Source organism: Schistocerca cancellata, chromosome 2 (genome assembly GCF_023864275.1).
Source record: "Schistocerca cancellata isolate TAMUIC-IGC-003103 chromosome 2, iqSchCanc2.1, whole genome shotgun sequence".
In the NCBI taxonomy this organism is placed as follows: domain Eukaryota; kingdom Metazoa; phylum Arthropoda; class Insecta; order Orthoptera; family Acrididae; genus Schistocerca; species Schistocerca cancellata.
The window spans coordinates 66,959,120-67,031,208 of record NC_064627.1 but is presented as its reverse complement, the minus strand read 5'-3'; the positions used below and the strand labels follow the sequence as shown (position 1 = coordinate 67,031,208).

At 41.7% G+C, this 72,089-nt stretch overlaps 1 protein-coding gene across 1 annotated transcript; it reads left to right on the top strand.

Annotated features, from left to right (window-relative positions):
* The first annotated feature begins 12,822 nt into the window (after positions 1-12,822).
* On the top strand, positions 12,823-70,104 carry LOC126150849 (uncharacterized). The gene is made up of 5 exons (XM_049915903.1): positions 12,823-12,855; positions 21,252-21,479; positions 46,265-46,405; positions 50,959-51,096; positions 70,087-70,104. Exons 1-5 carry the CDS (start codon positions 12,823-12,825, stop codon positions 70,102-70,104), a joined length of 558 nt encoding a protein of 185 aa, XP_049771860.1.
* Positions 70,105-72,089: the final 1,985 nt, after the last annotated feature.

Below are 72,089 nucleotides of genomic sequence, written 5' to 3'. Positions count from 1 at the left end.
AATTACACTACTGACCATTAAAACTGCTACACCAAGAAGAAATGCAGCTGATAAACGGGTATTCATTGGACAAATATACTATACTAGAACTGACATGTGATTACATTTTCACGCAATTTGGGTGCATAGATCCTGAGAAATCGGTACCCAGAACAACCACCTCTGGCCGTAATAACAGCCTTGATACGCCTGGGCATTGAGTCAAATAGAGCTTGGATGGCGTGTACAGGTACAGCTGCCCATGCAGCTTCAACACGATACTACAGTTGATCAAGAGCAGTGACTGGCGTATTGTGATGAGCTAGTTGCTCGCCCACCATTGACCAGACGTTTTCAGTTGGTGAGAGATCTGGAGAATTTGCTGGCCAGGGCAGCAGTTGAACATTTTCTGTATCCAAAAAGGCCTGTACAGGACCTTCAACATGCGATGGTGCATCATCCTGCTGAACTGTAGGGTTTCGCAGGGATCGAATGAAGGGTAGAGCCATGGGTCGTAACAAATCTGAAATGTAACGTCCACTGTTCAAAGTGCCGTCAGTGCGAACAAGAGGTCACCGAGACGTGTAACCAATGGCACCCCATACCATCACGCCGGGTGATACGCCAGTATGGCGATGACGAATACACGCTTCCAATGTGCGTTCACCGCTATGTCGCCAAACACAGATGTGACCATCATGATGCTGTAAACAGAACCTGGACTCGTTCGAAAAAATGACTTTTTACCATTCGTGCAACCCGCTTCGTCATTGAGTATACCATCGCAGGCGCTCCTGTTTGTGATGCAGCGTCAAGGGTAACCAAGCCATGGTCTCCGAGCTGATAGTCCATACTTCTGCAAACGTATCGTGATATATACCACGTGACAGCCATGCTCGGAAAAGCGGGAGGGGCTAATTCATAATTAACTACACTTGTTTTTAATGACCTTGTTACATAAATCCTACCCAGCATAGCCGCTGATGTATTCGTTGCTAGGGATAAGTCGGGACTGATGCATTTGTTCGTTTTCACGAGCCGTGGAAGCCAAGGTTTTCACTGAGCGTCTCTAGTTCTGCTGCAGTGATGAAGTTTGGATGTTGATAAGTATCATATAATTTGCAGTTGAAATCACAGCCTAAGATATTTTTCCTTAGTGTCTTACGCAGCAAGTATACTTCTGCAACTCTACAGATTTTGCTCTCTCTCTGTTTTATTACCTGACCCAGAAGGAACACACGTTTTCACTATTAGTGTGTCAAAAAAAATTCCAGATTTTCCACGGCCTGAATCCAACTCTTCTGTTTCATAAAATGGGATTCCTTCTCTCACTATTATACCTGTCCCACTACTACCACTCCTAGCGAAGTTCGCATCCATTACTTTCCACAGCTGCTTTCTCTTCTCACCGTCACTGTCTCCCTCTTTCTCGTTGACATTGTCATAGACTGTCTCTCATTATCGATAGCTCTAATCGATGTTCACTTTCTCTGTTGCTTTATTCCTTTCTCAATGGCACTGTCTCCTTCACTCTTTTCTTGGCACTCTTCTGTCTCCGTCAACTATGTTCCACTGCCACTCTTTCTCTGTCTTTCTCTCACACTGCCATTGTCTCCTTTGCTCTTTCTATACCACAACCACTATCCACTATCGTTCTGTATTTATTACTTTTCTGTCTATTTCCCACTGCCAATGTCTCCTTTTCACTTAGCATAAAATGTGAGTATGTTCACATGCTACAATTTTTGGGAAACTTTTAAAAGGTGCTGTGGCAGGTAGAGTGAGGCAGTATACTTGTCAGTCGAGCATATTCGCCTTTTCTGTGCTCCGGTAGGAGCATTTTTCCGCTGGTTCCCCGCTTTACCTGCCACAGCAGGGCATGTCACTTAACAGGAAAAGGATTTTGTGGTTCAAATGGTTCAAATGGCTCTGAGCACTATGGGACTTAACATCTGTGGTCATCAGTCCCCTAGAACTTAGAACTACTTAAACCTAACTAACCTAAGGACATCACACACATCCATGCCCGAGGCAGGATTCGAACCTGCGACCGTAGCAGTCGCGCGGTTCAGGACCGAGCGCCTAGAACCGCTAGACCACCGCGGCCGGCAGGATTTTGTGGGGCAATAAAATTTTGATATGATTCTTCAGTTTCCCCCGGCGTATTTCTTGCTCGAACAGTCTACGGGTGTACTGCGGGTCCATAGTATCCAACGGGCACAATATTTCTGCGATCAGACATGTCGCCATCGTCAGGTGCGCTAACGAACTGAGCTCCTGAGGGCGGGCGGCTGTCTTAAATCCCCAACTCTCGCGAGGCGTTCTCGCTGCGGTCCGCGTCCGGGCGTCAGCGGTCGTGAGACGCTGGCGTCGGCTTCTGTGGTGGTGCCTCGTCCGCCTTAGTCGCCCGTTCATTTCCTTTTGCTGACCGTCTTTTTAATTAGACTCAATGCTGTTTCCCATGCCCTGCTGAGGTTGTAGCCGCAATCTCGGTTGATGATTCCGTCCCTGGTACGAATTTCGATAGCCTCTCTAACGACGCTGTCCCAGTATTTAGACGTCTGTGCCAAGACCCTGGGATGTTGGTAGTCCATTTCGTGATTTTCGGACAAACAGTGCTCTGCGACCGCCGACTTGTTGGGATACCCAAGTCGAGTGTGCCTCTGATGTTCTCGGCAATGATATTTCCAGATTGGCACGGAGTCTGGTATATGCCGGCCTTCCGCAAACCGAGATCGCCTTTGACACTTCTCAGTAATGCTCGCGTTTTATTTGGTGGGTAAAAGACAGTTCCCACTCTGTGTTTCCTCAATATTCGTCCTATTTTCCCCGATAGTGCCCCAGTATACGGTATATAGGCAGTGGCTATCTCTTTCTCCGTGCCTTCTTCTGTCTCCACATGCTGTACTGTAGAGGTGGCGCGGAGAGCGCGCCTGATTTGCCATTTCGAGTACCTGTTTTTCCAGAATACAGTTTTGAGGTGTTCCAGCTCTTGGGGCAGACTCTCTGCGTCAGAGATGGTGCGCGCCCTGTGAACCAGTGTTTTTAGCACCCCATTCCTCTGCGCAGGGTGGTGGCAGCTGTCCGCTTGCAAATATAGGACGGTGTGCGTTTTCTTCCTGTATACCCCGTGGCCCAGGGTGCCATCCCCTCTTCTTTTGACCATGACGTCTAGGAATGGTAATCTTCCTTCTGCTTCGGTCTCGACAGTGAATTATATGTTCGGATGTATGGAGTTCAGGTGTATAAGGAAGTCTAGGAGCTAGTCCCTTCCATGGGGCCAGATCACGAACGTGTCATCTACATAACATAGTAAACAAGTAGGTTTCCATTTGGTGGTGGTTAGTGTTTAACGAGGTCATTAGAGACGGAGCGCAAGCTCGGGTTAGGGAAGGATTGGAAGGAAATCGGCCGTGCCCTTTCAAAGGAACCATCCCGGCATTTTCCTGAAACGATTTAGGGAAATCACGGAAAACCTAAATCAGGATGGCTGGAGACGGGATTGAACCGTCGTCCTCCCGAATGCGAGTCCAGTGTGCTAACCACGGCGCCACCTCGCTCGGTGGTTTCCATTTGGATGACGCCAAAGCTTCCTCCTCGAAGTACTTCTCGTCAAATTTCTGTGCAATAAGGTCAACTGACTCTCGAAGAGGCACCCTGGTGAATAATGAAACAACATCAAAACTCACCAGGCTATCTGAGTCTTTCAGCTTGAAGTAGTCGAAACATTTTACGAAATCAACAGAATTACGAACGTGATGAGGGCATTTACCTACATAAGGGCTTAGTAATTCTGCCAGGTATTTGACCAGCAAATATGTAGGTGCCCCCATGTTGCTGACAATTGGGCGTAACGACACCCCTTCTTTGTGGACTTTAGGGATTCCATAGTCTTGGTGGTACAGGTCCTTGAGGTGTCAATTTCTTGGCGACACCCTCTGCTAAATCTGTGTCCTTGAGAAGAGCATAGAGAACTCTGCCAACAAGGGCACTTCCTGTGGGAACTTTAAAACCGCCAGTACCATCATTCATTTTTCAGCAGGTCTTCTTACAATGATTCTGGTTCCTCCATGTTTCATCAAGGTAGCACACAGTTGAACTACTTACTTCTCTTGTATCGTGCATCTTTATAAGGGATGTTGTTTGTGCTGTGCCTGTGACCCTTCTTTCAACTAGAAGCCCTTTTCTTATTATATATAAAACCAACGTCTTCTAAAATTCTTTACACTGAGGAAACACAACCTTTGGAGCCGTGCATAATTGTGTCAAGTTTTTGTTGGTTAGTTGATTTGAGGGAGGTGACCAAACAGTGTGGTCATCTATCCCATCGGAATGATGAAGGATGGGGAAAGAAGTCCGCCATGTCCATTTAAAGGAACCACCCAGGCATATGCCTGAAGTGATTTAGGGAAATCATGGAAAACCTAAATAAGGATGGCCAGATCCGGGTTTGAACTGTCGTTCTCCTGAATGCGAGTCCAGTGTCGTAATCACTGCGCCACCTCGCTTAGACAAGTTTTTGTGAGGTCGGATATTCAACAATGACGTGTAACGCTTTAAAACATTGTTGTCAAAACCATCCATTTCTGGTACAGCCTCCTTGAGATTTCGATGCTTTCCAGGCGATACAAAACCAACTTTTCCTAAGGGTCTTACAACTCTGACACTTTTGTTTACAGTTCTCTCGATACCACATGATTCTGCAGTCCGATTTTGTGTCTTCAAATGTCAATATTAAGAGTCTCGAAAATGAGATTTTCACTCTGCAGCGGAGTGTGCGCTGGTATGAATTTTCCTGGCAGATTAAAACTGTGTGCCGGACCGAGACTCGAACTAGGTTCTGCAAGGTTCGCAGGAGAGCTTGTGTAAAGTTTGGAAGGTAGGAGACGAGGTACTGGCAGAAGTAAAGCTGTGAGGGCGGGGCGTGAGTCGTGCTTGGGTAGCTCAGTTGGTAGAGCACTTGCCCGCGAAAGGCAAAGGTCCCGAGTTCGAGTCTCGGTCCGGCACACAGTTTTAATCTGCCAGGAAGTTTCAGTAAGAGTCTCACTTTAAACTTCACGCTTGAAATAATTATAAATGAGGTAAGTAATCCCCCTTGCTTGCCCTTGAAGCATTTCACGTTTATTGCCATCACTTGATTTTTTTTAAACATACTACAATATTTACGGATACACATTCACAGCCAAATTACTAGAAGAAAAAAAAAAATCAGCGACAGTTGAATGAATAATTCAGTTGCGAAGTATGGCAACAGTGTAACATGCAGAAGTGAGATTTTCGCCGTCTAATTGTAACTTGCGACTAGCCGCCCGGAAAGAGAATGAATCTTATTGGCGGTGAATGGTTGATGGAGGGAGATACGCAGAACCGCTGAAAATTAGGCCGCCTTCCTGCATGACGTGGACTTTAGCTGATTGTTACAGATAGCATTACTGTCTATGATGAGGGAATGGAAGCACCCTAACCTACAGCACATGTCTGTGATTAAGGAGGAGTAGTTACGGGTCATGTGATATGGCTTCCCCACCGAGGAATGACTTGAATCTGCAAATGCGTATATGTAATGCAATACAAACAGTCTAAAAAAATTACGTATCTACTAGATCCCATGTCACACAAAGTAATAATCTTAAAGTATACACTAGTGAACCCATCATAGTTAAAAGTAATTCCAAAAAACTCTTCCCTTATATCCACCAGTCCATTGCAGTAGACCAGACAACTGATCCTATAGATCATGCAGTGTAACACTGGTCACCTGCTTTTTATGTATTATACATTCTTCATATTTCTTCGAAATGACTTCCAGCAGTTCCTTGCTAAAACTTTTTTTTTTTCAACATGGCTATTGTTGATGCAGTATGACCCATGTGTAGGGGAATATGGTAACTTCCTGTCATCTCTATGATGCAGTCATAGCTGTCATATCAAGAAAATGCGGTTGATGTACGAAAAAAAGAATGTATTTTAATTATAGTGTTTTGTCTCCACAATGTGTAGTAATAACGTATAAAAATATATATTAATATAATGGTATTTCCAATGAAATTTGTTTTCGCCAAAAATGGTCTTATTTAACGTGAAACAGGTCTCCAACACACGGCACACGAGGAAAGGGGAGATCCACATTTAACACAAGCAGCAATAAGTCTACCTGGAAGGAGCAGCACTCCCATTTCTTTCTGGAAGCACATTTTATACAGATGAGCATTGCTGAAAGCTCGCACAGTCACATGATATTTCGGTGCTGTTCTCAGACAATTTGATGGAAGTTTAATATTTATGTAACTATTGCATCTCTGTTCTGAAAAATATCATCCATAAAATGTTTTATCCTTAGCAAGAATCACAAACACACACTTGGAAAACTGCACAGCATGTTCAACCCACTGAGTGTTCTTTCCTACCCAGCATTTCAGTGCTCTATCTTGGTGGAAACACATGGTTCGATCTTCGTTACCAGTATCTAAGAATTCAGATTCACTTACGAGGGTCATTCCAAAATAAATGCACACTATTTTTTTTAATCCATATTTTATTCTACATGTTTGAAAGTTTTACAGTGTGTAGATACATTCTTTAGGAACAATATTTTCATTTCTCCACATAATTTACATCCCTCTCAACTGCATTACGCCATCTTGGAACCAGCGCCTGTATACCCGCACGGTAAAATTCCGGACCAACCCGTTGGAGCCACTGTTTGGCAGCGTGCACAAGGGAGTCATCATCTTCAAACCTTGTTCCACGAAGAGAGTCTTTCAGTTTCCCAAAGAGATGATAGTCACATGGAGCCAGGTCAGGACTGTAAGACGGGTGTTTCAGTGTTGTCCATCCGAGTTTTGTGATCGCTTCCATGGTTTTTTGACTGACATGTGGCCGTGCATTGTCATGCAACAGCAAAACATCCTGATTTTGCCGATGTGGTCGAACACGACTAAGTCGAGCTTGAAGTTTCTTCAGTGTCGTCACATATGCATTTGAATTTATGGTCGTTCCACTTGGCATGATGTCCACAAGAAAGAGTCCTTCAGAATCGAAAAAAACCATAACCATAACTTTTCCAGCAGAAGGTGTGGTTTTGAATTTTTTTTTCTTGGGTGAATTTGCATGATGCCACTCCATTGATTGCCTCTTTGTCTCTGGTGAAAAATGATGGAGCCATGTTTCATCACCTGTCACAATTCTTCCTAGAAATTCATCTCCACCATTCTCGTACTGTTCCAAAAGTTCACTGCATCCATTTTTTCTTGTTTCTTTGTGAGCCACTGTCAACATCCTGGGAACCCACCTGGCACAAACCTTTTTTAACGCCAACGCTTTCAGTATTCTGGAGTCACTTCCTTCCCCTATCCCAACGTAACGTGACAATTCGTTCACTGTATTGCATCTGTCAGCAGTCACCAATTCGTTAACTCTCTGCACATTCTCTGGAGTGTGTGCAGTACGAGGCCTGCCGCTGCGAGGACAATCCTCAATATTGTCATGCCCACTTTCATCATGTAACCTGCTTGCTCACCGACTAACTGTACTGCGATCGACAGCAGCATCTCCATACGCCTTTTTCAAGCTCTTGTGAATGTTTCTCACTGTCTCGTTTTCACAGCACAGGAATTGCATGACAGCTCGTTGCTTCTGACGAACGTCAATTGTAGCAGCCATCTTGAAGACATGCTGTGACGAGCCATCTTAAAGACATGCTGTCACGGCGCCACTCAGGGGGAACAGGTTGAATGAAAACAAGCAGGAAGGATGTATCTACACACTGTAAAACTTTCACACATCCAGAATGAAAACTGTTTTTTTACAAAAAGAGTGTGCATTTCATTTGGAGTGACCCTCGTAGTTTGTCATGACGTTCCTTAACAACCAAAGCCCAACCACTGAAGGATATCAACCTCATATCATCTGTTCTATATTTCGGTTGAGCTAATCCGATATCTTGTACTTATCACACTGAACTGCACAGCTGTGATGACTCAGGAGATGAATAGGATGTATAGGAGATGAATATGGATGTATTTCTATTCAATACCGAGCGTAAATATCATGCAAAAACAGTTCAAGGTGTAACATGCAGCCCACCACGGATACATTTCACAGGTATAACTCCCCAAAGTCCAAGTTAGGTTTGGGATAGGTTTCGGATGTGGTTCCACCATGTGTTATACCTGGGATAGGAGTTCCAAGGAGGATCCAGCAGCTTTGCACCCAGGATATTGTTTGGGATGGATCCACCCACATATGACCAGAAGTAATTCCCACAGATGGACCTACCAGCATAATATCTGGGGTGGATCCAACAACATATGATGTGGGGTAATGTCCAGAGACTGATCCACCAGCTTATGTCCATGGCGTTGTATGGGTTGGATCTACACATGTATGTTTTGCGGAAACGTCTGTAGACTGAACCACCAGTATTACATCTGGAGTAGCATCCAGAAGTGAATTTACCTGGATTTACCTGCTGTAGCTCCAGATTGTGGTCTGGTGGGCCCTCACGACAACACATACTTATACAGGAAGTAGCGCAATTGGGCTAAGCGGTTGCAATTGGTTTGCTTCTACAAATGAATGCAGAATACATGACCAACAGTCACATCTTAATCACATGACTGGAAGTGCCTCTAACTAGCATCATTAGAGTATCATAGCCTTTTCTCTGCAGCTTCACCTGTCTATGAATACGCCTCTTCATACACCTCTTTGTGTCCACCTCTTCCTCCCTCTGTCTGTCCGCCTCATTCTACCAAACCTAACTGTCTATCGTCTCTCCCCCACTCTCTTAATCTCCTCTTTTCCCTCTCTTATCCATTTCCCCCACTCCCTCTCTCTGACTGCATCTTCCTCCACCTCCCTCTGACCATATCCTCCTCCCCCTTCCTTCTCCACATGCCCACTACCTCCTATGCCTTCTACCCACCACATGCATCTCCTCCTTCTCCCTCTCTCTGTCAATTTCCTCTAACCTCTCACTCTGTACATCTACTTCTCTATTTCTCTCAACCTATTCCCAGCCATGCTCAGTGGCTTGTGTAACCCCTGCAATACTTTTCAGTGGAGCAGGCCGATACTTCACTAACAAAACATGCCTGCCGTGCCAGAAAACTTACATGTTGGGGACCAAAAAACCGTTTTAGCCTCTGACATGTAGGATGCCTTGCAGAGCAGGATGATTTGGCAGGCCAATACTGCTTCCACACAACGTACCTATCGCGTAGGCAGTCTGTATGCTAGGGTCTGGAAAAAACACGTTTTTACCATTTCTCCACTCCTCCTGGACTTCAGAATTTATAAACTTTGCAGGTCTGATACTTGTAAGTCCTTTTGTTTCCCTGACAAATTCGGTTAAAATCGATTCAGAAGTTTGGAAGGAGATTCACGACATACATAGATACACTGTACTTTATTATGTAGCAGAGATGTGAGGATGTTTGAAAGCAAGTCCCTTTTGAACTTAATGGATGCCTGGGGTCTTAGGGAGTCACACCTATGAAGTGTATCTGTGGTTGGTTGAACTGTTTTCTGTACATTACGTATAACCTGTACAGGATGGAAATATGTCAGTATTCATCTCCTGAAATGGCATCATACTGCACTTCAACATGTGATGTACAAGGCAGTGGGGTGACCGATCCTAAATACAGAATATATGATACGAGGCTGGTATCCTTCAGTATTTGGTAATTAGCTATTAATCAACAAACTAAGTTATGACAAACTAAGTGATGCTGGATTCTTATGTACTGGTAACAGAGATAAAACCTTGCGTTTCCATAGTGGTCAAGTTCTGAAATGTTGGGAAGAAACACACAATCCGTGGGTTGAACGCGCTGTGTGGTTTTCCAAGCGTTCGTTTGTGATTTTTGCGAAAGGTAAAGATTTTGTGGGTACTATTTGTCAGAACAGAGGTGCAATATTTGCAGCTAATATTGCATTTCCATCATATCTTCTGAAATCAGCATCAGAATGTAACATGACTGTGCAAGCTACTGACAATACTTACCTGTGTAAAACATGCTTACAGGAAGAAATGGAAGTTCTGTTTCTTCCATGGAGACATATTGCTGTTTGTGTTAAATTTGAACTTTCCCTTTCTTCGCTGTGTAGTGTTCTGGAGTTGTGTCAACTAAAGTAAGAGCATTTTTGACAAAAACAACGATTTTGTAGGAAATACTACTGTTTTATTATATATTTTATACATTATTAACACACATTGTGGAGAAAAAAACTATCATTAAAATACATTCTTCTTTTTCCTACATCAAGCACACTTTCAGTCTGCTCTTAATATGATAGCTATTCATTACCACAGATTCACCTATATGATGGTCATACTGCATCAGAAGTAGGCATATCAGAAAGAACGTTTTAGCAGAGAAGTGCTGTAAGTCATTCCTAATAAATGTGGAGAATGTATTCATAGATTCTGAAATAATTTTCTCATTGGGATAGCCATATAGTATCAGCTGTAGCTGCTCCTACTTATTAATAGTCCTGTGCATTAGGATGGGATGTTTGCACTGCCTTGTCTGAGTCATTCCTATCTGACGTGGTAATGCTATCTGTATCAGTCATGTAGTGCCTGTCAGTGTCCCATAGTTTAACCATCACTTATTATTGTTATAAATAGACGAACGGATGCTCGTGCAGGAAAATGTAATTGGCTGATATTAAAGTGACTGTTCTAATGGAATATTGCATCAACTTTACGTAGACGATGCTAATATTGTCCATAAACGTGGTATCATTGAACAAAACTGTAGAAACACATTTTAGAGTCTATCTACACGGCACCATAGTAAAATAGGACTGACAGATGCATTGAAAACAGTGTGGAAAATCTATTTCATGCACACATCTGGTGTCCATTCCTCTAATGGGTGACTACCTAGTCTTCTTAAGCAAAATCAAGAAGAGTGTATGTATACTGTAGTTTTAATGGAACATTTGGTAATGGCAAGAGACAGTAGCAAAACATATATGCTGACAGTTGTATTGCAGACAGTCTCTCAGTGTAATTATAGGTTACACATGACATGCATAGGACATGAGAGATGATTAAAAAAAGATATACATATCATCATTAGATAGATGGTCACTACATTTCTGGATAATATCCTGGAGAATTAGAGACATTTAATAAAGATATTTTAGTGTGTTTACTACAGCTTTTATTCTTCTTCTCTGTGCTTAGTGTATGTGTTATTGTTGGCATAGCTATCAATATGCAGTCACAGAGCTACAGACATGTGGGCATATCTTGGGTTTCCCCTGGCTACTATATGATTTTAACGCTCAAAGAGCGCATTTTCTCTGTGTCTCTGAAGTCTAGACACTTCTGCTGCTTCCTATTGGCAGCTTATCTACTGTGTGTGGGCATCTAAGGCATACATATATATCGCTTAACATGCAGAGCCATCGAATGGAGAATTTAGTCATTAACTAAAGCAACACAGATTGGTGATTCCCCATGTAACATGTGTGTAAGAGATCAGAAGACTCATATGACTGCCAACAGCTTGTGAACACTTTTGTCATCTGAGCTTATCAAGAGACAGCAAGCAAACACTGCAGTTCGTTTCAGCTGCACATTTTTTCACATTTATCATACAGTGGTACGCTCTGTAGAGGGCCCTGTGGCTGGGTAGAGTCGATGACTTGGTATATAGAATTTGTTTCTTTGTTGTGTTGTAGTCCTTGCTCAGCCTGATTTGGGTGCTAGGGACATATACATATATACTACAGATTTTCGGTTCTTATTTTCAAGTATGTTATGATAGGTCTTACAGTGACATTATTGGTTTAGCATACTGTGATGTCATTTTTTAAATTCTTGTGACAATAAATCCTTGAAGTTTTCATTTAGCAATGTGTTGTGAGGTACACAGTCGGATTTTTCCATCGTTATTTAGGAATCTTCTAGGCATGTCACACAGTAATTTTGTAGACTTAGTACTTATCAAGTGGGAATTTCTTACTAAATAATGCAATGTGTAATTTATTCATCATTCCAGCATCTCATACGTATTATCGAATACTAGTTGTGAGTCATGCTTTCTAGTGCTTACAGAAAACGTTGTGACTTCATTAAATTATAGCAATTGTACAATAGGGCCTGCTGCTGCTGGTGTTCCATAATGATATTCTCTCTGTGGTGAACAAAGAAGATTGAGAATGAGATTTTCACTCTGCAGCGGAGTGTGCGGCGATATGAAACTTACTGACAAATTAAAACTGTGTGTCGGACCCAGACTTGAACTCGGGACCTTTGCGTTTCACAGGCAAGTGCTCTACCATCTGAGCTACCCAAGCACGACTCACGCCCCGTCCTCACAGCTTTGCTTCTGCCAGTACCTCGTCTCCTACCTTCAAAACTTCACAGAAGCTATCCTGCAAGAGAATATGGAAGCTGTCGATGCATTTATTCTATTAATAAAAGTGGGAGGGGTGGATGGAGATCCTGACTCTTTTTGAGTCAAATAGAGAGGGATGGAGGAGAGGATACGGAGGGGAGGATTCTTTTGGGTGGTAGAGATCTGACAAAGTGTTTCTTAATGTGGAAGTATTTATCCTCAGCCACCCATGACAGCAATTAAGAGCTGGTGCGGTATGTGACCATTCATCAGCGTGCTTGAAGAAGGTACAAGCTGGGGTGTATTTGCTTTAAATAAATAAAGCGAATTTCTCTACTTTCTCAACATATGATGGGGAGATGGGTGGGCAGAGGTATGTCATTCATGCCTCAGGGTTGGTGGCAGCCGCAGCAGTGTGGATTATTGCTTTGCACACAGATATATACTTGTGTTTGGCTCATAGCAGCAGTGATCACTGCCAGCGATGGTGGCAGCGGTGGTAGTGTTTGCCTCTGGAGTATGTGGTTGTCTGTGTGACAGCATGTGAGCAGTGAAATGATCCCACATATTTTTATTAGTTTGTTTTAAATAAAGCGTGATACTGAGCAATGTGTGTACATGCTTGGACTTTTTCTGTCACTACGTTACAGGTCTATTTATATGCTATAGTGGTCTACTTAACTTACAGCAACTTTATAGTGACACCACACAACAGTACATGAGTGAGTTTCTCATACTCTTGATGTGTATTTGTAGCAGTGTGTTATTTGTTAGTATATTATACTGTGTTAATTATCATATATACCACATCTCCTTGTGTTTGGTTGACTGTCTTGGAAAGCGGAAGGACATCAGTAAAATAGCGATGGGTGTTCATAATTTGCTATGACATCATTAATTTATACACACTGTATTGTCAAAAAGTGTTTTATGTCATATGTTTTGCTACTATTCACAGAGATATAGTAGAGTATTTCATGTTGTCATTATATTACAGAAATTATGCTGATTCGAAAATACATTCATTTTAAAACATACACTATAATGTCACACACACACACAAACACACACACACGCCAGTAACGCAGGGATGACTTATATTTGGCATATATTTGTATAAATGCAGTGTTATGGTATTTATTTAATACTTAAAGACTTTGCAAGAGTGCATTTTTTGATAACAACACACTTCAGAACTCGTTTAATACAGAATATTGGTGTGATTTGTTTAACATTTGATGTCTCACCAAGAGAGTATTTGTTGTTAAAAATGGATTTTGAATATTCTTCAACTTGAGATATAATGTAATTTAATTTGTTAAATAATACACCGAGATAATCACTTAACATCGTATGTACATGTATAGTAGGATGGAGATGTAGGTATAGGGAAAATTGGTACAACTGCAAAAAAAATACCTAAAATTGTAAACAGAAATTAATTATGAGAGGAAATAGTTAATTGTACTCACATGCCTTCTTAGTCTGCCTTGATGTGGTGGGTGATCCCTGATGCCTTATCATGTTTCTTTCACTATGATATATGCACCTCGGAAACACATCCCACATATTTCCTCTAGTCATAAAGGGTGAGGAGTGGGAGTGGGAGCTTCACACTTACTGCTCGAGGGGTAAGGGGGATGGGAGGGGAGGGAGGAGGGTATGTGGTCACGTCTGAGGGGAGGAAAGGGGGTGACGAATATAACTTGCCTAGTTGCCTCATGTGTAACAAGATACCCCTCTCAAGGTCAAGTGTGACCTTAACCTGTGTTATCATCGGATTAAACAGGTTATAATTGATTATTAATGGTCTGGTTCTCTTACCGAGACTGCCCTACTGCTGAGGGCTGCCGTCTGACCTGTGGTCCACCGCTGCTGCAGTTGGACCCTCAGGCATTCCTTTGAAGATGATGGTGAAATGGTAGCGATCGCATAGTGGAAACCAACCTACAGATGCTGACTCGATGACATATTAATTTGATGATGAGCCTATTTGGATGGCATATATTTACACATGCCAAAGTGGGTTTGTTGTGGTGTGGCTGCATATATTGTCCCTGGTTTCAGTAACTAGCTGGTTATTGACTGACAAGTCAATGTTGGTAATGTGGGTGCCATGGAGAAATGCCATGCCAGCATATTACACCAAGTGGCTGTCTCATGAGAACAAGCTCTCTTGCATCAGGCTCAGAATGTTCCTCTTATTTCATCTAATAATTCATAAAATTCTTGCAAAGTGGTGAAACTTACGTTAGTGTATTCTAGTGCGCTCTTTGAAACATTTACAAATTTAGTATGCTTTTAGTACAGTGGATAGAACTGCCAATGCCAGAAGAAAAAGTATTTTTAACACCATCAAAGCACTATTTAACGTCGATTAATGATGTTTCAAAGCATAATAGAGAGTTATTGTAAGCAGCAGAACGTGAAAATCATGTGGAGGTTGATATGATACACACAGTCTCAGCTTTCTGAGCGTTCTAGGAGCCTATAAGTGTTGTACTCGGCAGAAGCCACATCCAACCCTCTGCTACATGGCACTAACTGGCATTTAAGGTGCAGCCATTGACCAGCTGTCACCTGTTTGAAAATCTGATACACATGAACATGTAGGAAAACATCTCTTCATATTAACAGTTCTAAAAATGTTGACCTATTATTTACATTCATGTGGAAAATATTTGAAACCTTTCTTGATAATTTAAATTCTGTATGACAATATGTTGTTGTTGTTGTTGTTGTTGTGGTCTTCAGTCCTGAGACTGGTTTGATACAGCTCTCCATGCTACTCTATCCTGTGCAAGCTTCTTCATCTCCCAGTATCTACTGCAACCTACATCCTTCTGAATCTGCTTAGTGTATTCATCTCTTGGTCTCCCTCTACGATTTTTACCCTCCACACTGCCCTCCAATGCTAAATTTGTGATTCCTTGATGCCTCAAAACATGTCCTACCAACCGATCCCTTCTTCTAGTCAAGTTGTGCCACAAACTTCTCTTCTCCCCAATCCTATTCAATACCTCTTCATTAGTTACGTGATCTACCCACCTTATCTTCAGCATTCTTCTGTAGCACCACATTTCGAAAGCTTCTATTCTCTTCTTGTCCAAACTAGTTATCGTCCATGTTTCACTTCCATACATGGCTACACTCCATACAAATACTTTCAGAAACGACTTCCTGACACTTAAATCTATACTCGATGTTAACAAATTCCTCTTCTTGAGAAACGCTTTCCTTGCCATTGCCAGTCTACATTTTATATCCTCTCTACTTCGACCATCATCGGTTATTTTACTCCCTAAATAGCAAAACTCCTTTACTACTTTAAGTGTCTCATTTCCTAATCTAATTCCCTCAGCATCACCCGACTTAATTTGACTACATTCCATTATCATCGTTTTGCTTTTGTTGATGTTCATCTTATATCCTCCTTCCAAGACACTGTCCATTCCGTTCAACTGCTCTTCCAAGTCCTTTGCTGTCTCTGACAGAATTACAATGTCATCGGCGAACCTCAAAGTTTTTACTTCTTCTCCATGAATTTTAATACCTACTCCGAATTTTTCTTTTGTTTCCTTTACTGCTTGCTCAATATACAGATTGAATAACATCGGGGAGAGGCTACAACCCTGTCTTACTCCTTTCCCAACCACTGCTTCCCTTTCATGCTCCTCGACTCTTATAACTGCCATCTGCTTTCTGTACAAATTGTAAATAGCCTTTCGTTCCCTGTATTTTACCCCTGCCACCTTCAGAATTTGAAAGAGAGTATTCCAGTTAACATTGTCAAAAGCTTTCTCTAAGTCTACAAATGCTAGAAACGTAGGTTTGCCTTTTCTTAATCTTTCTTCTAAGATAAGTCGTAAGGTCAGTATTGCCTCACGTGTTCCAACATTTCTACGGAATCCAAACTGATCTTCCCCGAGGTCGGCTTCTACCAGTTTTTCCATTCGTCTGTAAAGAATTCGCGTTAGTATTTTGCAGCTGTGACTTATTAAACTGATAGTTCGGTAATTTTCACATCTGTCAACACCTGCTTTCTTTGGGATTGGAATTATTATATTCTTCTTAAAGTCTGAGGGTATTTCGCCTGTCTCATACATCGTGCTCACCAGATGGTAGAGTTTTGTCATGACTGGCTCTCCCGAGGCCATCAGTAGTTCAAATGGAATGTTGTCTACTCCCGGGGCCTTGTTTCGACTCAGGTCTTTCAGTGCTCTGTCAAACTCTTCACGCAGTATCTTATCTCCCATTTCGTCTTCATCTACATCCTCTTCCATTTCCATAATATTGTCCTCAAGTACATCGCCCTTGCATAAACCCTCTATATACTCCTTCCACCTTTCTGCCTTCCCTTCTTTGCTTAGAACTGGGTTGCCATCTGAGCTCTTGATATTCATACAAGTGGTTCTCTTCTCTCCAAAGGTCTCTTTAATTTTCCTGTAGGCAGTATCTATCTTACCGCTAGTGAGACAAGCCTCTACATCCTTACATTTGTCCTCTAGCCATCCCTGCTTAGCCATTTTGCACTTCCTGTCGATATCATTTTTGAGACGTCTGTATTCCTTTTTGCCTGCTTCATTTATTGCATTTTTGTATTTTCTCCTTTCATCAATTAAATTCAATATTTCTTCTGTTACCCAAGGATTTCTATTAGCCCTCGTCTTTTTACCTACTTGATCCTCTGCTGCCTTCACTACTTCATCCCTCAGAGCTACCCATTCTTCTTCTACTGTATTTCTTTCCCCCATTCCTGTCAATTGTTCCCTTATGCTCTCCCTGAAACTCTCTACAACCTCTGGTTCTTTCAGTTTATCCAGGTCCCATCTCCTTAAATTCCCATCTTTTTGCAGTTTCTTCAGTTTCAATCTGCAGTTCATAACCAATAGATTGTGGTCAGAATCCACATCTGCCCCAGGAAATGTCTTACAATTTAAAACCTGGTTCCTAAATCTCTGTCTTACCATTATATAATCTATCTGATACCTACTAGTATCTCCAGGATTCTTCCAGGTATACAACCTTCTTTTATGATTCTTGAACCAAGTGTTGGCTATGATTAAGTTATGCTCTGTGCAAAATTCTACAAGGCGGCTTCCTCTTTCATTCCTTCCCCCCAATCCATATTCACCTACTATGTTTCCATCTCTCCCTTTTCCTACTGACGAATTCCAGTCACCCATCACTATTAAATTTTCGTCTCCTATCACTACCTGAATAATTTCTTTTATCTCGTCATACATTTCATCTATTTCTTCATCATCTGCAGAGGTAGTTGGCATATAAACTTGTACTACTGTAGTAGGCATGGGCTTTGTGTCTATCTTGGCCACAATAATGCGTTCACTATGCTGTTTGTAGTAGCTAACCCGCACTCCTATTTTTTTATTCATTATTAAACCTACTCCTGCATTACCCCTATTTGATTTTGTATTTATAACCCTGTAGTCACCTGACCAAAAGTCTTGTTCCTCCTGCCACCGAACTTCACTAATTCCCACTATATCTAACTTTAACCTATCCATTTCCCTTTTTAAATTTTCTAACCTACCTGCCCGATTAAGGGATCTGACATTCCACGCTCCGATCCGTAGAACGCCAGTTTTCTTTCTCCTGATAACGACGTCCTCCTGAGTAGTCCCCGCCCGGAGATCCGAATGGGGGACTATTTTACCTCCGGAATATTTTATCCAAGAGGACGCCATCATCATTTAATCATACAGTAGAGCTGCATGTCCTCGGGAAAAATTACGGCTGTAGTTTCCCCTTGCTTTCAGCCGTTCGCAGTACCAGCACAGCAAGGCCGTTTTGGTTAATGTTACAAGGCCGGATCAGTCAATCATCCAGACTGTTGCCCCTGCAACTACTGAAAAGGCTGCTGCCCCTCTTCAGGAACCACATGTTTGTCTGGCCTCTCAACAGATACCCCTCCGTTGTGGTTGCACCTACGGTACGGCCATCTGTATCGCTGAGGCACGCAAGCCTCCCCACCAGCGGCAAGGTCCATGGTTCATATAGAAAATATAGAAAAACATATTTTACTCTATATTTTGGTAGCAACACCTCAGATCCTTTAATTAAGAGTTGTGTCTGGTTATTGTCATAGGTAAAAAAAAGACTAGGTGATAATAACAAGTTATGAGATTTGTCATTGTGGAAGTGAAAGGAACGCAAACCTCTGATCACTACTTTCGTACATAACTATCTTCCACTTACATTTTCTGAAGATGCAAATTTTGTACTTTTTGCAGATTATACAATTATGTGAATAAAAATTAGTACTAGTCCTGTTACTGATTTATATCTGAAACATCAATGAATGGTTGAAGACAAATGGATTATCATGGAATTTTGACAAGACTAAGTATGTACAGTTCAGTACTTCTCAAAGAACTCCATTAGCTATAAAAGCCACGAAATACAAGAAGTTGAAAGTATAATGTTTTTGCGACTACAGGTAGGCCAGAGTCTCAGTATTGGAATACCCATTGTCTAGAATTAAAGGGGCCGGCCAGAGTGGCCGAGCGGTTCTGGGCGCTACAGTCTGGAACCGCGCGACCGCTACAGTCGCAGGTTCGAATCGGACATGGGTGTGTGTGATGTCCTTAGGTTAGTTAGGTTTAAGTAGTTCTAAGTTCTAGGGGACTGATGACCTCAGAAGTTAGGTCCCATAGTGCTCAGAGCCATTTGAACCATTTCGAATTAAAGAAACATCTTGGTTCAGCTGTGTTTGCAACGAACAAGATTACAGCTGTAGGCAAATGGAGAAACTAGTATATTCTGCACATTTTCAGAATACAGTAACATGTTATAAGAATTATGTCTGGTGTTAATTCTAGAAAATCATGTGTTAAAAATGGTTATATTGACAACTGCTTTAAAATTATGTATTTATTGATGTCCTTTGATAGTATTAATAATTCTGTTTTTTTTTTAAATAGCAAAAAACATAAATATCACACCTTGACCAAAAACAACCTCTACGAAGACTTGAAGGATCTAATGTCAGTACAGAAACCGAGTCAGATACATGAGAAAACATGTATTCAGTAGCCTACCATAGCACTTTTAAGGCTGAATTAAGGAAATTTCTATTGGGCAACCCCTTATAATCCACTGAACAGTATCTTCACTTAAGTCTAAAATTTAATGTTTTAGGTTTATTTATAATTGCGAGGAACACTGTAATATAGTAATGTCACACATAATATCATTTCATAGTTATGAACTTAAATTAAATGTGTAGCTTTACTTCTTTCCACATGCCAGGGACTACTCACCCTGGGATCCATGGAATATTACTAATTTAGTGTAAAATCTTATTCTATGTTCATTTTCAATGCAAACATCTTTTTTTTTCAGGGAAAAAATCATTAATGACGAAACACGTGATATTACGATTCTTCAGATTCGAGAAGAAATATTTGAAAGTCTTTTCAATATTTGTTACGAAAAGTATCTTGAGAGACAGGTCATCGATTTCACTGTACATTGCGCTCATAAGGCATTTCTCAAAGTCGCCAGTGTAAGTACCAGTGAATTCGTTTCACAGCTTCTGAAAAACAACTAGCAAACCAAGTTTTAAACGAAAGTATTTTCAGTAATATCTGAGCAGCTCCAAATTCATAAATGGCACTCATATCTGTAAGTTTTTAAGTATAGAACGTCACCAAAGAATTCGTCTTGATTTCCTTAATTTCTGTCACCTACAGCATGCCAGTGGATTACTTATTTGCAGATTTCTATTTTTATACTTTTGTGTTAAATATGTGCAATTTGTCGCATAATGTAGTCTTTTCTACCAGTGACAGTTACTCACAGCTCACATGATATTGATGGTAGACTTATGTTTGTATTTGTAAGCATTTTTCACGTGTACAACATTAAGTTAACCTAATTAATCAAAGTAGATGAACTACAAAATATATGAAGAGTAAGACTTCTGCACTGTGCTAACAGTATAAATGAGTTTTAAGTAAAATGTGTACACTTATCAGTGTATATAGCCCTGAATAATATAACATGCAACTGTAAGTAAAGGTGCAAAAAAAAAAATTAAAAAACTAATGTTCGCGTTAACACAGTGGACTGAAGGTTCAATAGTATTGAGCCCGTCAACACCGACACTGGACTGTTGATGACTGTGTTGCCTGATCGGACGAGTCTCGTTTCAAATTGTATCGAATGGATGGACGTGTACGGATATGGAGACAACCTCATGAATCCATGGACCCTGCATGTCAGCAGGAGACTGTTCAAGTTGGTATAGGCTCGTGGGGCGTGTGCAGTTTTAATGATATGGGACCCCTGAGACCTCTAGCTATCACTCTGAAAGGTGACACATACGTAAGCATCCTGTCTGATCACCTGCATCAATCCATGGCCATTCCGGCGGACTTGGATAATTCCAGCAGGACAATGCGACACCCCACACGTCCAGAGTGGCCCCAGGAACATTGTTCTGAGTTTAAACACTTCCGCTGGCCACCAAACGCCCCAGACATGAACATTATTGAGCAGGTCTGGGATGCCTTGCAACGAGCTGTTCAGAAGAGATCTCCACCCCGTCGTACTCTTACGGATTTATGGACAGCCCTGCAGGTTTCATGATATCAGTTCCCTCCAGCACTATCTCAGACATTAGTGGAGTCCATGCCACGTCGTGTTGCGGCACTTCTGCGTGCTCACGGAACCATCCACAATATTAGGCAGGTGTACCAGTCTCTTTGGCTCCTCAGTGTATTAATAAGAGAAATCTTGATATTTCCGGGGCTGACTCTGCAACAACATTTATGCATGGCAAAAGAAGATGACTCTACATTTTAAAAAATTGTTTTGTAGAGGTGTGCACTATCGAAACGAGTGTGACCAAAAGCGCGTGGCTAGTTAGATTTCTTTTTTCGGCTTCAGATATACTTCATAAAACTGGACCCCGGCGAGAAGCTGCTAACAGACAATCCGTCGTGGGCGCCCGACAAGGAGCCAGAACCATCTCCAATGGACCCGTGGCTGAGTTACATGGTGCCTGTCGTGAAGCAGAAGCCAAAAGAAGAACCAGAGGCACACATCACTCCTAAGCCGTCGCCAGTTACGGAAGCATCTCCCAGCAGCGTGTCAGCACCGAAGTCGGCCGATGAGGTGAGCGTCTAACACATTGTTACCATGTCTGCATGAAAATCTCCATAGCTATAAACTGTACAGTCTGGATTTGAATTTTGTTAGTGATTTTAAGTCACTTTAAGTGTGATGTCAGAAAATACAATTCCATAAGCGGAATGTTCCTCTCGTTTAGAGGGATGGCAGGTATTTGATTGATTTCCAAGCAAGACACGACTGCTGCACTCGTAAGCAGGTGATACCTCCCTTGCCCGCATATATAAAGTATACATTACGTTTCTATAGTAGAGAACCATCGGTAGGTGATTCCGTTGCTCAAGAACACTGGCAGATTTTAACGAGCGAGTCTAACGACCACTGAAAGAGCACTTTTTAACATTATGATGTAAGTATTAACTGAGAGATGTAACTATTTGAAATGGGAGGAGAGAGGTAGAGCTAATGAAGATTCACTGAGGTGAACGATGATCACACTGTGAACACAGTGATGAGTGGCTGAAAAGGTTAAACAGTTTGGTGTTTCTTGGGAGATTTCGAATAGTCTTCACTTAACTGCGTGGACTGCAGTGGGGAAGATTTGACGTCCTGGAGGGCGTTGAGAAAAGGTGATTATGATCGTCTCTTCTCGTTTTCTGTAGACGATAGGAGTAGGTCAGTAGGTGTGGGTTCCATAATTGCAGGTTGATAGCTATGGGTCGGGTGCTAGGGGTCGACGGTTGCAGGGGAAGAAGGACTATTTGTGTCCTACTACTATTCCAGACAGTGAACCTGGAACTGTAGCCCTGATAGACTTCATCACAATCTTGAGCAACAGGAGTTCTACGTATGGTTTACCAACAAGTAGCCAAGTCGGTCGAATGTTGGAGTTACTTACTAGAAGTCTTCTGATCTGCTTTCTTTTCTGCCATAGTGCCTTCCTCAGATTGTTGCTTTCACCACGGCTAGAGTTCTCCCCCCCCCTCCCCCTTTTCCACCCTACAATTAGCATAGCCTCTGAATTCCTCGAAACATGAGGCCTCTTTTGTGCGAACTGAGACGGTGTCACTTTGAGAAGTACGCAGGTTTTGGCCAACAGAGATTCACAGGATTACGCTTCTGGCACAGAGTGTAAGAGTCAAAAAAATTGACGCTATTAATTTGGCTTGGGTATATTGAACCCTACTGCTTACAGCAACAGAGAAACTGCGATCTAAATAACACGAACAAACATTGAAGACTGTTTTAATATGTTCACACGGATTCCCTATAGCTAAGGAATACTGACATGTCAACTGTAGACGAAACAATGAAAAAAAAACCTCAATAGCGGTTGGGAAGCAAACATCTGCAGATTAAAGAGTGTTTATGCGAGTACAGACAGTACAGCAAGTTTATATACACGTTATCATCTCGTACAAAATAAAAAAGGGGTTATATACCTGAAGATCTTCATGACGCAAAAGAAAGGAGCACTTGTTGGTAGGGGCACCTTCACTCAGATGAGGTTGCACACTAAACGGCTTTCCTATGCTTCGGCGAAAGTATAAGAAAAGGGCTAGTGATTTACATTTTCTTCTTTCTTGTGACAGTCGCAGATACGATAGTCCCTAACGCCTATCCAATATAAGTGGTTGGTATGCATTCGTATCAAGGTGGTAGTTAGCGCGCTGCTCGTCTGAAACATTCAAAACCTGGGGAAGTTTAGATGACAGTAAATTATTTACCTTTATGACAGACTGAAAGCCGCAATTCCTCTGCCCATCCGCCCTCGAGCAGTTTCTATAGGCTGTTTATAATGTTGTGGACTGACAAGACAGCCAGTCCACAGTGACGGGTAACCGAAAGGCACGCGTTTACACACGCCGGCTGGCGTTAGGTCTGAAACAGGATACGTAATGAATGCTATAAAGAAAAGTACGTAGCTGCTGGAATACTTAACTTTAATCCATCATTTGTATACAGCATTCTTGATGATACAAGTGAGACTCTCTCTAGAAATGGTTAATGGCGCCTTGCTAGGTCGTAGCCATGGACTTAGCTGAAGGCTATTCTAACTATCTCTCGGCAAATGAGAGAAAGGATTCGTCAGTGTAGTCGCTAGCAAAGTCGTCGTACAACTGGGACGAGTCCTAGTACGTCTCTCTAGACATGCCGTGTGGTGGCGTTCGGTCTGCAATTACTGACAGTGGCGACACGCGGGTCCGACATGTATTAATGGACCGCGGCCGATTTAAAGCTACCACCTAGCAAGTGTGGTGTCTGGCGGTGACACCACATATAACATGAAAACAGAGGATGGTAGACAGTGGCGAGAAACATTGACCTTCTTCGCCAACTGGTCGACCTTGTGATTGTACGCCAATTCTGTATGACCTGCGGCCGATCAACCAGTTCAAGGATTTTAGTGATGTAACTATATTCCTCGCTGGTAACTAAATCGAAATTTTTAGGTATGGTATCAGACAAATGCTTAAGTACTCAACACGGGATGAACACATATGCCATACAATCAAGAAAACGAAAAACGTTAGCGCAATGAGATCTGTCGCTGGAACATGATGGGATGAAGATTGTTATTTTCTCTTGATAATGTACAAGGGCTTCATCTGCTCAGTCTTTGGTTATGGTTACCTATTACTTCAAAATGCTGCCAAACTTTTATATGAATGTGTGGAGTCTGTTCTTTCGGACACGTTCAAAAGAACAGACACCATGCATTCATATAACTCAGTTGCGTAGATGGCCAATGGATCCACGTTCTTCATTGCGGATGCACAAGTACATCTGCCCTCCTGCAGGAATCTCAGACTAGCGAGCATGGAGGAAATGGACAGGGACTGTGAACAGATGGGAATGTGGGTAAGGCGTGCAGAGATAGTCCGTGCAGCTGCAGTAGCACTGTGTATCAGATGGCGCAATGATTAACGCACCTGTCTAGTAAGCAGGAGATGCCGGATTAGGATCCCAGTCCGGTGAACGTTTTCACTCATTACTGCTGATTCCGTGTAATGTCCCGATGCGGCTGATACCAGTATTCTCTTCCCTTTCCTTTCCTTTCTCCCCCCGCCACCTTCAGTTTACATGTAGCGTATCACAGATGCAGGTTCCGCGTGGTGTCTGTTCTGTTAGTCATGTCCGAAAGAATAGACACCACACATTCATATCATTGGTTTGGTAGATGGGCAATGGATCCACTTTCTTCAGTGTGGATGCATAAGTATGTCCGACCTCCTGTGGGAATCTCAGAGTAGCGAGCACGGAGGAAATGGATAGCGACTGCAGATAGGTGGCGCTCGGTGGAAATGTGGGCTGGTCATGAGATATGCCGAGATTGTCCGTGCAGTTGCAATAACACTGTGTCCCAGATGGCGCAGTGGATAACCCATCTGCCTAGTAAGCAGGAGGTACTGGGTTCGAATCTCGATCCGGTACATGTTTTCATTCATCACCGCTGATTGCGCGTAATGTCCCGATGTAGCTAACATCAATAATCGCTTCCTTTGCCTTTCCTTTCCTATCTGCCATCCCCCCCCCCCTCCTCCTTTAGTTTACATATACTGCTAAACTTGACATGGTAGAATTTCGGTGCCTGCAGATATGCCTCTGAGCAATGCATTCAATTCTGACGTATCCCTTTTTAACAGGAGCTTTTGAACCTCTGCCGTTTGTTAGGCGTCAGTACTTGGGCTAGAAAATTAATTTTTCCCAGGAGTTGGCAGACTGATTGCAGATTAATCAGTAACCTACGACAAATGAGAGACAGTATTTCAGTCATAAGATCTACGTTGCGAATGTGGTGTCTTTGCCTCCTACTAGTGACAGCGTTAGACTCTGTGAGTGCCGTCGACGACTGGATTCAGATATCTACATAGTCGCTTCTGGAATTCCATTCAGATATTGGAAAACGTCGATACTCACTATTACAAATTTATGAAAAGTTCTTTCGGTACAATCAGTTCAGTGTTTACATTAATTTTTATTGGTTGCACTACGTTCATGGGCACATGGCTCTCAAAATCAAGAGGCTTCAGCTGTAGGATCATCATTTGTTATTCTTAAGTAGAAACATATCAGTCAGTTTCACCTGCACCCATATTGTTCAATTTTTACCGCTGAAGTGATAGCGATTGGAGAGGCTCTCACATTTGGTCGTCATGCAAAGTTGCAAAAACTCTTGATACTGTCAGACTAGACAATCGTATTGCAGTCTGTTGAAAACCCAAAGTGGTATAGTGAAATAGCTATTCTGATACCAGAATCGTTAGAAAATAAACGAAGATGTATAAGAATCACCTTCTCATGCCCCACAGTGGGTAATATCAGACGGCAGATGTTATCGACAAGTTGATTGCTGCTGCCATTTGTCCCAGTGTGTGGAGGGAGACCTGAAGGACGATAGGGGTATATTTTCATAGGCATTCCAACACATTCTTCGGCTCTAAGGACAACCCTCAAATTTCCGAGACTGGAATCCATTAAGTCTACTGAACTGACATTGCTCAAAATTATTCGAACAACCTGAATTATTTATCAAAAATATACAAATATATTGACAATACTGGTACAACGTACAGTACTTCCACATCTAAAATGTCTGTATTATTAATTTATCAAAAATACGTAATCTCACACAGCCCCCGATCTACGATATTTCCGAACCGGGGCAAAATCTTGATAGTGGCAGCCCACCCCCTTTCCAACAACGTTTGCGATAGGACGCCAAAAATTTAAAAAAATCGATTTTTAAAAAATATATTCGTTTTGTAGCGCACATCGTTCTGAAGCGATTGATATATAAATCATATATGCTCGAGGAAATGTTTTTGAGTCTTTGAGTGTGTCAAAGAACAGTGCCACGCTTCTTCACACAGCATTCTTCCATCGCAGGTCACTGTGTTCCGCTCTGTAGTATTCAAACGTGAATATTTTGCAGTGGAAGCCATCAAATCTATATTCAGAACAGTGGAAATTAAAATGTCCTGTGGTGCCTCTTCTGCTCTCAGTCTGCCAATTTGACGTCCTACCCACCTAAAAAAATTATACTGGGCAGAATGAAAACTCTTCAGAAAATGTGCAGTCTTTATTGCCTATTAGCTAATAACTGTCTCTTTTGTGTGACATTAAATTAAGTATAGGAAACATAAAACCAGTAAAGACAAGAGATATGCAGGACAATAGACATTTTTTCAATCCTTAGGTTCCAGCATTTTTTCTCTCTAATCCTGCTACAGCTCTACACGGCCTGCTTTCCTTTCCGCGAAAGAATCTATTACTTCATCGACGTTCGTCAAACATGAAAAATGAAACTGTCATTGTTTAATACTGAAAAAAGTGTTAATTCGAATAGTACCCAAGGCTGGTGTGGTAAAAAATGAAGTAGTTTCTCGATTTGATTACGTCTATTTTGTCACTGTTAGCTAAGACGCAATAGTTCTTTCTAATATTGCAGCAGTTGTAACACACGCCTATCATTTTTATCTGCCTCACTTAAATAAATAACACGACAGAATTTAATTCATGACGTACCTGTATCAAATGCCTATTATGCCTACTATAAGCAAAAAGTTTTATGTTATGAAATAGTTTCACATTTCATTCATACGTTCCAATTTCTCAAGCATGAGATCGAGAAGTAGTAGCACAAAATTTTTGTATAAGTATGGAATCGTCATATTCTCCCACATAGTTTGGGTGATGTCCCTGTTTCCTCATTCTAACAATCAATCTTGTCATCACTAATTCTGTAATTGTTTCTGCCATTATCAAAACTTATTCTCCGGTTAACTTCACTAACCATACCAGAGTCACTGGTTTAGTGTTCCCGCGTTTATTCTTCAGTTAGGCGTTATTAAGTGTTCGTAGAATGCGTTTTCCGCGCTATTCCGAGCATAGAATTTAAGCATCTGCTAACTAGGGGCTATACGGCTGGTCCTTAGCAGTGTAGTGTCTGGCAAAAATTTTCTGTCAATACTTCATTTTCTTGGGTACACCTGGAAGATAACACATTATCTTTTTTACATTGTATCTTATTCCTGCTAGCCGTTTGTTTCCACTCTGGTAGTCTGAATCGATGAATTTGGTTAATAATTATAATAATGCTAATCACTCGCACACCCAACCAACCACATAAACAAATAGCGATTGGCATTCAGCTGTTCGGATTTTTTCGGCTCAGCTCTTATAGGGCCGTCCTCTTTTGTCTCTGGGAAAGATCTCAATTTCTAGATGCGACGGGGAGACGGAGAGACGTCACGTGCGCTATACTTGCATTAAAAAATCACCTTACCATTCGTTCAGAAATCAACTTAGAATGTGTTCAAAAATCAACAAAGATGCGTTTCAAAATAATATGGATAATCAATAGACCAACATGGGCTGGATGCTAGGCTCTTTGTGAAACCAAGTGTTTATCTTCAAGAATACGAAATTGGCGCCCCGTGAAATTGCCACCCGGGGCGGATACCCCGGTTTGCCCCTCCTCCCGCCCTACTTGATCACGCACACAATGGTTATTTCAATGTTATTACCCAACCTAAATTGTCTGTACTGTTGTTATATATCTCGCATGTCAACTACAATGATGTGTCAGCTACTGGAGCAGTGCAGTTGTAGTGTAACTTAAATGTAAGACCTAAAACGTGACTGTGGGCTCTCAAACTATGTGTTGCAATGATATTTCCTCATTTAAATTGTTCCATAACAGTGAAAAACACATGTAGCCAAAATAACATGTTGCCGTAATAGCTGACACTTCGTCTTATGCCTAAATGACACTATGTTAGAAAAACAAACTAACCAAGCACCACTTTAGGGGGAGAAGAAGACAAGTAAAATTAACATTGTTGAGTGAGTAGTAATTTTATTTTTGATCTTGAACTTATCTCTGGTAGCATATTTATCCAATCATGTCACATTTTCTGACACCATAACACAGCAAAGTGTACTAGAAATGGTCCATTCTGATGAGATCTTTGAAGCATTATATCAATAAAACTGCATATTTCCGTAATATGCAAGCATGACTTTGAAAGGCAAGACAGTGAATGACAAGCTTCCACACACAGGAAAGTTCGACCTCTCAAAAAATCAATCTTTGCATAAAAAAATATTTATCGAAGTACATAAAAGTTACAAGTACAAAATAAAAATACATGCGGGTCACTTGCCATGATATGCAAGCATGACTAAGTACCTCTGATCAGAAACAAAAATTCGATATTTGCATCAAAATGAAATTGGTTGTAGTATTTATCAAAACACACACAGCTTTATTGTATAACAGTATGAAACACACATGGCACTGCTGTTGTAACTTATTATTCTATAACAGTAAAAAAAATGTAGATATCTCACACATTGGCACTAATGATCTAACTTAGAGGTTCAACTGCACTTGACAAAGACTGTAATGCAGTGTAAACTACATGACATGAAATAGCATTTTGAACAAAAGTAACATAACACACTTTCATGCTGGTAATAAATGAGGGTTGCTATGCTTTTAACTATCATTTTTTAACTATTTTTTAATGTCAGCCAAACGATGTAGTGACTCCATGCTAGGGCAAAAAAATTTCTTGCAGTGGAAAACGTTTGTCATATTCTGCTGGTAATGCCTAACTTACACTGTTACATACTAGAGATTATGTGACACATCACCCTATACACTACCATGTTACACCTAAATTGTAACACACTACCCACCATACATCACTATGTTACAGCAAAACTGAAACAATTGCCCTCCACATCACCATGTTACTGTGACACCTCCGAGAATACAAGTGCAGCCAGCAACTTCGTGACATAATGCTTAGTGGTCCATGTAAACTACTGCAGGACAAAGCCTGCAGATGCTCATTACTCAGTCATGAAATACTGTAAGGAAATTGCAAGTACAGTGCCTAAATCACTGCACTTCATTTAATAATGAAAAGTTATACTTAATGACCCATATTGCATTTGCAATTGGCTGTTTGTGATCAAACAGGTCAGTAACAACCTACTTCACAGAGACACAGTTTTGTTTGTTATTGCAAAAGATACTGATTATATGCTGCAGGCTTTTAGGTACTATCCATGCAATCAGATAAGGGAAGACAATGAATACTAAAATATTTTCTGTTTTCTTATAAAGCTAATTTCTTTGTGAATCAGTATGCATCAATTACTTAGAACTGGCATTATTAAGAGTGCCAGTTATTCATAAAAACTCTGATAGTAAGTTGATTTGGATTTTGCAGCTTGAAATTGAAGAAAATTTTTAGTTTCTTTTCAGTATATCTAGATGTGGGAGTATGTGATATGTAGTAAGCAATGCTTATTAAGCGTTCAAAGGGAAGATTATGTCTGTGCAGATAAACTACAGTTGTTTTTTTTTTTACAGTTTTCAGGAGAAGGTATATTACACACATTTGATTTTATGCTTGTCACTGAGCACAGTATGTACTGCATCATTCATTTAAAGAGTGAAAGCATTATTTTTAAATGATTAATGGAAAATCTCATATAGAGATGTGAAACAAATACTAACAAAGAGATAGAGGGGCTGGCCAGTACTTATCTCAGCTCAGTACAGCCGATAGATACACACAAAACAAAACCGAAAATTTATGTTCCTAGCTTTCGGAACAAATGTTCCTTCATCAGGGAGGAGAGAGGGGAAAGAAAGGGAAGAAGGAAAAGGAGATTCAGTTACTCACAACCCAGGTTATGAAGCAACAGGGAAAGGAAAATAGGGAGGGTAGCAAGGATGGAGGCATGGTTGTCAGAGGGAAGCCAAAGATATTCTACTGTAAGTACTGTGCCAGCTTCAAACCAAAGAGGATGCATACAGAAGTAAAGAGATATATAGTATAAAGATAAACACAACTACGCAGGATGAAAAGATGCGTGAATGGCTAAGAGGAAAGGGAAAGAGGAGAAGACTGAAGAGTAAATGGGAGTGAGGTTGTTTAACGTAGGTTCAGTCCAGGGGGATGGCGGGATGAAAGGATGTGTTGGAGTGCAAGTTCCCATCTCCGCAGTTCAGAGGGACTGGTGTTGGGTGGGAGAAGCCAGTCCCAATTCAGTCCTAAACCTCTCATCCAGATCCCTCTCTCCTCCAGAGACATCTGTTCTGTCAAAAGGCTTAACCTTTAGCCCCACGCCTAAATTCAACCACACTGCCCTGGTTAAAGATCTCCTCTCATTCACCCGGAACATCAACTGGAAATACCACTTCACTACCCAAACACAGCCCCCAAATACTAGACCCAGTGTTGAACCCTGTCTAGTACAGTTCCGACTGCCTTCTCAAAGGGATCCTCCTCCCCTCCCCCAAAACCATCCCTTGCAGACATTTCAGGAATTCCTCACATCCAGTGTTGCCTCCCAGTCCTTCTTGAAGAACATCCCAACAACCCCCAACATCACCCCAGCTGAATCCCGTGCCATTAAGGAGCTGAAAATAGACCGCTCTATTGTCATCCTCCCGGCGGATAAAGGCTCCACAACTGTCGTACTTGACCGTGTGGAGTATGTGGCAGAAGGACTGCGTCAACTCTCTGACACCTCAACCTACAAAGCTGTTACCCAGGATCCCATTCCCTCTATCCTGACTGAGCTGCAAAAAATCCTAAGAATCCAAGGTCCCTCACAAGGCCTCACAACGGCTTCCATAGAATTACTCACTCCACCTGAGCCACGTACCCCTACCTTCTACCTATTACCCAAAATCCACAAAGAGAACCATCCTGGCCGTCCCATTGTAGCAGGCTTCAAAGCCCCAACCGAATGTATCTCAGCTCTGGTAGACCAGCACCTCCAACCTATCACCCGCAGACTCCCATCCTACATCAAAGACACAAACCATTTCCTAGAACGCCTTAAATCCATTCCCACTCCTCTCCCACCTGAAACCTTTCTTGTCACCATAGATGCTACATCCCTTTACACAAACATCCCACATACCCATGGTCTCTCTGCCCTTGAGCACTACCTCTCCCAACACCCACCCGAAGATCTTCCAAAAACCTTGTTCCTTATCACACTTACCAACTTCATCCTCACCCATAATTACTTCACTTTTGAAGGCCAGACCTACAAACAAATCAGGGGAACGGCCATGGGAACCAGGATGGCTCCGTCCTATGCCAACCTCTTCATGGGCCGCATGGAGGAGGCTTTCCTGAAGACCCAACAGCTGCTTCCCCTGGCCTGGTATAGGTTTATAGATGACATCTTTGTGGTCTGGACTCATGGTGAAGAAACACTCCTTAATTTCCTCCATAACCTCAACTCCTTTTCGAATCTGAATTTCACCTTCACTTTGATAGCTGCCATCCATTCCACATGAAATGCTCTCTTCCCTACAGCCTAGGTATTCATGGCAAACGTATCTGCTCCAGTGACGAATCCCTCAACAATTACACCAATAACCTGACCAGTGCTTTCCTCTCCCACAACTATCCTGCAGACCTTGTCCACAAACAGATCTCTTGAGCAATAGATTCCTCCCCGTCCAACAACAATGTTCCTACCCCCAGATCACACAGAAGCATCCCCCTTGTCACCCAATATTATCCTGGCCTCGAAAACATCAACAAATTACTCCGCCAGGGATATGATTTTCTCAAGTCAACCCCTGAAATGAGATCATCCCTTGACAAAATTCTCCCCACACCACCCAGAGTTTCCTTTCGTCGGCCCCCTAACCTCCGTAACATCCTTGTTAAACCCTACAATATTCCCAGACTACCTTCTCTACCCAGCGGTTCCTACCCCTGTAACCGACACCGCTGCAAAACCTGCCCCATGCATCCCCCCACAACCACTTACTCCAGCCCCGCTACTGGTAAAACGTACACAATTGAAGGCAGGGCCACATGTGAAACTACATATGTCATTTATCAACTGACATGCCTGCACTGCACAGCCTTTTACATCGGCATGACAACAACTAAACTGGCTGAGCGCATGAACGGACACAGATGAACTGTCCGCCTAGGAGATGCCCAATACCCAGTAGCGGAGCATGCCCTCCAGCATAATTCTAGGGACCTAGGAACCTGCTACACCGTATGTGCCATTTGGCTTCTCCCACCCAACACCAGTCCCTCTGAACTGCGGAGATGGGAACTTGCACTCCAACACATCCTTTCATCCCGCCATCCCCCTGGACTGAACCTACGTTAAACAACCTCACTCCCATTTACTCTTCAGTCTTCTCCTCTTTCCCTTTCCTCTTAGCCATTCACGCATCTTTTCATCCTGCGTAGTTGTGTTTATCTTTATACTATATACCTCTTTACTTCTGTATGCATCCTCTTTGGTTTGAAGCTGGCACAGTACTTACAGTAGAATATCTTTGGCTTCCCTCTGACAACCATGCCTCCATCCTTGCTACCCTCCCTATTTTCCTTTCCCTGTTGCTTCATAACCTGGGTTGTGAGTAACTGAATCTCCTTTCCCTTCTTCCCTTTCTTTCCCCTCTCTCCTCCCTGATGAAGGAACATTTGTTCCGAAAGCTAGGAACATAAATTTTTGGTTTTGTTTTGTGTGTATCTATCGGCTGTACTGAGCTGAGATAAGTACTGGCCAGCCCCTCTAAAGCATTATTTTTATTAGATTACCTCTAGAGATTAATGGTGTGTAGCAAGCAATGCATATTAATCAATGAAAGGAACATCAAACAGTGGAAACTGGGGTAGGAGTATCAAAAGTGAAGGAAAGACAGATTTCTACTTATCATAAAGATGACACTTAAGTTGTAGACAGGCACAGTTAAAACACACTTACACAAAGCTTTCTGCCAGATCCTTCAGCAGAAAAAGAGAAACACATATTATTCATTCACACAAGCAAGCACACCTCATGCACACATGACCGCCAGGTCTGGCCAGAGCTGGCGGAGTTGGCAGTTGTGTGTGCATGAGGTGTGCTTGCTTGTGTGAATGAATAATGTGTGTTTCTCTTTTTCTGATGAATGCTGTGGCGAAAAGCTTTGTAGAAGTATCTTTTAACTGTACCTATCTGCAACTCATCATGTCAGCTTTACAGTAAGTAGCAATCTATCTTTTCCTGCATTGTCAATAAAAGGAAATGTTGTCATACTGTGTCCAAAAAATTCACAGTTTTATTTATAATCTTTTTCAGGAGACAATGCCACACTTAAATTTGATTTTACACTTAGTGCTGAGTCCAGTGTCCACTGCATCATTCATTACAGAGTATAGCATTTGTTATGGGCTTATTTGGATGCTACTGATAGGTACAAGCAATGCATATTAAGCAATAACTGAAAATGTTGACAGATTTTGCCCAAAAAATTAAGGTTGTTGTTTCTTAACATTTCCCAGACACTGTGCAGCGTTTACTCTTGATTTTACACTACACACTGAGCAGATAACACATTGCTTCAAAGAGTTAAAACATCTTGCGTTGGAAATATGTGGTTGTATTTGGAAGGCAGTCATAAGCAATACAGAATAAATGGATGAAAATCAAATATTTGATTTCAAGTTTTGGCAAAGTATTTGTTATTTCCTCTTCTTATAGCATTGAAGAGATTGCATGGAGGTTTCATTATTTTTCTTTTTGCGAAAATTATTTGGTACAATACTCGCAGTGGTCCATATAATTTTCTTGAGGACAACACTTGACACATCACATAATTAGCCATAACTATTATCAAAATGACTTTAGTTGTTACTGCCCTCTGATTTGTAGCTTCATGGTCAAAGTTTTTATCAACAAACTTTACAGGGTCAAATAACTGTGTGTAGTCACAGGACATGCATGTGAGAACTTCAAACTACCTCTGTGCAGTTGTCTTAAGTTAAACTGCTTATCAGTTGTCACAGACCTATCTAGTGTCAAAAAACTGTGCCCTCTGTACTTCAAAGTTTCCTTATTAATGAATGGCAACAGAGACCAGCAATGGGTGTTAAACCTGGGAGATTAGATTCAACATTTAAAAACCATCTCTACAATTCTCATCTTCTTTTGTATGTGCACATTTAGTTCTAAGATACTCATGAGTCTTCTTTTCAGTTTTCAACAAATCACTAATTGAGGCTATGATGCTGACATTCTGATAACTTTCTATAGAGACCAAATCTTGCTACCATAGAATTAATCCGGAACTTGGCTGATAGGGTATATGCCATTATGTCATATTTACTTCCAAGCTACAGTACTCAGTTACCACATTAATGCATAAATATGAGGGTCATTCAATAATTAAAGAGACAAGTTGGTGTGGAGAAAAAAAACGTTTATTTTTACAAAACAATACTTTTTCTACTTTTCAACATAATCTTCTTGAACATTAATGCAATTGTTCCTATAGGCTACAAGCTTTTTTATTCCAGCTGTAAAGAACTCTTTACCATGATGTTTGAACCAATTTCCCACAAACGTTTTCACATCCTCATTGTCCTGGAACCTCTTCCCAAGTAATGCCTCCTTCAGTGCATTAAAAAAATGGAAATCACTAGGTGCTAAATCAGGACTATAAGGGGGATGAGGCAGTACTTCTCTGCCCATTTTGTTGATGGTTTCACAGGTTAGTTAAGCAACATGAGGATGTGCTTTATCTTGCTGTAAAATCACACCTCTCCTCTGAGATCCACGACACCTCTCTCTCATGGCTGGCTTCACCTCATTTAAAAGCAAATCCGAGTAGTATTGGCTGTTCATTGTATGCTGGACTTTCAGCATCCCAAAACACCGCCAACAAGACTTTTCCTCCTGATGGTTGGTTTTTTAATTTTTTCTTCACAGGTGAGTTGGAGTGCTTCCACTCATTGCTTTAACTTTTTAATTCTGTCTCATAATAGTGAACCCAAGTTTCATCACAAGTTAAAAATTTGTTGAGGAACTGCTCACCTTCTCTTTCATAATGCTCCTTTAGATCTGTGCACACTCTCAACCTTATTTCCTTGTGTAGCCGCATCATCTCCTTTGGGACTCATCTTGCACATGTTTTGCGGTACTTCAGCTTGTTACAGGTAATGTAATGTTCTGTACCAGTACTAACTAGAACCTTATCAACTATTATTTCCTCAGCCACACAGTGATCGGTACAAATAATGTCATCAAATTGACTTTCAAGTGAGGGGGTTGAAACTGTAATTGGTCGAACAGAACAGTCTTCGTCAGCCACTGAGTCGTGACCATTTTTGAACTACTCTACTCACTTGTAAAAATTTGCGCAATTCATACAACCTTAATTATAAACTTTCTTGCCTTCAACAAGTAAAAAACAAATAACAGAACGTTATTCAACTAATGTATATATTTCAAGTGCACTTGCCATCTTGAAATGTATTTTTGAGATTATAAACAAAATGATGTTGATACATCAGCTGAGCAGGGTTCATCCATGTGATACCAACTTAAAGCCATAAAAGTACCAAATTAGGTACTAACAGTTTTTCTCTAGACCAATTTGTCTCTTTAATTATTGAATGGCCCTGGTAGTAAGCTCAAATGCTGTGCCTGTTTCTAGAGACAGCTTACCAATGTCTGAGCTTAAACTTCTCCTTTCATCCAACAAATTAACTAACTTATCAACACATGTCTCCTGTTTCATTGGTCATACACTTCTGCATTTCTTCTTTATACTGAGCTCCTTTTTTAACATTTACAGTGCTTCACTGTGTTCAGATTTATAAATTTAGCTGTACCTTCCCAGTTCTCTATGTTATGAACGGACCCTAACTGAACTAAATTACTTTTAATATAATCACTGAACACTTGAGTGACCAGTTTAACATTTTGCCTTTCTAAAATTTAGGCCACATAGTTTTAACTGACACACCATAATTATCTTTTAACAACTTTTGACTTTTTATATCACAAACTTCCACAACTGCAACAAAAGATGCATATCTAACAGCATCAGTATTATCAAAATCTGGACAACAAAATGTTTCTCTAAGATTTTCATTTTCATCCAATTATATGAAGGTACTTAAGAGTATGAACAGTGTCATGTGGATAAATCAATTGACTATCTGTGTTCACAAAACTGGCTGGTGGTAGGTTTGCTAAGTGTGTAACTGTTTTTCTATTGATGGCATTATTATCTGCAACAAGTGGAAAAGCTTCTGCACCTACTACTAAAGTCCTTACTATATTAAACAAGATCTTTGTGTTCAGTTTCTTTATAGCCAATACATGCACAACCTTTTTGCAAGGAGAAAGATACTCTGGAACATAAAAACACATGCACTTGTTGCTATAACAGTAGTGTCCAAAGTCATTAAAGAAATATTTTGTTCTTTATAATCTACTTACAGCTTGATGTTTGTCTCATCTAGCATAAAGACTACAAACAGCTCATGTGGTTCTAAATGTGGAACTTTATGCTTCAAGTGACATAAGATATCATGATTACTTGGGTTCACATTTATATGGTGGCTAAGCTTCCTCAATGAATTCTGGTGAGGCATAATGACAAAACCAGATGATCACAATACCCTGTAAGCATGTGGTGCAATAATAACACAATAAAATCAAAAGCTTTGGATCAAATTTATGAGCCTTAAATTGAAAAGAGATTGCAGTGTGTGCCTTCAGGAGTGAAACAACCTTTTTACACTGTTTAGTGCATAACTGGCATGCTTAGATCACTATTTCTGGGATTAATTAACTCTGCACATAACTTCAGCAAATTGTCAACTTCAGTTGCACTGCTAACTTTCATTGAAAGTGTGTTGAAACAATCTCTACACCCTTCATAAACAATTTCACACTGAGTTTTCTGCAAAACTTTGTTCCACATTTCATTCGATATAACATTTTCACTATTTCTCACAAATTCATTAGGATTGTCAAAACTCTTTTTCCATCTGTGTGGAAGCTGTTTCTGCTTGTATGCTTTCAGATATAGCTGTTCTCAAGGCATCTGCTTCCAGCCTCGGTCTTCTTTGACTTTTGGATTCTCATTGAACATGTTATTCTGAGCTCAAGCAACTGGCATTCGGTAATAAATGTGGCACTGTATTTTATTTCAATCTGGGTTTCTCCAAAGGAAGTGTTAATGTTGTCCCTGTTTTCAGATCAACTCTAGTGCTTCGAAATATCAGGTTACTCTAAAGAAAGTGTTTTTGACAAACCTGGAAAAGGAATGAAAAGAAAATTATTCTGTAATATTTTTGAAATGAAATACTTTTACTTACACATCATCTTGCTATAAAAATATCACATTAGCAAAAGTATGTCACACATCTTTTATAGCAAAGCAATATTAGTACTTTTCAGTAATTTAAATATATTTTGTTATTCATCTGCAGAATATGTTAATCATCAAACATGAAAATTTTTGGGATAAGTATTTTTGGGTGCTGGAATTACTGTTGTAGTTACTGTAGGGAGTTGAAATTAAATAATCTATCCACACTGTCATACAAAATTTTATGTAGCTTGTCCACTGTTCAGTTGACACACATTGAATCATGCAAAATCCAAACTATACAAATTGCATGACAATTTCAATGAAAATGTGCACCAATAATGGAGACATTGTGGCTATAATTTATTGTTGCATACCCCACAATAACACTGAAATTAATGTCACTTTTTTGTTCTTGATGCGTCCTGATAGTGCTTACCATGAAACATTCTGATGGAGTGAAGTTCTCCTGTCAAATAGCATGTGTCCACTAATTCCTCAGCTCAGAGTTCTCTGGAAATCTGGACACAGAATCTTTTTCCTGGTCCAGTAGTTATCAGTGCAGCCTAGTACAAAGCACTTATTCACCATAGTGTGACAGAAAGCAAATGCCTTGCAGTGATGAAAGAGATGTGTAATAACAAGAACTCTTTCAGCAACTCACAGGTCAACATCGATTGACTTGCAATAAAATTCTGTCACCATGTTGCAAATATACTCTCTTGCTGTGGGCCATTTGGTGTGACATCACAGCAACCTAACGAGACTGTTGGCTGGCCTTGTTTTTCAGATTGTCAGTTAACAGTATGAATGTTCAAACAGGACATGATAGGTACAGTGTAGCTTAATATATTATGAAATACTACACTATTATAATACATATTCAACAAATATGTTCCAGTGACAATTTCACTTTACATATACAACATACAGATTACAATTTCAGTCCTTACTCATCTATTACTCTATTCCATAGAAGTGTAGTTATCAAAATTAATATGATAACACCTGCTATTTTATCAACACCTTCGTTTATATCTAGAAAGCTGTATGCATCATTATTGCATACATATTTACACATTTTGAGGGACACATTCAAAGTTATATCAAAGTTAGCATGATCACTAATTCATGGCCCAATCTTTGTCTTGAATGAATAATTACATTAGTTTTGTTTCTAACTGTTCCAGAATTTTACTATATGTTTGGCATAATAAAAGCTGTCTACACCATAACTGTGACCCATGGAAAAATATCTCTTAATGTGTTCTTGCTTACCACAGACAATGTCATCAAAAATAAAAATAAGAAATGGTAGCACTTCACCAGACAATATAACATACTCCTTACTTGCAGATATGAAATATCCAGTATTATTCAAGTTTTCAGATCCCTGTCCTAGCAATTTATACATACTTTGCTGATGAGATTTGGAATGCAGATATATGGTTCCACTCATTAAATTCAATAAACTATGACTGTTGTCTGGTACTTCAAATATAAATAAAATAAAACTTTATTTTTCCAAAAATGTAATTACTTACACTTAAACATATACAATACAAACAAAAAACTATATTTTGCTTTTATAAAAGTATCCTCTCTTGGATTTAGTGCTGGCTTACAAACTTGAGGCATGCAGCTATGAGTTTTTATAGGTATTGCGAGTCTATATGATGCTGCAAATCCCTTACAACAATCCAGAGATTGACTGTGCTCGTTATGCGAACTTTCTGGGTGTGTATGTCCACTTCATCCCAGGGCATTTCAACAGAATTACAGTAAGGGCTTTAGCTACACCATGTCTTTCAGAATCTTCCGGCTTTCCTTTGATGCAATGTACTGGTGTTTAGGATCATTGTCCTATTGTAATGTGGACTTTTTCCCTTTTAGGTGGCATTCACATGGAATCATATGATATTGAAGTATGCAGTATCAGTGTCTCTAGTCCATGTACCCTTCTATTTTCACAATGCATGCTGTCAATGGTCACTGAGGAATAGAAGTGCCATAACCATGTAGATGTATTGTGCCATTGCTTGAAGTACACTGTGGACATCACAACACCACAGGGACAAGAGTGAAGTATGGAATGGGTGTTCATTGATGACATACATAAACAAACAAACAAACATACCAGTTCAGAAACTATTCTGTATGTACACAACACTCTTCTGGATAATATTGCATGTAGATAAAAACAAACACATAAACCTGACTTGTTTACCAGTGTTGTACTATTACTTGCTTACACAGCCATGGTATGGTAACTACAGATTGGTTCAAATGGCTCTGAGCACTATGCGACTTAATTTCTGAGGTCATCAGTCGCCTAGAACTCAGAAGTAATTAAACCTAACCAACCTAAGGACATCACACACATCCATGCCCGAGGCAGGATTCAAACCTGCGACCAGAGTGGTCGCTCGGCTCCAGACTGTAGCGCCCAGAACCGCACGGCCACTCCGGCTGGCAACTACAGATAATTAGATGGCAATTATTAGGTTTATTGAAAGTAATGAGTGGTATACATCTTAAACTTGAGACCATTTTCATGAAGAGGACAGGGTGGAGCAGATATGGTACATCTAATTGTATCTGGAAACAGATTGCCATGTTTGCAACTTCCTGATTGTAATCCACCTTCATTAGTAATAATACTGATGGGAAGTTGCAGCGCATGCTTCATGAATTTCATCTCACAATACTTCTGAAACTTACTGAGTGCATGCCTAGTGTTTGTGAGATAGTCATTAAAGCCAAGAAACGATACTCTGGTGAAACTAAAATATAGTTTTTCTCTTTGAATTATCTACATCCAAGTGTAAATAATTACATTTTTGGAGAAATAAAGTGTTGTTTGTATTCATATATAAAATATCAGATAACATTAATAGTTTATTGAATTTAATGAGTGGTACCATATGTAAGTATTCCAGATCTCTTCAGCAATATATGTAAAAATGGCTAGGACAAGGATCTGAATAATTGAATGTAGCTTCAGATGTTTTAACATGGTCAGTGATAGCTTCTTTGTGTGCAGGAGGACAGTCGCATTTCCTTCCTAAGCTTGGACTTGATCCAATTCCACACTTTAATCTGATTTGCAGTGTGCTGAAAGGTGTTTTAAAATTTTTAGCAACCTTTCTATTTAATAGATTTTCAACAAGAACTTGCTTTGCTTCCTCCATATTTCCTGCAGTCCATTTAACTTTGTCTGTTATCCTTCTATCTTTCTAACCATCTGAAATATAAGAAAAAAACATGAAATGGATACTATTAGGGTAATGGGAGTCACTTGGGAAATGGTGATTGCTGTTACCCCTGATCATGGTGACTATCATTTCCCAAAATGTATAGTGGACACTATTCATGGTAATGAGGGTCACTTGACATGGATGACTGCCACTACTCCCAATTATGTTGAGTGCTATTATCCAAAATGGATGATGGATGTGAATACTTTTTGGGACAATAAGAGTTAATTGACATGTGAACTGACACTGCCCCCATTGTGATTACTACCAGCATACCAAATCTATGTTTTTGTTCAACAATTTAAAAAACAAATATGCTTGAAACCCTTGACAAACCAGTATGTGATACAAAAGTACAGTTACCTTGATGCTGTGTTTGCTCCGATAGTTGGGTGGTCAGCGTGATGGATTGCCGTCCTACAGGCCCAGGTTAGATTCCCGGCTGGGTCTGGGATTTTCTCTGCTCAGGGACTGAGTGTTGTGTTGTCTTCATTATCATTTCATCCCCATCCGGCACGCAGGTCGCCCAATGTGGCATCAAATGTAATAAGACCTGCACCAAGGCAGCCGCACCTGCCCGGCAAGGGGCCTCCCGGTCTATGATGCCAACACTCATTTCTAATTTTTGTGTGATAGTTTGTACATCAATAGAAGTAGCGAAACAGGCAATTGATTGTGAGCTACAGTATAGCTTTGCTTATAACAAAGATCATGAAAACACTGTGTCTCACTCAACATCCAAACAAAAAAGTTGTATGTGTATTATAATAATGTAGTGTTTTGTAGTATACTGAGCTACATGTCTCAGTATTTTTCTTGTGAATGATACCTATTGTGTCTTGTTTGAGCTTCCATGCTGCAAAAGGGTGATATAGGGGGCAATTTGTCACAATTTTGCTATAACATAGTGATGTATAGGAGTAATTTGTTACAATTTGTCTATAACATGGCAATGCGTGGTGTGAAGTGTCATACAGTTTTTACTGTGTGACACCATGAGTTAACATTATCAACACATGATGATAAACGTTTTGTATAGCATGATAAAATTTTAACCCTAGCTTGGGCTCACTAAAATGTTTGATTAACTTTGAAAAAGTAGTTGAAAGCATAGCAAATGTTATTGAAACCATAGCAAATGTTATTTGTTAGTGATAAAAATGTATATTACTAGTATTCAGCATGCTATTTCACTAAAGTGTCACGTATTTTATACCGTGTGACAGGATAAGTCAGGCCTCGCAAAGTGCACTTCGTATCTGAAATTTCCAAACTTATGGGGACATTTTTAAGCTTGTCTGGACGTAATCTAAAAAGTCCTAGTCCTCCTACTACTGACAGTAGGTATTTGACCATGTGTGACCCGAGACCCAGGCAATTATGCATTTACTAATAAGCTCATTGTATCCAGAATGAGATTTTCACTCTGCAGCGGAGTGTGCGCTGATATGAAACTTCCTGGCAGATTAAAACTGTGTGCCCGACCGAGACTCGAACTCGGGACCTTTGCCTTTCGCGGGCAAGTGCTCTACCAACTGAGCTACCGAAGCACGACTCAGGCCCGGTACTCACAGCTTTACTTCTGCCAGTACCTCGTCTCCTACCTTCCAAACTTTACAGAAGCTCTCCTGGTTCGCAGGAGAGCGAAAGGCAAAGGTCCCGAGTTCGAGTCTCGGTCGGGCACACAGTTTTAATCTGCCAGGAAGTTTCAAGCTCATTGTACTTTCCCTTCCCAGTCTTCTTCAGGCGTACATGAATAACTGGGGTGAAAGGGGTGGAAAGGAAGTGGGATGGGAAAGAGACAGAAGTTAAATAATGACTTACAGCCACACAAGGCATTGTGTCTATGGAACAGTGAGAGTTAAAAATTTCTGCTGGACTGGCACTCAAACCTGCATGCTCGGCTTCTCCAGAGCAACTGCCTTAACTGCATCGGCCATGTGGACACACTTTTTGTCAGGCCCAAATTCCTAATTCACTGCACAGCACACCATAACGACCCACACTCATTAATCTCCTACTTGCAGATTTCTGATTCCCATAGTAGTTCAAATGTTCGTTGTGCATCCGCACTGAAACTCTTTTATCAAACAGCTGTCACACCCATAGAATGCCTTGTGTGACTCAAAGTCATTATTTCCTTCCTATCTCTTTTCCACCCTATTTCCTTAACATGTCCAGTAGGACAGACAGCACTCATATCTACAGTTCCTTCAGTTCCACCACAACATGCCCAAAGTCACCTGTCATGAGCTATATCCTCAGCTGTGCATTAATATGCTTTAGAGCACTAATAAGACATGGTCCACCTCAGCATCAGAAGAATTTAACAGAGTGCACATTGGTGGAACAAGTGTATAGAGCTACCCTGTCTTGATCACCAGCTATGTCATATGCCCAGTCCCTATTCAAGCTGTATCCTGCCATATTCAGTGTTCTTATCTTGCCCTCGCTTGAGAAATCCATACTTAAAGCAAGTCCTCAATCACTTGGTTCAAAATGGTTCAAATGGCTCTGAGCACTCTGGGACTTAACTTTTGAGGTCATCAGTCCCCTAGAACTTAGAACTAATTAAACCTGACTAACCTAAGGACATCACACACATTTATGCCCGAGGCAGGATTCGAACCTGCGACCGTAGTGGTCACGCGGTTCCAGACTGACGCGCCTAGAACCGCACGGCCACACCGCCCCCCCCCCCCTCCTCCTTCTCTAATGGTTAGCAATTTTTCCTTGCTTACTCCACCTGTGCGTGAAAGGCTCATATTTTTTCTTTCTGTTCGTTCATCACACTATCACTGCAGCACATCATACTATTCTTGTAGAGAGCCTCTCTGGCATTCCACATGATCGCCCTACTACGCTATTCTCCTCCCCCTCTCTCCACTACCGCGAAAGAGTTAAAATAGTTTTGTAACGCAGAATCAATTAAACAAGAAACCGTGTGCACGGTAGAGTATATAAATACGCGAGACTGTACACTTTCACGAGGTCAGTAAAGTCGACTGCACTGTAAACAAACTGGAATAACAACGTAACCAATCCGCTTGATAACTTTTCTTTACAAGTTTGGATGCAATATGACAGCAAATGAATTAGCGTTCACTTATACCTAAAAGATTTTGATATAATACGTTTGTACATTGACTATCAAATGTAATCAGATCAAGGACTGTTTACAAGATTTTATGTAGTTTATCACTCGTAAATATTAGGTCTAGATTGGGCTAGAAAATTTATTCAAGTAAATAATTAAAAGCTCTCAACTAACTTATAATTGTGCCCACAAATATGGCACTTATTCGTCTCCATCTGGAATAATAAATACCGATAGAAATTATTATTCGTTAGTCCTGAATGCCACATGAAAATATTTAATCGAACTAGTAACCATTTACATGAACGAAAAGCCAGTAACCATTTTCATGAATAAAATTGTTGACTTGTCATAAATTATAAATAGGCATACAAATCAAAGATAACGATAAGGCAAATTTCTTTTTTGGCTGTAAATTAAATTTCAGCAGTTCATCAAAATATGTATTTTATTTTGAGAGATTTGCGATGATACCCTATGAAAAAAAAAGATGTTCAGTAGATGTCGAATGGGAAAGCGGTGGGTTATATCTACCGAAAATCCCCTTCATTTCAGAATAACGATCTAAGACATTTAAAACAAGCAGTCCTTAATAAATTCTGCTCCAGTTTTTGGGAATTGGTGTTGCGTATCTACGACAGTTTTAACTCTCGCGTCTGATTCAAAATTGCAAAATGAATTTTTTTAAACTTTATTCTCTGACTCGGCAGCCGCTTAATCGGCATTTCCTTGACTGCTCTATGTTTGATGTTCATTGTAAGCCTCCATTCGACATGAATAGCAATAAAGATGAAGCATTTGTTTTTACGTCGTGACTAAGGCATTACTGCAATAACTGCGTGTTCTCATTATGGTACAGAGTGGCGACGAAAGCCTTCAAATCGTCTCTCGACACTTTCTCGAAAGGAAATACTGTTAAGTAGAGAGTCAGTTGAATTGGTACACGGCAGTAGTGAAATGCTGGGAGCATTTGCCTATGTAGCATTTTTATTTACTTTTTTGTGGAGTATAAAGGATTATAAATAATTTCTCAAACAGAATCCTCATTCAACCACAAGGAAAAACAGGTTTATACGTGAGAGAGAGGTAGTGGAGAGGGGTGGAGTGAGCTGATGGAGAAGTAAACAAAAACAATGCGGTGGTGGTCTACGTTATTCGCTAGTAAAAGTTGGTTGTAATAAATAACGAACTACTATTTTGTTTTCAGAGAGGAATAGTCCCTTTATCAGTAATAGGTAGTGAACCCCCTCCCTTGTGTCTCCGTAGTTTTCGTGTCATATATTTTCGTAAATACAGGGCTATTACAAATGATTGAAGCGATTTCATAAATTCACTGTAGCTCCATTCATTGACATATGGTCACGACACACTACAGTTACGTAGAAAAACTCATAAAGTTTTGTTCGACTGAAGCCGCACTTCAGGTTTCTGCCGCCAGAGCGCTCAAGAGCGCAGTGAGACAAAATGGCGACAGGAGCCAAGAAAGCGTATGTCGTGCTTGAAATGCACTCACATCAGTCAGTCATAACAGTGCAACGACACTTCAGGACGAAGTTCAACAAAGATCCACCAACTGCTAACTCCATTCGGCGATGGTATGCGCAGTTCAAAGCTTCTGGATGCCTCTGTAAGGGGAAATCAACGGGTCGGCCTGCAGTGAGCGAAGAAATGGTTGAAGGGGTGTGGGCAAGTTTCACGCATAGTGATGTGGAAGATTCCGTGTTTAAACCTCCTCTACCAAGAAACGTGCCAGAACTGCGAGCTCGCATCAACAATGCTTTCGAACTTATTGATGGGGACATGCTGCGCCGAGTGTGAGAGGAACTTGATTATCGACTTGATGTCTGCCGAATCACTAAAGGGGCACATATCGAACATTTGCGAATGCCTAAAAAAACTTTTTGAGTCTTTGTATGTGTGTGCAAAGCATTGTGAAAATATCTCAAATAATAAAGTTATTGTAGAGCTGTGAAATCGCTTCAATCATTTGTAATAACCCTGTACTCTTGGCAGGATTGTGCAGTATCTAATATAGATATTCTGAATTTACTTTGCATGTTTAGTTTTTATAACGAATAGTGAGTGAAATATGGCAAAGTGCGTTAAATTTTATGTGTATTGTGATATCAGGCTGCGCTACAGATTAGTCTGTTACCATAGCCAAGGTTTTAGAAAGGGTTCTACAATAACACTCCAGTCTTTTTACCTGCGGATATTTGTGCGTAAATATTTTTTGTATTATTTATTTATTAGAACAATTAGCTGGATAGAAATTCGTTCGAATAATGCCTCTCAATTCTTCGCTCATTGTTAGGATCGGCCCGGCGGCCTGTCGGAGCAGCTGTACACGCGATACCAGCCGTCTACGGAGTGGCCTCCTGCAGCGGTTGAGTCGGTGCTGCGACACAGCATGGAGCCGGCGAAGCCCAAACCACCGGCAGAATCGCCGCCCAAGGTATTAATTAACACACCACCGTAATTTATCGCTTTCATATTTTCTGTGCAACTATACAAATTCTGTGGATGTTGTCTGATAACTGTTGTTGACGAATTCCCAAGCACACGCCAATGTTAGTAGTGTTCATCGTTAGATGTCTAAAACTGTGGAACGTCGAGATTGTCAAAACAGCGGGGCGGACGAGGACTGAAACCTGGACCGCTGCCTTCCGCGAGCAGTACTCCATCGATTGAACTATCTATGTCATAACGAACTAATGAGTCACTGAGACACCCTGCACCCCCATTTAAAACCAACTAAGTTAAAATGTCTCCAGAAATTTATTGTTTGTAAATTACTTGATTGTTGGACTCTTTATTTCTGAACTGGCACTGTAAACCAGTTATTTGCTGCCTATATGTCTTATCCACTGATCACACATTTCGTTGTCATAATTTCTTTCACCGTGTGAGATTCTTTTAACTTTGTGTAACATGGGCCTTAGTGCAGCTTGTTTTTGGTTTTGAGGATGATTAGACGTTGAGTGTATTATAGTGAATATGGCTATAGTTTTTTTACGTTATGTTGAAAGAGTTTTAATCATCTTTCTTTGCTAATTAAATGTAATTTTTTCGTTTCCTTTTCTAATTTGAATTTTTAAGATTTTGGCCGTAAACAGTGGTATAGGGACACTCGATGCGGAACGGAGCTTGAATTTAAAACAGGGTAAGTGATGTACATCATTCACATTAGTCGATAGCTCCACGATAAACCAAGAAAAACCAACTCTGCCTCTAATTTCAGATTCTCACTAATGGATTCTTTGTCATTATTTGTGTATGTAAACAGAGATAAGTGCCAAAAACATGGCAGCTACTAGCGGTAATATGTGCCGTGTTCGTGCCAGGAAAATGCTTTCCACGGACAATTTGCAAAAATATGATGATGATGTGGATATTTACATCTCAGACAAAAATCCTGAACATGTTCGTAAACGAATATAAGCTTTGAAGGTTGTTGCCAATCAGGTAAATGTGAATAAGTGTTTAACGAAGTAAACAATATTGAGTTGTATCCTGTCCTTCGTACCACATCCTTCTGCATCTTCTCAGGTTTGATCTCGTTGTACTTCCAACTCTATTGGGCTGAGCATTTTCTCTATGAACCAGAGACACAGTTGGGGAACTCCGTGAAATAGAGACCTAGCAGTAATTTACATGACAGTAAAGCCCATCCATAACATTGTGCTTAATCATAGTTTGATCTCTGTGTTTGTTATACTTCATTATTTCAAAAAGTGTGATGCAAATCTTAGTACAATAAACTGACCGTTTAAATTGGTATTTTTGAGAGATTTCACAGAGACATTTCGTTAGCTTGTCCAGCAAGTAAACACTGATAACCCAGTGGTAATTGATGTTAAGAGTACTCAGTTTGTAAGTATATAATATTACGTAACTATTGACGCATTTTTAAGAACAAAATTTTTTATAGTATGTATGATTTTAAAAATAAGTAGTTACGCTAGAAATATTTGGTTCAAATGATTCAAAATGGTTCTGAGCACTATGCGACTTAACTTCTGAGGTCATCAGTCGCCTAGAACTTAGAACTAATTAAACCTAAGGACATCACACACATCCATGCCCGAGGCAGGATTCGAACCTGCGACCGTAGCGGTCACGCGGTTCCAGACTGAAGCGTCTAAACCACACGGCCACACCGACTGGCTAGAAATATTTGAAAACAATGAATTATGTGAATAAAAAATCACAATGGACGAACTTTAAGTACCATATTTATGAGAATTTATTGAAATTTTGCTGTCCAGTTTCTCAAAACAACCAACTAGTCACTTGCTATTGTTACAGCCGAAGTTTTCTTTAATGTTCGTTTGTGCTTTCTGTATTTCCGAATGAAATTCATCTTTCCTTTGGTTCATCTAGGCATGTTAAATAGAAACACAAAATCATATACTGGCACAGGTATACTGACGGTAAAATCTACAGTAGTGTACATATTAGAACCTGGGGCCTAGCTGATCAGTGCCACACATTATCATGTGTGCAAGGCAGTGTCACCTGGTGAAAAGCCCTGCTTCAAGCAGTACCCGTTAGAAAGTATGTCTCTAACAGACTGAAGTGATAAGCAGGGTAAAAGACGACTTTGTTTGGTAGTACAGGACGATCTAACAAAGATTTTATGAGATCCACAGTGCGTACCTGGCTGGGATGTGTTAGATTTCAGTAGTAGTCATTATTACATCGGGCATACATATGGGAAGAACCTATGGTGCTCTGGAAGTGCAGATATAATTTTGATTCCAGGTATCTAGAGAGCGAGTAGGAGAGAGAGTGTGTAGTTGCTACAGGAAAGTGGTTAAGACGTAACACAAATGGATAGACTAGTTAGTAAGTAGTGTGGTTGTACCTAGAAAGGTAAACTGTATTAAGAGTTGGAAGATGCAGCTCTGAAAGATCGACCGCATACATCATTTTAAAGTACAACCAGTGGCAAGAGTGAGAGTAATAGATGAAACGGTATTTAGAGTGATTCTCATAGACGAACCGTACAAAAGGTCCATTGGGAGTCATTACAATTCTATTCCTGTCCTTCGTACCACATCCTTCTGCATCTTCTCAGGTTTGATCTCATTGCACTTGCAACTCTATTGGATTGAGCATTTTCTCTATGAACTAGAGACGCAGTTGGGGTACTGCGTTAAAATAGAGACGTAGCAGTAATTTCCAACACTGATGAACTACACAGCCCGCATCTCGTGGTCGTGCGGTAGCGTTCTCGCTTCCCACGCCCGGGTTCCCGGGTTCGATTCCCGGCGGGGTCAGGGATTTTCTCTGCCTCGTGATGGCTGGGTGTTGTGTGCTGTCCTTAGGTTAGTTAGGTTTAAGTAGTTCTAAGTTCTAGGGGACTTATGACCACAGCAGTTGAGTCCCATAGTGCTCAGAGCCATTTGAACCATTTGAACTACACTGTTCTTAGACTTTCTGCAGAAGTCGAACAATAGAGTGAAATTCGTTTTTATCCCGCAACGAAAAATATTGTTACCATCACCTACAGAGGAGGCGCTAGGCCAATCGACATTAGATGACGCAGGGTTTGTTAGCATGGATATTGCGATCATTAATGTGGAAAAAACTAAACTCAGTCCGAGCAGGCCTCAGAAGGCCCAACGGTACCGATAGACTGCTGGATCATTTTCAGCCGACTGGCGAAACTGGATGCAGTCTATGGGGCGGCATGTGATCGGCACGCCACTCTCCCATCCGTCGTAGGTTTTCGTGACCAAAATCTGTTCTTCTCAATCAAGTAACTCCTCAATAGGCCTCAAAAGGACTGGGTGCACCCCGCTTGGCAACAGCACTCGGCAGACCCAGTCACCCATCGAAGAGCTTGCCGAGCATTTAACTTCGGTGATGTGACGGGAATCATTTTTGGCACTGCGGCAAGGCCGTTGGCTATGATGAATGTGAAAGTCGTACAATTTTTTGTGTTGGATTTAAGAATTATAGGGAAATTCGGGAAATATTATGGAAACCAAATTGCATATTGGTTTTTATACCTACTACCAATGTCTGTGATTTCGCCTTTTTCTGGCTATATTCATCGTACCAGTTTAGTTTTGGATGTGTACGTCACTCTTTCTTGATACTTAAACATTTAATAAAGATTGTCACGCATCTAAAAGATGTTACCTTTCATTTGTCCCGTGACATAGTTCCCCCATGTTCCCTACTCTACAACCCACTCTCTGCAACATTTTAATATACAGGGTTATTACAAATGATTGAAGCGATTTCACAGCTCTACAATAACTTTATTATTTGAGTTATTTTCGCAATGCTTTGCACACACATACAAAAACTCAAAAAGTTCTTTTAGGCATTCACAAATGTTCGATATGTGCCCCTTTAGTGATTCGGCAGACATCAAGCTGATAATCAAGTTCCTCACACACTCGGCGCAGCATGTCCCCATTAATGAGTTCGAAAGCATTGTTGATACGAGCTCGCAGTTCTGGCACGTTTCTTGGTAGAGGAGGTTTAAACACTGAATCTTTCACATCACTATGCGTGAAACTTGCCCGCACGCGTTCAACCGTTTCTTCGCTCACTGCAGGCCGACCCGTTGATTTCCCCTTACAGAGGCATCCAGAAGCTTTAAACTGCGCATACCATCGCCGAATGGAGTTAGCAGTTGGTGGATCTTTGTTGAACTTCGTCCTGAAGTGTCGTTGCACTGTTATGACTGACTGATGTGAGTGCATTTCAAGGACGACATACGCTTTCTCGGCTCCTGTCGCCATTTTGTGTCACTGCGCTCTCGAGCGCTCTGGCGGCAGAAACCTGAAGTGCGGCTTCAGTCGAACAAAACTTTATGAGTTTTTCTACGTATCTGTAGTGTGTCGTGACCATATGTCAATGAATGGAGCTACAGTGAATTTATGAAATCGCCTCAATCATTTGTAATAGCCCTGTAGTGCCTATCACTCAACCAAAAAGCTCGACGCAGAATGTTCAGCGACCAATAGTCAAAGTTCCCGTTTTTCACAGGGGCAGACACGGCCGTCTCGTGGCGAACGTCCTTCAGCCAGCAGCCGCAAATCAAAAGAGGCCGCTCCACCATCTCCGCCCTCTCCGCTGCAAGCTGAGGCCAGCGACATTCGTCGAGCACGGCTCCCTCCAATCAAGGTATGTGTTCTAGTCTCGAGGTGACTTCATAGTTGCTGGATACGTTCGTACACAAGCCTGTGGCTTGTACTGGTATATGAATGACTGGCTACTGAATCATAGTACCGTGTAAGCTTTTACACGGATCTGTGTTAAAACTACAAAACCTTGAAAGCACGAATAATCCAGACGTGGAAGATCTGCGAAACATCATACTAGTAACAAATGATGAAACTGCTGTAACTTCGATACACTGATGAACCATAATGTCATGTCCGCTGCTCACTCTGACACTCAGTGCTACCGCGTGGCGTTGCGGATACGTGATGTAATAAGGAAACTATAAAATCAGAACGCAGGTGATTCAGAAATCACTGAAGCGACGATATATACTGAAAACGGGAAAATCCAATGACATAAACGACTTTGACAAAGGGTTGATTAGTGTAGCTCAATCCCTGGGAACGAGCATCCCAAAAAAAGCGACGCAAGTCAGCTGCCTGTGTGCTACTGTCGTGAGCGTATATGGAACATGAAACTTCCTGGCAGATTAAAACTGTGTGCCGGACCGAGACTCGAACTCGGGACCTTTGTCTTTCGCGGGCAAGTGATCTACCAACTGAGCTACCCAAGCACGACTCACGCCCCGTCCTCACAGCTTCACTTCTGCCAATACCTCGTCTCCTACCTTCCAAACTTTACAGAAGCTCTCCTGCGAAACCATGCAGAACCAGCACTCCTGAAATAAAGGATATTGCGGAGACATGGCTTAGCCACAGCCTGAGGGAGGTTTCCAGAATGAGATTTTCACTCTGCAGCGGAGTGTGCGCTGATATGAAACTTTCTGGCAGATTAAAACTGTGTGCCCGACCGAGACTCGAATGCGCTAAATGGGGAACCTTATGAACACGTTTTACAGAATTATGTACAGTGTATGGTAGAGGAATAATTCGGAATCGATGACTGTGTCACCATGACAATACATGCTGTCATAAAGCAGCATCTGCGAGGCAATGGCTTGTGGACAATAGCATTCCAGAAATGAGATGGCCTGCCGAGAGTTCCGACCCCAAAGCAATGGAACACCTCTGGGATGAGTTAGAATGGCGACTTCGCTCCAAACCCCAGAGTTCAACATCGCAATGATTCTAGTTTTGACTCTTGACGAAGAATGTGCTGCCATCAAACACCTCATTGAAGATGCGCACAGCACAGCTCAAGTCAACATAAAGGCGACGGGTGGTCACAACCAATATTAATGTCCACTGAATGAAATGTATTTGCAGTTGCGTACACGAACGACCATCAGCTGTATAAGGGAATCACGACTGTGAAAATCTGTGGCAGACTGGGACTCGAACTCCGATTTCCCGCTTTAGTCAGGTGTCGCCTTAACTGCTTTGGTTATCCATGCACGACCCACTGTCAGATCCAAGCTTCCATATGTCATTTACATTTACATTTACATTTATACTCCGCAAGCCACCCAACGGTGTGTGGCGGAGGACGATTTCCTGTTCCAGTCGCGTATGGTTCGCGGGAAGAACGACTGCCGGAAAGCCTCCGTGCGCGCTCTAATCTCTCTAATTTTACATTCGTGATCTCCTCGGGAGGTGAAAGTAGGGAAAGCAATATATTCGATACCTCATCCAGAAACGCACCCTCTCGAAACCTGGACAGCAAGCTACACCGCGATGCGGAGCGCCTCTCTTGCAGAGTCTGCCACTTGAGTTTGCTATACATCTCCGTAACGCTATCACGCTTACCAAATAACCCTGTGACGAAACGCGCCGCTCTGCTTTGGATCTTCTCTATCTCCTCCGTCAACCCGATCTGGTACGGATCCCACACTGATGAGCAATACTCAAGTATAGGTCGAACGAGTGTTTTGTAAGCCACCTCCTTTGTTGATGGACTACATTTTCTAAGGACTCGCCCAATTAATCTCGACGTGGCACCCGCCTTACCAACAATTAATTTTCTGTGATCATTCCACTTCTAATCGTACCGTACGCATACTCCCAGATATTTTACAGAAGTAACTGCTACGAGTGTTTGTTCCGCTATCATACATTCCTGGAAATGGAAAAAAGAACACATAGACACCGGTGTGTCATACCCACCATACTTGCTCCGGACACTGCGAGAGGGCTGTACAAGCAATGATCACACGCACGGCACAGCGGACACACCAGGAACCGCGGTGTTGGCCGTCGAATGGCGCTAGCTGCGCAGCATTTGTGCACCGCCGCCGTCAGTGTCAGCCAGTTTGCCGTGGCATACGGAGCTCCATCGCAGTCTTTAATACTGGTAGCATGCCGCGACAGCGTGGACGTGAACCGTATGTGCAGTTGACGGACTTTGAGCGGGGGCGTATAGTGGGCATGCGGGAGGCCGGGTGGACGTACCGCCGAATTGCTCAACACGTGGGGCGTGAGGTCTCCACAGTACATCGATGTTGTCGCCAGTGGTCGGCGGAAGGTGCACGTGCCCGTCGACCTGGGACCGGACCGCAGCGACGCACGGATGCACGCCAAGACCGTAGGATCCTACGCAGTGCCGTAGGGGACCGCACCGCCACTTCCCAGCAAATTAGGGACACTGTTGCTCCTGGGGTATCGGCGAGGACCATTCGCAACCGTCTCCATGAAGCTGGGCTACGGTCCCGCACACCGTTAGGCCGTCTTCCGCTCACGCCCCAACATCGTGCAGCCCGCCTCCAGTGGTGTCGCGACAGGCGTGAATGGAGGGACGAATGGAGACGTGTCGTCTTCAGCGATGAGAGTCGCTTCTGCCTTGGTGCCAATGATGGTCGTATGCGTGTTTGGCGCCGTGCAGGTGAGCGCCACAATCAGGACTGCATACGACCGAGGCACACAGGGCCAACACCCGGCATCATGGTGTGGGGAGCGATCTCCTACACTGGCCGTACACCACTGGTGATCGTCGAGGGGACACTGAATAGTGCACGGTACATCCAAACCGTCATCGAACCCATCGTTCTACCATTCCTAGACCAGCAAGGGAACTTGCTGTTCCAACAGGATAATGCACGTCCGCATGTATCCCGTGCCACCCAATGTGCTCTAGAAGGTGTAAGTCAACTACTCTGGCCAGCAAGATCTCCGGATCTGTCCCCCATTGAGCATGTTTGGGACTGGATGAAGCGTCGTCTCACGCGGTCTGCACGTCCAGCACGAACGCTGGTCCAACTGAGGCGCCAGGTGGAAATGGCATGGCAAGCCGTTCCACAGGACTACATCCAGCATCTCTACGATCGTCTCCATGGGAGAATAGCAGCCTGCATTGCTGCGAAAGGTGGATATACACTGTACTAGTGCCGACATTGTGCATGCTCTGTTGCCTGTGTCTATGTGCGTGTGGTTCTGTCAGTGTGATCATGTGATGTATCTGACCCCAGGAATGTGTCAATAAAGTTTCCCCTTCCTGGGACAATGAATTCACGGTGTTCTTATTTCAATTTCCAGGAGTGTATAATCATACAATAAACGATCCTTCTTTCTATGTACTCGCAATACATTACATTTGTCTATGTCAAGGGTCAGTTGCCACTCCCTGCACCAAGTGCCTAACCGCTGCAGATTTCGCTGCAATTTTCTAATGCTGCAACTTCTCTGTATACTACACCATCATCCGCGAAAAGCCGCATGGAACTTCCGACACTATCTACTAGGTCATTTATATACAGGGTGTTACAAAAAGGTACAGCCAAACTTTCAGGCGACATTCCTCACACACAAATAAAGAAAAAGATGTTATGTGAACATGTGTCCGGAAACGCTTAATTTCCATGTTAGAGCTCATTTTAGTTTCGTCAGTATGTACTGTACTTCCTCGATTCACCGCCAGTTGGCCCAATTGAAGGAAGGTAATGTTGACTTCGGCGCTTGTGTTGACATGCGACACATTGCTCTACAGTACTAGCATCAAGCACATCAGTACGTAGCATCAACAGGTTAGTGTTCATCACGAACGTAGTTTTGCAGTCAGTGCAATGTTTACAAATGCGGAGTTGGCAGATGCCCATTTGATGTATGGATTAGCACGGGGCAAAAGCTGTGGCGCGGTACGTTTGTATCGAGACAGATTTCCAGAACGAAGGTGTCCCGACAGGAAGACGTTCGAAGCAATTGATCGGCGTCTTAGGGAGCACGAAACATTCCAGCCTATGACTCGCGACTGGGGAAGACCTAGAACGACGAGGACACCTGCAATGGACGAGGCAATTCTTCGTGCAGTTGACGATTACCCTAATGTCAGCTTCAGAGAAGTTGCTGCTGTACATGGTAACCTTGACCATGTCACTGTGTGGAGAGTGCTGCGGGAGAACCAGTTGTTTCCGTACCATGTACAGCGTGTGCAGGCAGTATCAGCAGCTGATTGGCCTCCACGGGTACACTTCTTCGAATGGTTCATCCAACAGTGTACGTTCTGTTGCTGTGTGTTTCCATTCCATGATTAATGTGATTTGAAGAGAAGTAATAAAATGAGTTCTTTTTAACATGGAAAGTAAGCGTTCCCGGACACATGCCCACATAACATCTTTTCTTTATTTGTGTGTGAGGAATGTTTCCCTGTATATTGTGAAAAGCAATGGTCCCATAACATTTCCCTGTGGCACGCCAAAGGTTACTTTAACGTCTGTAGACGTCTCCATTGAGAACAACATGCTGTGTTCTGTTTGCTAAAAACTCTTCAATCTAGCCACACAGCTGGTCTGATATTTCGTAGGCTCTTACTTTTTTTATCAGGCGACAGTGCGGAACTGTATCGAACGCCTTCCGGAAGTCGAGGAAAATGGCATCTACCTGGGAGCCTGTATCTAATATTTTCTGTGTCTCATGAACAAATAAAGCGAGTTGGGTCTCACACGATCACTGTTTCCGGAACCCATGTTGATTCCTGCAGATTAGATTCTGGGTTCCCAGAAATGACATGATACGCGAGCAAAAAACCTATTCTAAAATTCTACAACAGATCGATGTCAGAGATATAGGCCTATAGTTTTGCGCATCTGCTCAACGACCCTTCTTGAAGACTGGAATTACCTGTGCTCTTTTCCAATCATTTGGAACCTTCCGTTCCTCTAGAGACTTGCGGTACACGGCTGTTAGAAGGGGGGCAAGTTCTTTCGCTATTGCTTGATAAACTGTACTCGTACAAACATTATGTAATTCCCGTACCGGGCAGGACATTTTAATTGTGTGGTATCGACGGATAAACGCGATACTGCAGTGTTTGTGTTGTTAAGAGGAAAGATACAATGTTCGTTCGGATACGTATGCATGTCCGAAGGAACACTGCATAATTCTTCTTAACAACACTGGCTCTAAAACATCAGAATGTCCACTAATAGGTGACCAGATGCTTTTCATCAGATAATGTACACCTATTGGGCCTGCTTACAGTAGCCAAGCGCGTATCTAGCTGTAGAGTTTTCATCCCCCTACGCCATTACAAAATCTGATATTTCTTTACGTCTCAGGATGTATATTATCAGTAGATATCTTTCTCTCCAGTTCGTTTCAGCACCTCTTCATCAGTTATCCTTTTTCCTCATCTAATCGTCAGCTTTCGTCTGTAACTCCACACTTCACAAAATTCTAACATCATCTCTAAACTGTTTATCGTCCACTTTTCACTTACTTAAGGCTACACTTCAGACAAATACCTTCAGAAAATATTTCCTAGCACTTAAATATAAGAGTATATTCTATAACACATTTCTCTGTTTTAGAAAAGCTTTTATAGCTGTTGTCACTACTTCAGCCAATGTTATTATTTTGCTGTCGTACACTGTCCGGCAAAAAAAGTGAAGCACCTAGAAGACATGGTCGGATGTAAGTTCCTACTCATAAACCCCATCGGCGGTTATGTAAAGGAGAGCTGGAATTCTCTGTGGCAGGTAGAACGACCACCAGAGTGCACGAGTGTTGTATAAGTTTATTGTTGTTCAAGTTTAGTGTTGTTACCAGCTCTGGAACAATATACAGGGTGTTTCCGAAAGAGCGTACAAAAATGCTCCACTGCACTGTTTGAGATAAGGGAACCTGGGGTCGGAGAAGCAGCTTAAGGAGATATGGAAGTAAACTTGTCTACCGCTTTATCTAGCATTACTGTTTTCCAGCTTATTTACAACTAAAATGCGTACAAGTTTACGCGTACTGTACTGTTTATTTACATGAACATTGTTTATTTCCTGCAAGGAAACGAGGAGGACGAGCCTGATTACTAGGAAGTCACGATGGAGGTAATGTTTACTTTACTAGTCCATAGGGTGGCTCAGTTGTATCGTGTTTACATTGTCTTACGACAGAACGCGCTATGTATCAACGACAGACCCATTCATTGCTCAGTGCCGCTCAGAGAAGTACAGTACAATAAGATGGAGCAGTACCGGTACAGTTTCGCAGAACTCACTGACATGCCGCCTTATGTATGGGGAACTACGTTGGAATGATCTTGCTGCTGAAAGGCTGTACAGGGAATGATTTCCTAACAGGCTTCATCTATCACGAGTGTTTATTTCTCTCGATCGACTAATCGCGGACTGAAGTTCATTGGGAAGAAAACACGAGGGACCTGGCAACATGAGAACCACTCGCAACAAGATTTTGAAGAGGAGGTGCTAGAACGTGTTGCAGCGAACCCCACTACACGTACTCGTCGTATTGCACGTGAAATGAGCACTGCACATACTAGCATGTGCCGACTACTCCACGAACAACAATTACACCCATATCACCCACAACGAGTCCATGCAGTGCTTGTTACTGAGTTTGCACCAATGGTCGCATTGCGTCAGTGGTTGTTCCAACATTGGATTGGTCGACCACATTTCCTTCAGATCGCGCGGTTTACTGACGAGGCCTCATTTGATTGTGATGGTATTTCGAACAACAGAAACAGCCATGTGTGGGATGAGGAAATCCTTCACGCTGTAGTAGAGTCACACCATCAAGTGTGCTGTGAATATCTAGGCCAGCGTTATAGGCGATAATCTTATTGGGCCATATCTTCTACATGACCGTCTGAATGGCCACCTGTACTTCGGGTTAGCGCAAAGGGTTCTACGTGAGTTGTTGGAGAACATAGGCTTGGCTGTTCGTGAGAGTATGTGGATACAACGTGACTGTGCACCGCCTTACTTCAGTGTGGATGCCCCACACCATCTCAGTACTGTATTTCCTGGTCGCTGGATTGGAAGGCGAGGTCCTATTCCATGGCCTGTGTTGTCACCTGACCTGAGGGGGTGTATAAATTCACTTGTGTATGAGATCCCAGTGGATACAGAGATGGAATTATTTGCTAGAATTGTAGCTGCTTGTGCTATAATTCTAAACACCCCAGGGATATCTGTCAGAGTGCGTCAGAATCTTGTTCACTGATGTCATGCATGTATTGAGGGTGATGGCCGTCAGATTCAGCACATTTTGTAAGATACACTAGAAACGGTATGTTCACTGTGTAAGTGGTGGTATTTGTAGTTAACTGTAACTAACGTAAATAAAAAGTACAGAGTAATGTGACTTTATTCCTATTATCTCCTTAAGCTGGCTTTTCCGACCCTAGGTACCCTATCTCAAATTGTTCAGTGGAGCATCCTTTATGTCGTATTAAATTTTTGCACGCTCTTATTGAAACACTCTGTATAGGGGACATGTACAGTTCCGATGCTAAGTGATCTGTGTCAAGGGCACGGAAATACCACGTTTTCATGTGAGACAGCATTACCAACATCTCACAAAATTTCAAGGAGGTCTCACTGAAGGTCTACATTCGGCTGGCTGGTCGAATTTTGCAGTACACAGATTTGTGGGGCATTCGCTTGTGGCGGTACTGGTCAAGGATCCGACTGATCACGTCTGATCACTGAAAGGAAAGATCTCCACATTGGGCATTGTAACTCAGTCACATCTGCGCCTGCCATCCGAGAAAAAGTAATAGGCTCCCTGTAACAATCTGTGTAATCTAACCCATTAGTCAGAGACTAGCAGGAGCTGGGCTAGGGAATTAACGTCCCTTGCGCCGACTGCCGTTAACATCACAACGGAAATGGTTGCGTTTTTAGTGGTGCCATGACCGGGAAGGGAAGCGTGCGCTGCTCATGAATGTCGTCGCACTGTGTTCAGTAAGGAATCACGATTCTTCACTACCTTAGACAACCATGGGGCAACGGCTTTACCGCAGTGGATACACCAGTTCCCGTCAGATCACCGAAGTTAAGCGCTGTCAGGCGTGGCCGGCACTCGGATGGGTGACCATACTGGTCGCCATGCTCTGTTGCCATTTTTCAGGGTGCACTCAGCCTCATGATGCCACTTGAGGAGCTACTCGACCGAATAGTAGCGGCTCCATCAAAACGACCAGGAGACTAGTGTGCTGACCACACGCCCCTCCTATTCGCATCCCCAGCTGAGGATGACACGGCGGCCGGATGGTCCCGATGGGCCACTTGTGGCCTGACGATGGAGTGCTTTAGACAACCATCGTCGGCGAGTACGACGGCGATCCGTGGAGAGGTCACATTCTTCCAATGTTTTGGAGAGGCACAGCAGTGTTATAGCTGGGGTCATGGTGTGGGAAGCCATCGGGTGTGACTTCAGACCATGACAGCTGGTACTGATTAACAGGTCTCTGGTGGCACGATGGTACATGACAGACATTCTCCGTCTTCATGCGTTTTCTCTCAGGTGATAGCATCCTGTTGCTATTTTTCAACAGGAAAATTCTCAACCACTCATCTCGACTAATTGTCTGCGTGATGTTGAGGATCCCATGGTCAGCTAGATCTCCATATCTATCCCAAATAGAACATGTGTGGGACCAGCTTGGGCTTCAACTTCGTCCGAGTGCCTGTACCCAGGATATCAACGACCAGTTGCAAGAGTATTTGGCCCATTTCTCTCAGGAGAGGATACAAGGGCTTTAAGACACCCTTCCCAACCAAATCATTGTATGCAACGAAGCGAGAGGGGCGCAACATCACACTCGTGGCCTCATACTGCCAAGTTTTTAGTAATATTGGACTCGAGTTTGTAATCACTGAAATAATATCACATGCCCTCTCACCCCCTGAAATTTATTTTCGTTCCCCGCTTACCTTGTGGGTGCTTCAATGTTGGTTTATTTTATTTTATTTTTTTTTGTGAGGCACTGAATAAAACTCGCCGGTCACTGTGGCCTAGCGGTTCTAGGCGCTTCAGTCCGGAACCGCGCTGCTGCTACGGTCGCAGGTTCGAATCCTGCCTCGGGCATGGATGTGTGTGATGTCCTTAGGTTGGTTAGGTTTAAGTACTTCTAAGTCTACGGGACTGATGACCTCAGATTTTAAGTCCCATAGCGCTTAGAGCCATTTTAACCATTTTGATTTTGAATAAAACTCATTTGCTACTTCTTGTGCCACATTTCCTTATCTAATTAGCTCAACGTTGTCAGATTTAATTCGACTATATTCTATTTCCATGGTCATACTTTTGTTGATATTCAGTTTATAAACTCTTTTGAATGACACTTTCCATTCCGTTCAACTGATCCTCGCCGTTTCTGATAGAACCACAATGCCACTGGCAAACTTCAGAGTTTTTATTTCTTCTGCCTGAATTATAACTCCCTTTCCAATTTTCTTCTTGGTTCCCATTGCTGCTTGTTGCATGTATTGAGCGAATGATAAAGGGGATAGCTCGCAACCGTGTCTCACTGTTTTCTCAAGTAATGCTTCCGTTTCATGTTCCTCGACTCTTATAACAGCAGTCTGGTTTCGGTGCAAGTCGTATGTAACCTTACACTCACAGTATTTTATCTCCATTACCTTTCAAAGAGTGTATTCCACTACATTCAGTAAAACTCGTGCAGTATTTTGTTGGAGACACACGGGAATTATAGATATTACCTACCAGTGGGCACTGATTTATATCAATGGAGATAGTTGAAAATGTGTGCCAGACTGGGATTTGAACTTGCGTCTTCTGCTTACTTGGCAGATGCACGGACCACTATGCCATGCGGGCACAGTGGTCATCACAGCTGCATGGATTACCCTAGCATGCCTCCCGTCAGACCCAGATTCTCAACTTATCTACCCACAAAACTGATGTAGTGTCACTTGCCCATTATCCTCACTGCTCACGGCATTTCGCTGATTCCCGAAAGAACTGGCACCATGCATACGGTATGTTATTGTTTGTGCTGTTATAACTGAGTATAGAATGAAAGGAAGAAGAGTGAAACTCATTGTCGATTACCTTCTAACATCCTCCTATAACAACGTAGAAATCACGAAGGGAAACGACCCCATCCGACAGACGATCACCACGAACAACATAACAAGCCCTCACTCTATGAATACAGTAGATAGATTTGAAACGTTTCTAAGACGTTAACTCATAAACTGGTAAAAAAGAATGTCTGCGAACATGTGTGGACTTAGTTTCAGATAAAGTGGGGAATGACAGAATAAGTCATATCAAACTAATAAAATAATTTTGCTGTGAAATAAAACCAAAACAATAATCGAAATAACAGCATTTCATATGAAAGCGATCATCAGTATATACCAAAATCTGCTGCTGGGTAATATCGCTAGCCAAACCATTTTACCCCACTCAGTGCGTTGTAACATTCTTGGATCCTGAAATTTCCTGGCAGATGAAAACAAAATCTGCTGCTGGGTAATATCGCTAGCCAAACCATTTTACCCCACTCAGTGCATTGTAATGATGATAAAATGATGATGAGGACAACACAACAACCAGTTCCCGAATGAGAAAATCTCCGTCCTAGCCAAGATTCGAACCTGGGCGCCTGGCATGACATTCATCTACGCTGGCCACTGTGCTATGGAGGCGGACTCAAGCAGTTTTAATCTACCAGAATGTTTCAGATCCGCACAAACTCCACTGCAGGGTGAAAACTCCTACCGGATAGTCGGATCCTCGAAGGCATGCTGTCCACAAGCTTTATAGAGATGTAGCTGCTCAAGCTAGCCCCACTCTTGACACTGTCCCTTCTGCAGTCACCGAGTGCGTGAGGACGGAGCGTGCGACGATTTTCTGGAAGCGTGCTAGGCTAGCTTCATGTCGGCAGGTAGTGCATTGCACCTCATTTTGTTTATTGCTGCCTTCTGGATGAAGATGTTCAAGAGATAGGCTCAATGTGCTCGTGCATTATCGTCTTGAGGGACGAACCCATTGCCATGTTGACTGTAGGACTGGACAGTTGGTTGGAGGATCCTGTTCCGATATTACTCCAGTCCTCAAATTACTCTGAACAGCGATAGGAGACGTACATGGTACTGGCCCGAAACATGACTGACTGGCCTTCCAGCTTCACTCGATCAAAAATCACGAACTACACAAGTCGTGAGCCTGGGCGAATCTATTTTGAGCAATTACGTTTGGCTATCAGCAACTTCCCACCACCATCTCCCGCCACATTCTATGGCTAAAAGCAGCTGGTGAGTCTTTTTTTTTCACCAGTGTTTTAACTAGCTACCCAAAGGTTTGAGCACCACAGCAGTTGCATACGTTAGCGATCTTGACTACAAAAGCGGATACAGCTATCAAAAAGGAGATACATTACATGTCATTCACGTTTTAAGGAAGTAAAAACTGAAGAGTGCACTGCTAATTTAAACAAAAAACAACTTTTTATAGCAAGCATTATTCTGCAGCAATAAAGTCATAATTGTTTTAACTTCTACTTTCCACGTCATCGTTATATCCAAACCCCAAATCGTTGGAGATGACAACTACGTTATGTTTCGCTTACTAGGATTTTGTTTACATGTTGTCTTCTTTTTCTATACAGTTAATTGCAATTGCAAGCTGGTTTTGCATTTCCAAATGTAGAGAAACGATCAGTTTGGTGGAGTCTGAGATCGCGTTATTCTTTTACTCACCCTACGTTTTACCTACTGTTTCATTTTTCTTAAAAAAAACATAAAGAAAATTTTGGAATTCATGTTCCTGTATAGTCTGTTGACCACTGTACAGCAGAGTGGGGAATGACAAGTATAACCTAAAGTCAGTGTGCACTTAGAATTCTTTCGTTAAAGAGGGATTCTTGAGCTGAATTTCAAACTATTTTTCTTGAATCTGTAACGCCTACTGACCTGTTTCGATTTTCTGGACACGTTCTCAAGAAGCAAAAGCATATGTTAATCGGAACACACGCTACTTACAACACATTCATTTATTGCAGTCCAAATCGGAAATGAAGAAGGCCAAGTCTCGAGCAGGATCTCCGGCATCGATGGAAATCCCTCGCCCACCTGTGTTGCCGCTCTCAGCTCTGCCACCGTCAAGGTATTTGCTTAATAATGTGATAAATTTGTTACGTCTCACTTTTTACTTTTAAGTAGAATTTTGACCAGCTCTGTTTATATCAAGATTTCTAGATCAACTCAACAATTTGAACCCCATCAACTCCATAGGTAGCTCCTAAAGAGTAGGATACCTGAATTTCAAAATCCGTAAACTTTATAATTACTTCACCATTAAGAGACAATAATATTTAATAAAATATTTCTCGCACTGATCTGCGAAAATTAGAACTGAGACAGTTACCTTGCTACTACCGTGTATTGTGATGGTCGCAAACGACAAATACTTAATGTTGTTGATGCTTAAATAGGCATGAAAGGGAGGAAGAAAGAGATGGGAAATAATTACTCATGACGAATTTCGAGGAGGCTAAAAGCACTGGTGAATTTGCCAGTTCCTGCAAAGCAATCGTCGTAATACTTAGTAATCCCAACAGTTCGTATCCAGGACAAGCGATAGATCTATGGTAGAAACTCCGTTCCAAACCTTCTCACATTGTAAATTTCAGATGTGATTATCAAGAACTGAACTCAAGATTCCCGTATTAGTTCCCATTTGCATAGTGGTTAGCACCTCTGGTACTTATGCAGGCCTGCTTTTCTTGTACATCATATGGATGGTTTATATTAGAACATGCACAGAAAAAGCCAAGCTTCCTTTTTCCGATCTCCATCTTTTCTGCTATTTAGACAACTTAGTTACCGCAGCTCTGTCCGAATGACCTACAGATTATATTTTCTATGTTTTTTGCCTGCAGATATTGTGGAGGGGGAGGGGGGAATACATTAGTACAAAGACGACACGAGACTTTCGAACTACATGCATTCTGCTCCAACATGCGTTATCGCTCATGTTATGGCTTCGACGTATTTTTCCAATAGATGCATACACAGTTGCAGTCAGGTCAAATCACGGGAAAGCTGTCGTAACACTGCCACGCTTCCGCGACATGACAGATTGCCCGATTGTCAATACAGCACGCATGACCAAATTGAGAAGCCGTCTGTATTAGTTTCATATTTTGTATGATTGAAAAATAACTGCAGCAAACCGAGACTGATGTGCCACAAATGATATTCTATAAATTCTGTATTAACTTCACGTCCTACCAGACCATGCTGTGAGCCCAACTATAACGCACTACAAAAGAGTGCTGCAGTCTCACTTCATACGTAAGAATTTCTCGAAAAAAGAAATTAATTTGTTAAGAAATTTAATCAGATATTTATTTTTACAGTACCGTGTCCTCTATACAGTACCTGGAGATTCTCATCCGTCGTCTTGGCTACATTATTTTACGTGGCCTTTTCTATTTCGATCTATAGAAACGATTCGTCAATGTCAGTCTGACAGGTTTTTATCTCTGTCATCTCTTAGCTCCAGTGATCAAGCAACTAGCATGATTTCTGATGTGATCCATCCTCCTTCTGACATGCCATCATCTCGCTAATCTCTTATCGTTAGGAATTCAGCGAAGAATTTCCTTAGTTCAAGTATCATTATTTCGCCTCGTTGCAGGTTCCAACAGCCTCCACCTAAAAAAAAAAAGTACTATCGTAGTTACGCCTTCCTGTCACTCCAAGTAACTACCACCATGGAGCTTTCCATTGCTGTTGAGCAATCCATGGAGTGTCGGAGTTTTCGCAATAAATTGAGTCTCTCATTACCTTAATTCTCAAAGCTAGTAATGTGACATTAGATATATGCTGAGAGAGCTTGGGGAGCATGCCTGAATGCGCCAGCCAATCAGGCAGCCGGTGACAGATGAGAGCTGTCAGAGAAGATTGCCAGGTGAGGGGCGTGAGCACCTGCCTCTTGCAGCTATAAGAGAATTGGTTGCCGATTGGCTAACGTTCATGACATCGTACACGGCACGGAAAGTCTGTAACAGACCTGCCTAGTAACTTGTCCTGGAAGGAGCTTTATCGACATTTGAACTGTCCTCTTAGATTCCTGCCTAACCACACCCTTGGGAATCGCGACATATTCGGTAAAAGCGCCGAAATTGTCGTGACAAACCAGAATACAAATGCCACTGCTCCTCGATTTACTCGTAGCAATTTCGTTTTTTAATCAGAATGGAGACACAAAATCGAAGAAACTCATTCATGAAGGAATGCTCTCTTATATGTAAATAACATCGAATGTTGCAGAACATACTTATACATACTTATATTACATTAATAAGAAAAAATGGCTCTGAGCACTATGGGACTCAACATCTTAGGTCATACATCCCCCAGAACTTAGAACTACTTAAACCTAACTAACGTAAGGACATCACACACACCCATGCCCGAGGCAGGATTCGAACCTGCGACCGTAGCAATCCCGCGGTTCCGGACTGGAGCGCCAGAACCGCACGGCCACCGCCATTAATAAGAATGTCACAGAACTTTTTACAAATGTGAAGATGGGAAAAAAATATTAGAGTACTACGTAACATAAACCTACAACGATTTACTTCATAACCCCATACACCTGTCCATTACACAATGGTGAACACACGAAAATTCAGACATTATCCATCATGTAACGATGTCATGAAAGCTTTTACCACCGATATGTCATTAAGTGACAATTGATTATAACAAATCGTACCATGAGTGACGTGTTTGTGATAAATCTTCAGTGTGCCATTGGCTTGAAGCGCCATACTATCATAACATACATTTTATAACAGGAATACAATTATAAACGACGAACCCTAGGGCATCCAACTTTTATTGAGTTTCGAGGTCGCTTCGAGTTGCGCTACGACATCATGAACGTTAGCCAGTCAGCAAACCCAATTTCATGACATCCACGAGATGCAGTAGCTTGTGGCAGGAGGTCACAGGAACTCCCGCCTAATTGCCATAGAGCGCGTCCATTATGGCCGACTCAGTTGAGTTGCCAAAGATGTGAAACCATCACCATGTACGGGGGGCGGTCGAAAAGTGCCCAGCCTGAGATAGTCTCGCACAAGCAACAGCATCGTCTTTTATGATGGCCCTTTGCGGGTACACAAGTCAAATTTCGCGGCTCCAGCTTCGTTAGTTTTGCCGGTAGAATGCGTTGTTTACCGAATTGTAAGCAAAATAACGAATATCGAGATAATCAAGAATCCTACTGTGATTAAATATCTTCATTTGAAGGAAATAACGCCCAAGAAAATTTCAGAGGACATGCGGAATACACTCAATGACAGTACTTATCTCACGCAGCAGTGAAAAACTGGGTGTCTGACTTCCAACGTGGAAGAAAGAGTGTGGAAGATGCGCCAAGGAGCGGAAAGCCTTTCACCGTTGCCACTGGAGAAACAGTGAGTGCAGGATCGTCGAACATCGTTGCAGCACATGGAAACCACATTTCGAATCTCCCACGGGCGTCCTGGGGCATTGTTGTGGATATTTTGGGATGCCGGAAGTTTCATCTCGGTGGGTCCCGAAGAACTTAAATGCAGATCAGAGACGGGAGCGAGTGCAGTGTTGTGAAGAAGTCGTCCGCCAATTTGAAGCCGATAACGACGGCTTTCTTGTGAGGTGTGTGACAGTGGATGAAACGTGGGTTCACCACTTTGATCCTGAGACAAAACAACAGTCTCAACAATGGAAAAGCCAAAATAATTCCGGGTGCAAAAATCATCCGGTAAGGTGACGGATGGCATCGGTCTTCTGGGATGCAGAAGAGTAATTATGGTGGAATACTTACAAAAGGACGTAACTGTCAAAGCATCACAATATTGCACCCTCCTGCGCCGTTTGAGAGAAGCGATAAAGAAAAAAATTGCGCAGAAAATTGGCGCGCGAAGTTCTTTTGTGTCAGGACCACGCACCTGCGCACAAAGCCTTCGCAACACTAGAAACTCTGAGTGACTGCCCGTTTGAATTGTTACGTCATCCGCCATATTCTCCAGATTTGGCTCCATCAGACTTTTTTCTTTTCCCAAATCTAGAAACAGACCTCAAAGGACGACGATTTGACAATGATGATGCAGTGATTGATGCTGTGAACGCTTGGTTGGACTCGAAATCGAAGACCTTTTATTTGAATGGTTTGCAGAAGTTATTTGAACGTGCCCGCAAGTCTATTAGTGTACACGGGTGTTAAGTTGAAAAATAAATCGGTATTATGAAATTTCTGTCATTCTTTGTTATGCTAGAAACTTTGCGACCCTCCTTCGTATAAGTATTCACATACCTTTCAACTGAGTGCTTTACACTGAAATCAGATGTAGTAAGACCTATACTGTTTGTGTAACGCTTCAGAAGTATATACGCATCGTTTATATCATTAGGTGGCAGAATATATCATGATCGATAATCACTTAATTAATCCGAGAAAACTGTCAAATATACAGACACAACTGATAATAAACTCCGGTGTAAGGCTGCATAATTGAATATTAGGTTGAAATATAAACATTACGTTAGATAAAATTAGGTTAAGTAAACTATTTATATTAGGAATGCAATATAAATAATAGGAACATACTGTACAGAGCAGCATCATTTTCAACACAAAAGCAGCTAGAGCAGGAATAAACCTGTAAGAAACGTATTACACATGCCCAATGATCACCAGAATATTCATTGCTTGATTTTCAAGGTTAGGCAGCATATGTTTTTGCAGACTAAATTATGAGAATTCAGATGTGCGAATTATGCAAACAACTGTTGTTTATAAATGCTCAATTATGTTTCAGCACTTCTGTGCCATCATCACTGGGTACTTTTATTCAGTTCTGTAATATGCAAACATATTTGAAGTACTAATTATTCTAATGAAATTAGGCTTAAAACAGTTTATGCCTCTTTTGGTTTTTACCCTATTTTCTACATTGTTGAGTAGCATAAGACCCTCTTTACATTATTGTATACCCAGTGCCGGTTTAAAGCTCAAGTGGCACAAGCAGCCAAGAGCAAAATTTTGTATACAAGCTGCATCACAGTTAGTGGTGAAAAATGACACGGGTGATAGTATACGAGGGAGTGGGGGAGCGTCAAATGATACGTTGATTATGTGAAAAAATGTTCTCGAACAGGCTACGCCATTTAATTACAGATGACAAAACTACCAGTACACAGTATTGTAAAGAGGACCATACAAAACCCAACAATACATCTGTATATAAAAGGAGAAGTTTTGACTATATGACTCATCATCGCCCACCCTAAATCGCTAAGAAGAGTCACTTGAAATTTGGAGAAAGTGTTGACTGTATACTGTACGCATCGTTTAAATAGGGATTTTTCGAAATTCCGCCCTAAGTGGATGAAATAGAGGGTGAAAAGTTTTTGAAAATATGTCGTTTTTAAGTCAATTTTGAAGATAGAACTACGAAAATTGGTATTTGGTTTCTCAGCCAGAAATTAAAAAATACATGTTTCAGCATTTTTGAAACTTTGACCACAAAGGGAGGAAAATAGTGGGTGAAAGCTTTTTGAAATCATATTGTTATTGACGAACCGCTACAGCATTTTTAAAGCTACATTTATGAAAACTAAATTTTGACTTCCTGATCAGGAATTTAAAAAAATTATGTATGAGTGTTTTAGGAAATTCAACCCCTAAGGAGGTCATGCAGGGGATGAAAATGTTTATGAAAATATTTAGTTATATTAAAACATTTTTAAAGCTAAATCTATGAAAACTGGTATTTGACTTCTCGGTTACAAATAAGGAAATATATTTATTTTCTATTTTAATAACGTGAAACTGAAGTTTTACTCATTTGTCAAACATGCAAATAATACATCAGAACGCTAGAAATCTAGCTAATAAAGTGTGCTTTCTCGTAACCTCATTGAATATCAAGAATAACATAGGTAAAATTATTCAGATCAAAACACATCAGAGTTATAGCTGTTTCATCTGTCCAACATAATTTAAAAGAACACATCTGATAATACGTAAACTAGTGGAGCAGGGCTGGTTCAAGCCAAGATAACGATCATATCTCAAGGTCATGCCCATGCTCTCGAGAAATCCCCCCACCCCTCTCTGTCCATGCATCTAGGGTAATTGCGTGAGTTACTTTCAAGATCAGGACGTAACCTGATATCCATCACATGTCAAGGTAAGTTCCCACCAAGGTAACCCACGTATCATGGGAAATTGCATGAGATAAAAATTAAGGCTCCCCATTCACTGCGGCAGTTTATAGCCCATGTAACGATCTAAGACGTGGTCAGCCTTCCCACCACTAACCCAGACGAACAGGATGGCTTAAAAGAGATGGAAAACCCCTCTCCTCTCCCCATACTCTTTAATCAAGCTCTTCCCACCCCCTCATCTTTGTCTCTTTAGAGCAATTGCATATGCCTTGTCTTTTAAGTTCTTTTCACTATACTGAAACGATCAGGTTTGTCTGGGGTCAGGGTGTGGGTAGTTGTTGTCAATAATTACAGGTATATAGCAAACTAATTTCTAGTTTATTAACAAGATCTTTCCAAAGTTTTTTACAATAAGCTTTTATTATCTTTTTTTATTAACGACAAATTTTGAAAGTTATTCTACAACACATTATTTGTTGTACCTTAACAGACAAACACTTACAGACATACATATATTTTTAATAAACCAACACTAACAGGTACAGAGATATTTGTTAGTAAAGAAAGACTGTACATACTACATTTCCTATGGCAAAAAAATTTAATCATTCTTTTCTGTTTTGTTTTAGGTAATTTTATTCATGTAATTCAATTTCCTTTTTACAACAATAATTTCTTTGTACAGTTGTTATTATTTTATATATGAGGTTCATTCAAAAGAAACCTGGTCAGTGCGTCTACCCTAGCCTTACACGTAATGTGGCACCACGTAACTGCGGGTATGGTGCACCATCTATTGGTAGAGAGACTGGCGCGTGCGCACCGTTTGATGTTGCATAGCGCCAGTGTGGTTTCACTCCGAAGAGAAGTGTGTCACACAAGTTATCGCCCACTACCGAACATGCAGGCGAGTAAGCAGGAACAACGAGGAGTGATTCGATTTTTGGCGGTGGAGGGTTTTGGAGGCTGTGAAATGTATCGACTGATTAAGGCTGTACTCCGTGCGTACAATTTGAGTCATTCAAGTGTTGTGGAATGACGCAAACGATTCCTTCAGGGGTGCGAGTCACTGGAAGAGGATGTTCATCCTGGACAGGCTTATCGTGTCATCAGACCGGAAATGGTTGCGGAAGTGAATGCTTTATTCTTGGACGACCGCAGAATCACCATGAACGAGATTCATAGGTTACAGGGTATTAGCATGGGCATGTTGTCCAATGGCGTTATCCTTCTGCATGTTAATGCCCGCCCACATACGGCCGATGCGGCGAGGACGACATTGCAGCAGTTTCTGTGGGAAACGCTGGAGCATCCACCGTACAGTCCCGACCTTTCACCGTGTGACTTTCATGTGTTTGGACGTCTAAAACAAGCTATTCGCGGACGTCGATTCGCAACGGACGACGAAGTGTGTGACTGGGTCCAGGCCTGGATCCGACAGCAGCCTACGAGCTTTTTCAAGGATGGAATCGATTGGCTAGTGTCGCAATGGAATAAATGTGCCAACAGTTTTGGCGACTATTTTTGAGTATGTACTGTGTATAACTACATTTCTGAGTTAATAAAATCATTACCGTTATGAAACTACAAAGCAGATTAAAACTGTGTGCCGAACCGAAACTCGAACTCGGGACCTTTGCAACTGCTCTCAGACGGTAGAGCACTTGCCCGCGAAAGGCAAGCGTCCTGAGTTCGAGTCTCGGTCCAGCACGCAGTTTTAATCTGTCAAATAGTTTCAAATCGGAGCACACTCCGCTGCAGAGTGAAAATTTCATTCTCGTTACCGTTACTTTACACTAGTGACCGGGTTTCATTTGAATGCCCCTTATAGTATACGTGGTGATCCCGTGATGCTGTTAGAAACTTTCAGGGATGATGGAGAACAGTAAAAGTATCAATTTGAGGAGAGGGACCCTGGTCCAGAAATGACCGGCTTGAAAGTTATAAGCGAAAATCGGTCTGATACCTCTGACAGTGGAATATATGCTCCGGTACTATTGTTGCCAAGTTTGTAGAAACGATAATATGGATCAAAATAAGAGAAAGTGACTAGTAAACATGGTTTCTAAAGTTTATTTCTTAAAAGCTATGAGCACTTATCTCCGATACTGTGAAAACCACCTCTTCTATGGTAGGCCCTTTGGTTTCCGCATTTTTGAAGGAGTTAGTATAGACCGAAACAACAAAAAAAGTTATGTAAATATGGGCCCTATAATGCATACGTTAAGAGTTATGAGCACTTGTGTAATAGATTATGTCTGTTTTACAATATCGAAGATGAACTAATACTCTTATGGTATGGATTTTGGAGCCCATGTAGCCAAACATTTTTTCTTGTTTTTGTCCATCTCTGAAAAGTACCCACTTCGCAATCTTAGCAACAGCAGTACTGGTACATCTATTCCACTGTCAGAGTATCACAGCGATTTCAGCTTTAAAATTCTGGCCTCGGTCGTTTCTGGTTACCTCAAATGCATATATTTATCCTTCTCCATCATCCCTGAAATCATCTTGTATAGAGACTTTTACGTGGTAACACATACACACACACACACACACACACACACACACACACACACACAGTACATTCATACGTGTACTTACAGTAGTACACACGTACAATATACGTACG

Coding starts and splice junctions, on each gene's coding strand:
- LOC126150849 (XM_049915903.1), top strand. CDS start 12,823: ATGGTGGCAGCGGTGGTAGTGTTTGCCTCTGGA. Junction 12,856..21,251: donor TGGTAGTGTTTGCCTCTGGA/GTATGTGGTTGT, acceptor TTTCGGCTTCAG/ATATACTTCATAAAACTGGA. Junction 21,480..46,264: donor CACCGAAGTCGGCCGATGAG/GTGAGCGTCTAA, acceptor GCTCATTGTTAG/GATCGGCCCGGCGGCCTGTC.